Genomic DNA, 72,089 nt, shown 5'->3' on the forward strand with positions numbered 1-72,089 from the left:
ACTGGAGTGGGGTGCCATTGCCTTCTCCGACATATACACACTATCATACACCAAACAGATAAACAAAGGCCTACAGTATAACACAGAACTCTACTCAACATTCTGTAATAACCGATATGGGGAAAGAATGTAGAAAAGAATGGATATATGTATATGTGTAACTGAATCACTTAGCTTGAAACTTAGCATTGTAAATCAATTATACTCCAATATAAAATAAAGTTTAAAAAATCACTTGCTATCAATTAGTCTCATTATCACTAAAATTAAATTTGATCATTTGCTTAAGGTTGTACCTGCCAATTTTCTTCACTGATAATTTTCACTCTTTGACGTCAATAAGCATATTTTGAGGAGATAATTTAAGACTAGATAATATCCTGTTACTCTTCAACATTTACCCATAAAGATTGTATCTATTGGTGACTCTTACATAAATTATGATGATGATGTTTCAAAATGGTATTATGCTGTCTATATTTTTTAGTTGATTTTCTATGGTTAGGAGGAGCTTTCTTTTTGCTGTTATTTTTGACTAATATTTGTGTAGATTCATGGGTTCTAATTATTTTATATAAGGTAGAGTGTATTATTATATTTTATAATCGTGTTGCTCAAGCTATCTCATTTTTGGCCAGTTAACTGGCCTTGTTTTCAAGTTTGCATGTCCTTATTTGTGTCCTTACTTTGTAGTACAGCAAAGCATTCCAGGATTATCTTATTCTTTCTGTTCCAGGCTCTGAAATCAGTCTTGCTCCAAGAAGCTGTGATCATTTTAATAGAGGTTGGCACATAGAAACCAATGTATATGAACACTTTATATACTCATTACTGTTGGATGTCAGTGTTTCTAGACCCTCTCAGAGTACAGAGCAACACATATGTAACTTTTTCTTTTTGAGATTCATGCCAATATCTCTAATTTCCAGTTGAACACTCCTGTGTTCTTTCAATTCTTACTCATATGCATATTTGTATTCTTTTCTTCAAAATTATAAAATTTGTACTCATTACATAATACATTTTATTTATGTGCTTATCCATAAAGTGTATAAAAAATATTTTCTGAATTGCTACTGTATACTACTGGGGAAAAGAAAGGAAGAATAAGAATGGAGCCAATTATGCAGAGTAAGCCAGAAAGAAAAACACGAATACAGTATACTAACGCATATATATGGAATTTAGAAAGATGGTAATGATAACCCTGTATGCAAGACAGCAAAAGAGACACAGATGTATAGAACAGTCTTTTGGACTCTGTGGGAGAAGGAGAGGGTGGGATGATTTGGGAGAACGGCATTGAAACATGTATAATATCATACAAGAAACGAATTGGCAGTCTAGGGTCGATGCAGGATACAGGATGCTTGGGGCTGATGTACTGGGCTGACGCAGAGGAATGGTATGGGGAGGGAGATAGGAGGAGGGTTCAGGATTGGGAACACGTGTACACCCGTGGCAGATTCATGTTGATGTATGGCAAAACCAATGCAATATTGTAAAATAATTAGCCTCCAATTAAAATAAATAAATTTAAATTTAAAAATAAAAAAAGAAGAAAACCTATGAATTGGAGTCACTATTTGTTTACAGTGTTTTTTGGCTTTAGCCAGAGGACCTATTGTCCACATATTTCTTTATAGTTATTTGAATTATTGTTACTTATTTTTCTATACTTTCAATTTAATTATGCTATTTATTGGAAGTAGTTTTTACATATTCATGTTTATATTCATTTTTTTCTATTTTTGTCAAGTATGTGAATGGGTATACAAATATATGAATAATACTACAATGAGAACTGGTGATTGAGACTAAGTTTAACTTTTATCCCCAAGGTTTTTATCTTTGTTCCTACTTTCAAGCTTTTCCCTATTCTACAACTAAAAAGAAGAGATACTGTTGTTATAGTAACAACAAAGATGAAAATTTGAAGAAGATAATGATTTTCCACAGAAGATCTAGGTAAAGTGATATAACCTTCCTGTACTTTAGATTCAATAATGAGGGTTTTGAATTTCAATTTTTAAAATTGTAAAAAGCATATAGAATAGTTATGAAGAGGGAAGTTTATAGTACTAAATGGCCTGGCTGTCATTCTTTCTTAGTTGTCTTAGATAAACTATTGAGCCTCTCATTGCTTCTGTTTTATTATCTATACAAGGGGTGAATATTAGTGCATATCTTACAAGGTTGATAAGCTAATCCTATTGACAACAACCAACACAGAGACTAAAACAGGCCCACCAACACTTGTGCCCATGGAGACCCCTGATGATCAGGCAGTGGCCATTGCTGCTGCTCCAAACAAGAAGTAGAACGAGCTGCAGAAGGCTACACACATCCCAGGGAGGCCCAGTCCATCCTAATGCACTTGAGGAACGTCATCAGTGAGCAAACATGAGAGGCATTGTTAAGTGATTACAGGAATGGCTCATGCACAGAATTTCAATGACAATCTCTGAGGGAAGCAGGCATTGAATTCTACTTTAAATGGGTGAGACTGTCATATTATTAAAGTAATTCTCTGAAATTTCTTGGTCCAGAGTGCTATACTGACAGCCAGAAAGCTTCTGCAACCCAGAGAGGTAAAACCTGTAGGAGTCACATTTTCTTAATAAGTCCACGTGGCTTAGGAAAAAAGTGGGATTCTTGCATTTCTTCACATCTGTTAATTACAGAAATGCTTACATCAGGCTGGGTGACAAAATTGGTGCTGAGGCAGCTTGGAGGAGCTCTTTACCCAGACTAAGCTCGAGGCAGAGTGAAGATAGAGATGGGTCTAATCATGACCTACAGGAGCATTCTCTCTGGTGAATATTTTCATTGACGAATTGCTTTTGATCAGCTGGCTAGAAGAGAGCTACTGTGAGGTCAAAAGTCATGGGGTCAACATCATTGTGATCATCTATCACATAGTTACAGGTGGTAACCTAGCCTTGGCCACCTATTTTGAAAATAAGTTCTGTGGTTATTATTCAATATGAAGAAACCTATGTCAAAACAAACAAACAACAACAACAACAACAACAAAAAAAAAACCCTTTTATTTTATAGTTAATAAAAGCTCCCTGTTACAGAAAAGTGTTTTACATTATTCTTTCCAATAGTTGAAGATATCCTCTTTTCTTCAATTCCATACTGGTAGGGTTCTTACCTAGATTTTATTCTAGTGGTAGATTTTTCATTTAATTTTTGGCCACACCATTAAGCATGTGGGGGATCTTAGTTCTCCAACCAGGGTTCAAACCTGTGCCTCCTCATTGGGTGCACAGTCTAATTGCTGGATCATCAGAAAAGCCCTCTAATGATAGATGTAACAATAATATTGTTCCACTAGAAGAGTTTGCTGGGAGGCAATGGCAGTAATCTAGGGAAGAGACCATAAAGATAGGAACTAAAACAGAGACAGCAAGGTGAGAGAGAAGGGACACATCTGGGAGATACTTAGGAGGTAAACTGCCAGACACTGTCATCCAGGATCCATTAGTGTCATCACATGTTGATGGGTATGAACTTGGACTAATTGTACCATAATAATGAATGTCAGTTGTCAACAGAACCCAGACTCTCTAATAAACAAAAGCCCTGATTTTCAGGGCTTATTTCCTTGATATAACTATTCCTACCAATTTCAAGCTACAAAGGACTTAACAATCAGCTGTAAATATTCCTGAAGTCTTAAATGCTGCTTGTGTGGGGTGGAACAAGAGAACTGGCATACCACTGGCCTGCATTCAGTGTCAAGCTATCCAGTTTTCAGGTCACTGAAATTTTCTTCTATCCTTCTTTCTTTAAACCTATTGACTATTCGTTCTTTGCCATTTTTTGTATGAATGACTATAACAGCCATTCATAAATTTTATGAACATGGAGAAGACAAGTACAAAGACCCTCAACATACACTGGACTTTATACTGGACATCCATTTGACTATACACTAGACAAATACTGGTGTATATTGGATTGCACACTGAACTGTATATTGGGCTGTACACTGGATTACAGGAGTGTATAGTGAACTGTATACTGAAATGTACACAGGGTTGTACCTGGAAAATACACTTGACAGTACTCTCGACTGCACACAGGATGGGCAGTACACAGGATGTACACTGGAATGCACACTGCACTGTACACTGGGATGCACCCTTGGACAATACACTAGGTGTGCATTGGACTGTACACTAGATGTGTCCAGATGTGTCCAACTGTGTTCCAGATGTTTTCAGATGTGTCCTGATGTACACTTGGAGTATACACCAGATGTGGTCCAGCTGTGTTCCAACTGTGTTCCAAATGTGCTCCAGCTGTGTACAGATGTGCACAAGATATGTCCAGTTGTTCCTTAGATGTGTACTGGACTGCACACTGTAGTGTACACTATACTGTAAACTGCATTGTGAAGACATTTAAACAAGACCAGCATGGTGTTTTCTGATATATCATGGACACATATCCTTTTAACATATATATATATATATATAATGCCAAGCTTTAAAGATTTCAGGATTTAGTTTCTTCTGATTTTTTCTCGAGGTCTAGGTAGACAACATCAGTCTGTTTTCAATTTCAAGATGCAAGAAAAATTTAAAGGTTAACTTGCTTTCATTTTGTTACAACCAAAAAGCGACTGATTCTAAATTATATAATGTATACCTCAAAAATAAAACAAAAAACAACTGAACTTGGTATATAGATGTATGTATGTTTTTTACCCATAACTAATGTTTTACAAGGAGAAAGTTTTAATAATGTAAAGAAGTTTTCATAATTCAGTTCAAGGAACAATACTTCTGAATCCCTTATGTTTCTATCAATTTTCTGACACAGGGCCCCATAGTAAAGCCATTGGGAAGCAGATGATGTCAAAACTAATTAACAATAAATATATACTTTCTGTTCATCTACATGATCAACCAACGATTACCTTGTTAACAGCAATAAGAACGATCTTTAATCTGAGGTGAACTGTTATTTTAAAGTGTTAATTTTATCTGGGTTGAGACAACAATTAGATATGTACAGGCTTGTCCACACAAATACAAATATTCTTGTCTTTTTAACTGGTATTGGACTTAAATCCTGCTTAACAATAATTAAAGTAAAAATAAAATTGAAGGACAAATGGTCTTCCAAAAATAACAATGAGACTGGTTCAAGATGTGAAGTAGGAAGATCCTGAACTCACCTTCCCTAATGGACACAAAAAAAAATCTACAAATCATTTGAAATGATTTCCTTTGGAAAAATACAAAAATTAGGTAAGCAATACCTACACATTGGAAAAACAAGAAAAAAATCAATAAAGTGGGTGAGAGGGGCTGATATATAATCTTACCATAAACTCCACCTCCAACATGGCAACCAATAATCAGGAAATAATTCAAAATCCAGAGTTTCATCCTTATGGGTGAGGAATTAGAATCCTATATCAGACACTACAAATTTTAAAACTTGCACCTGAAAGACAAGACCCCAACATTTACCTTTTAATGCCAACATGGTTTTCATCCACAACCCCCACAAGGCTAACCAAACCAAGAAACAGTTCTGAAAGGAGGCTAGCATTGACTCAGTCATTCCCTTAAAGATGGGAAAGTGGAACTTACCAATCAGAATAGCATAAATACTTTTAAAAAGCAAAAAGAGCTTAAGCGATTTAAGACATCAACTGAGGGAACATTTGCATTGTAGGGCTCCCAAAATTAGAAGATAGAAAGGTGCCATAAACTTATTTCAAGAAACATTGGCTGACAACTTTCCTAACCTCAACAAAATAATAGGCAACCAGCTTCGAGAACCTCAGAGAGTACAACAAAAGAGATGACTCCAAAGACCCATAATAAAACATATCATATTAAAGTGAAAAAATTAATAATAAGAATATTATTATTAAAATCAGAGAATATTAAAAGCAGAAAGAGAAAAACATCTTGTTCTATACAAGAAAACTCCCAAAAAATCTATCAGCAGATTTTTCAGCACAAACTTTACAGACCAGAAGGGCATGGCATATTATTTTCAATGTACTGAAAGAGAAAAAGTCTTCCAACCAAGAATACTCTACCTAGCAAAGTTGCCATTCAGATGGAAGGAAAGACAAATAGTTTTCTAACAGAAAATGAAGGAGTTCATCAAAACTAGACTGGCCATAAAAGAAAAGATAAAAGGACTTCTTTAAGCTGAAACAAAATGGCACTAATGACTAACACAAAATGAATGAAAGTATAAATCTCATGGAAAAGGTAAATAAAAAGTTGGATTCAAAATAATTTATTGTAAAGTATTTGATAATCACTTATAATGCTACTTTTAAGGTTAAAAGTAAAAGCAGCGAAAATAGCTATAAATACAATAATTGACTAAGTGAAAAAAAGAGATGTAGATTATGTTTCAAAAACATAAAATGTGGGGAGAAAATTAAAGTATAGAGTTTTAGAATGCTTTCATACTTAGTCTATCAACTTAAAATATACTGTTATAAATGTATTATTATAGGAGGTGGTCCTAAGATGGCAGAGAAATAGGACAGGGAGACCACTTTCTCCCCCACAAATTCATCGAAAGAACATTTAAATGCTGAGCAAATTCCACAAAACAACTTCTGAATGCTGGCAGAGGACATCAGGCACACAGAAAGGCAGCCCATTTTCTTCAGAAGAAGGTAGGGCAAAATATAAAAGATAAAAAGAGAGACAAAAGATAAAAAGAGAGACAAGAGAGGTAGAGGCAGAGATCTGTCCCAGGAAGGGAGTCTTAAAAAAGAGAGAAGTTTCCAAACACCAGGAAACACTCTCACTGGTGGGTCTGTGGTGAGCCTTGGAATCTCAGAGGGCAACATAACTGAGAGGAAAAATGAATAAATAAATAAATAAATAAAACCCACAGATTATGTGCCTAATGGAAACTCCCAGCAGAGAAACAGCCCAGATGCTCGCATTCACCACTAGCAAGTGGGCACTGGACAGGGAGGCACCAGCTGCATTGCTTAGGGTAAGGACCCAGCCTGAATGCCCCGAGGGCAATCTGAGGGAACTAATTTGAGGTAGCAACCCAGACTGTGGGATAGCTATCCCACGAAAAGATTCCCTTATAGCTCAGTCAGTAAAGAATCTGCCTGCAATGCAGGAGACGCAGGTTCACTTCCTGGGTTGGGAAAATCCCCTGGAGAAGGAAATGGCAATCCACTCCAGTATTCTTCCCTGGAAAGTCCCATGGACAGAGGAGCCTGGCAGGCTACAGTCCATGGGGTCGCAAGAGTCGTATATGACTTAGCGACTAAACTACCGCCAACATACTGCCAGGCCCGCTCACACAACAAAGGACTGAGCAGAGCTAGCTGGCTGTGGATTGGCCCATCCCCCACTGAAGACAGGCAGGCGAGGGCAGCCAGAGCTGGAAGGGGGCAATTGCAGCCCCAAAGAGGCATTCTCTACCAAACTGCAAGCAGGCTCCATTGCTAACCAAGACTGCTTGGGATTCTGGACAGCTGACATCCACTGGGAGGGTGGCAGTCAGAGATCTGCTCCCCAGAAGAGACACATGGCACACCTGAGAAGGCACACCCGTTGTACACCCAGAAAATTGAGTGGCTGGGACAGGGGATGTGATAAGATGCAGCCTCCAACTAGGGGCTACTGCGCTCGCCAAGCACCTGGTCACCTGAGCTGCCCAGACCTGGGAAGGGCACAAAATGCAGGCCCAAACAAGTCTGCACCATTGTGGAGTAGCCCAGAATCTGAACCTGAGTGCTTAGACCTGGGAATTGTATGCAACCCAGGGCCCACCTCAGACAGTTCCTGGCAGAGCAACCTAGAGCCTGAGCAGTGTAGACTGGGAAAACACACAAGTCGTGAGTGGGTGCAAACCGAGTGTGGCCTAGACACTGTGGGTACTCCCTACACACACCAGTGGTATTTGTTTGCAGTGTTCCTCCCTCCCCACAGCACAACTGAACAAATGAGCCTTAAAAAAGTGACCACCACTGCCCGCCTTGTGTCAGGGTGGAAATTAGACACTGAAGAGACCAGCAAACAGAAGAAGCTAAAATAAACAGAGGGAACTGCTTTGGAAGTGACAGGTGCAATAGATTAAAACCCTGTAGTTAGCACCAACTACATAGGAAGGGGCCTATAGATCTTGAGAAGTATAAGCCAGATCAAGGAACTATCTGAAAATGAACTGACCCTACAGTGTCTGCAACAGCTCCAGAGAAAGTCCTAGATATATTTTAACTATTATAATTTTTAAAATTTTTAAATTTTAAAGTCCTCTATTACTCCTTTAATTTTTATTTTTATAACCTACTATTACCTTGTGAAAAAAAGACCCTATTTTTAAAGCAAACTTCATATATATTGTATAATTTTTGTGACTTTGTTTTTTTTTAATATTGTATTTTTGAAAATCTAACCTCTACTCTAGATTTTTAATCTTTTATTTTTTTAATTTGGTATCAATTTTGTACTTTTAAGAACCCAATCTTCAGTACCCATTTTTACTTGGGAGCAAGATTACTAGTTTGATTGCTCCCTCCCCCTTTTGACTCTCCTTTTTCTCCATCAGGTCGCCTCTATCTCCTCCCTCCCCCTTCTCTTCTCTACCCAACTCTGCGAATCTCTTTGTGTGTTCCAGGCTTGGAGAACACTTAGGGAACTGATTATGGCTGGATCTGTCTCTCTCCTTTTGATTCCCCTTTTTATCTTCCTGGTCACCTCTGTCTCCTTCTTCCCTCTTCTCTTCTCTGTGTAACTCCATGAACATCTCTGAGGGATCCAGACTGTGGAGAGTACACAGAGAGGTGATAAACTGGCTAGCTTGCTCTCTCCATTTTGATTCCCCCTCTTCTCCTCCTGGTCACCTCTATCTCCCTCTTCCCTCTTCTCTTCTCCATGTAACTCTGTGTACCTCTCAAACTTTTCATCATTGAGCTAGATTTCCACCCACCCCCTGCCCCCTGCCGAGAGAATATACTTTATTTTGTGAGAAATGTTTTATTTTTCCTTTCTTTCTCTTTCATTTACCATTTCTTATTTCTTTAATTTAAATTTATTTATTTTAATTGGAGGCTATTTACTTTACAATATTGTATTGGTTTTGCCATACCAACATGAATCCACCACGGGTGTACACGTATTCCCCATCCTGAACACCCCTCCCACCTCCCTCCCCATACCATCCCTCTGGGTCATCCCAGTGCACCAGCCCCAAGCATCCTGTATCCTGCATCAAACCTGGACTGGCAATTCATTTCTTATATAATATTATACATATTTCAATGCCATTCTCCCAAATCATTCCACCCTCTCCCTCTCCCTCTCCCAGAGTCCAAAAGACTGTTCTATACATCTGTCTCTTTTGCTGTCTCACATACAGGGTTATCGTTACTGTCTTTCTAAGTTTCATATATATATGTGTTAGGATACTGTATTGGTGTTTTTCTTTCTGGCTTACTAAACTCTGTATAATAGGCTCCAGTTTCATTCACCTCATTAGAACTGATTCAAATGTATTCTTTTTAATGGCTGAGTAATACTCCATTGTGAATATGTACCACAGCTTTCTTATCCATTCTGTGCTGATGGACATCTAGGTTGCTTCCATGTCCTGGCTATTATAAACAGTGCTGTGATGAACATTGGGATACACGTGTCTCTTTCAATTCTGGTTTCCTCGGTGTGTATGCCCAGAATTGGGATTGCTGAGTCATAAGGCAGTTCTATTTCCAGTTTTTTAAGGAATCTCCACACTGTTCTCCATAGTGGCTATACTAGTTTGCATTCCCACCAACAGTGTAAGAGGGTTCCCTTTTCTCCACACCCTCTTCAGCATTTATTGCTTGTAGACTTTTGGATTGCAGCCATTCTGACTGGTGTGAAATGGTACCTCACTGTAGATTTGATTTGCATTTCTCTGATAATGAGTGATGTTGAACATCTTTTTGATAGGGTAGTTTATTTTTCTGGAATAGAGCTGTAAAAGTTGTGTGTATATTTTGGAGATTAGTTGTTTGTCAGTTGCTTCATTTGCTATTATTTTCTCCCATTCTGAAGGCTGTCTCTTCACCTTGCTTATAGTTTCTTTTGTTGTGCAGAACAAAGTTTAAGTTTAATTAGGTCCCATTTGTTTATTTTTGCTTTTATTTCCAGTATTCTGGGAGGTGGGTCATAGAGGATCCTGCTGTGATGTATGTCGGAGAGTGTTTTGCCTATGTTCTCCTCTAGGAGTTTTATAGTTTCTGGTCTTACGTTTAGATCTTTAATCCGTTTTGAGTTTATTTTTGTGTATGGTGTTAGAAAGTGTTCTAGTTTCATTCTTTTACAAGTGGTTGACCAGTTTTCCCAGCACCACTTGTTAAAGAGATTATCTTTTCTCCATTGTATATTCTTGCCTCTGAAATAATTCCAAGCATCTTTTCTGACCACAATGCAGTAAGATTAGATCTCAATTACAGGAGAAAAAGTATTAAAATTTCCAACATATGGAGGCTGAACAACATGCTTCTGAATAACCAACAAATCACATAATAAATAAAAAAAGAAATCAAAATATGCATAGAAATGAATGAAAATAAAAACATAACAACCCAAAACCTGTGGGACACTGTAAAAGCACTCCTAAGGGGAAAGTTCAGAGCATTAAAGGCATACCTCAAGAAACAAGAAAAAAGTCAAATAAATAACCTAACTCTACACCAAAGGAAATAGAAAAGGAAGAAATGAAGAACCCCAGGGTTAGTAGAAGGAAAGAAATCTTAAAAATTATGGTAGAAATAAATGCAAAAGAAACAAAAGAGACCATAGCAAAAATCAACAAACCCAAAAGCTGGTTCTTTGAAAGGATAAATAACATTGACAAACCATTATCCAGACTCATCAAGAAACAAAGGGAGAAAAATCAAATCAATAAAATTAGAAATGAAAATGGAGAGATCACAACAGACAACACAGAGATACAAAGGATCATAAGGGACTACTATCAGCAATTATATGCCAATAAAATGGACAATGTGGAAGAAATGGATAATTTCTTAGAAAAGTACAACTTCCCAAAACTGAACTAGGAAGAAATAGAAAATCTTAACAGACCCATCACAAGCATGGAAATTGAAACTGTAATCAGAAATCTTCCAGCAAACAAAAGCCCAGGTCCAGATGGCTTCACAGCTGAATTCTACCAAAAATTTAGAGAAGAGCTAACACCTATCCTACTCAAACTCTTCTAGAAAATTGCAGAAGAAGGTAAACTTCCAAACTCATTCTATGAGGCCACCATCACCCTAATACCAAAACCTGACAAAGATGCCACAAAAAAAGAAAACTACAGACCAATATCACTGATGAACATAGATGCAAAAATCCTTAACAAAATTCTAGCAATCAGAATCTAGCAGCACATTAAAAAGATCATACACCATGACCAAGTGGGCTTTATCCCAGGGATGCAAGGATTCTTCAATATCTGCAAATCAATCAATGTAATACACCACATTAACAGACTGACAAATAAAAGCCATATGATTATCTCAATAGATGCAGAGAAAGCCTTTGACAAAATTCAACATCCATTTATGATAAAAACTCTCCAGAAAGCAGGAATAGAAGGAACATACCTCAACATAATAAAAGCTATATATGACAAACCCACAGCAAACATTATCCTTAATGGTGAAAAATTGAAAGCATTTCCCCTAAAGTCAGGAACAAGACAAGGGTGCCCACTCTCACCACTACTATTCAACAAAGTTTTGAAGAAAAAGAAATAAAAGGAATCCAGATTGGAAAAGAAGAATTAAAACTCTCACTGTTTGCAGATGACATGATCCTCTACATCGAAAACCCTAAAGACTCCTCCAGAAAATTACTAGAGCTAATCAATGAATATAGTAAAGTTGCAGGATATAAAATTAACACAGAAATCCCTTGCATTCCTATACACTAACAATGAGAAAACAGAAAGAGAAATTAAGGAAACAATTCCATTCACCATTGAAACAAAAAGAATAAAATACTTAGGACTATATCTACCTAAAGAAACAAAAGACCTGTATATAGAAAACTATAAAACACTGTGAAAGAAATCAAAGAGGACATTAATAGATGGAGAAATATACCATGTTCATGGATTGGAAGAATCAATATAGTGAAGATGAGTATACTACCCAAAGCAACTTATAGATTCAATGCAATCTATCAAGCTACCAATGGTATATTTCACAGAACTAGAGCAAATAATTTCACAATTTGTATGGAAATACAAAAAGCCTCAAATAGCCAAAGCAATCTTGAGAAAGAAGAATGGAACTGGAGGAATCAACTTGCCTGACTTCAGGCTCTACTACAAAGCCACAGTCATCCAGACAGTATGGTACTGACACAAAGACAGAAATATAGATCAATGGAACAAAATAGAAAGCCCAGGGATAAATCTACATACCTATGGACACCTTATCTTTGACAAAAGAGGCAAGAATATACAATGGAGAAAAGACAATCTCTTTAACAAGTGGTGCTGGGAAAACTGGTCAACCACTTGTAAAAGAATGAAACTAGAACACTTTCTAACACCATACACAAAAATAAACTCAAAATGGATTAAAGATCTAATTGTAAGACCAGAAACTATAAAACTCCTAGAGGAGAACATAGGCAAAACACTCTCCGACATAAATCACAGCAGGGTACTCAATGACCCACCTCCCAGAGTAATGGAAATAAAAGCAAAAATAAACAAATGGGACCTAATTGAACTTAAAGGCTTTTGCACAACGAAGGGAACTATAAGCAAGGTGAAGAGAGAGACTTCAGAATGGGAGAAAATAATAGCAAATGAAGCAACTGACAAAGAATTAATCTCAAAAATATACAAGCAACTCCTGCAGCTCAATTTCAGAAAAATAAACGACCCAATTAAAAAATGGGCCAGGAACTGAACAGACATTTCTCCAAAGAAGACATGCAGATGGCTAACAAACACATGAAAAGATATTCAACATTACTCATTATCAGAGAAATGCAAATCAAAACCACAATGAGGTACCATTTCAAACCAGTCAGAATGGCTGCTATCCAAAAGTCTACAAGCAATAAATGCTGGAGAGGGTGTGGAGAAAAGGGAACCCTCTTACACTGTTGGTGGGAATGCAAACTAGTACAGCCACTATGGAGAACAGTGTAGAGATTCCTTAAAAAACTAGAAATAGAACTGCCATATGACCAAGCAATCTCACTTCTGGGCATACACACTGAGGAAACCAGAATTGAAAGAGACACATGTACCCCAATGTTCATTGCAGCACTGTTTATAATAGGCAGGACATGGAAGAAACCTAGATGTCCATCAGCAGACGAGTGGATAAGAAAGCTGTGGTACATATACACGATGGAATATTACTCAGCCATTAAAAAAATACATTTGAATCAGGTCTAATGAGGTGAATGAAACTGGAGCCTATTATACAGAGTTTAGTAAGCCAGAAAGTAAAACACCAATACAGTATACTAATGCATATATATGGAATTCACAAAGATGGTAAGGATAACCCTATATGGGAGACAGCAAAAGAGACAAAGATGTATAGAACAGTCTTTTGGACTCTGTGGGAGAGGGCAAGGGTGGGATGATTTGGGAGAATAGCATTGAAACATGTATAATATCATATAAGAAATGAATCGCCAGTCCAGGTTTGATGCATGAGACAGGGTGCTTGGGGCTGGGGCACTGGGATGGTGGGAGGGGTGTTTAGGATGAGGGACACATGTATACCTGTGGCAGATTCATGTCAATGTATGGCAAAACCACTACAATATTTTAAAGTAATAGCCTCCAATTAAAATAAATAAATTTATATTTTAAAAATGTATTATTATTTAAAAGCTTCCTGGTATCAACAAAGTAAAAAAATAATGTAGACACAAAGAAATACAGAGAAAGGAATCTTAGTATACCAATACAGAAAATCATCAATCCACAAGAGAAAGCAGAAAACAAATTATAAAAAAATTAAAAATAATAATTTATACATATCTATCAACAATTACTTCAAATATAAATGGACTAAATTGTCTAATCAAAAGACATAGAATGGCTAAATGGATAAAAAGTGAAACCCATCTATATGCTTCCATTAAGAGACTTATTTCAGCTGTAAGGACACACAGAAACAAAGTGAATCTATAGGAAAAGATATTCCATTCAAATGAAACTCAAAGAAAGCTGGTTTCAATATTTATATCAGACTAAATAGACTATAAAACAAGTACTGTAATAAGACACATATATGAGTATCACAGAAGGATAAAGGGGTCAATAAAATGAGGATATTGCATAAAAATACAAATTTTTATCTACCCAAAATAGGAGCACCTAAATATATAAGGTGAAAATTCACACAAAGAGTGAAAGATAAATGGCAATACAATAATAGTATAGGACCTTAATACCCACTTACATCAATACATAGATCATCCAGACAGAAAACAAGTAAGGAAACATCAGCATTAGCAGACATGATAGACTTGATCGAATATATACAGAGGGACAAGATGAGCCTAACAGATATGTATATATATATAACAGTTCATCCAAAAGCAAAGACTACACATTCTTCTAGAGAGAACATTCTTTAGGACAAAACTCTAAAACATGTCACAATAAAGTTAAGAATATTGCAATCACATCAACATCTATTGCAACAGTAAAAGTGTAGAACTACAGATTAACTGGCCTTAGAGTACAAAATGAAGCAGGGCAAAGGATAACAGAGTTTTGCCAAGAGACTTTACTGGTCATAGAATACACTCTCTTCCAACAACACAAGCAATGACTCTACACATGGATATCACCATATGGTCAACACCGAAATCAGATTGATTATATTCTTTGCAGATGAAGATGGAGAAGCTCTATACAGTCAGCAAAACAAAACCAGGAGTTGACTGTGGCTCATCATGAACTCCTTATTGAAAAATTCAGACTTAAACTGAAGAAATTTGGAAATTGCCAAATCTGGAAACTTGGAAAACTCAGCAGGGACCACAGGACTGGAAAAGGTGTTTACATTCCAATCCCAAAGAAGGGCAATGCCAAAGAATGTTCAAACTACTGGACAATTGCACTCATTTCACATGCTAGCAAAGAAATGCTGAAAATTATCCGAGCTAAATTTCAACATCCAGATGCTCAGCTGAATTTGGAAAAGGCAGGGGAACCAGAGATCAAATTGCCAACATCCGTTGGATCATAGAAGCAAGAGAAGTCCAGAAAAATACCTACTTCTGCTTCATTGTCTATGCTAAAGCCTTTAATTGTGTGGATCACAACAAACCAGAAAATTCTTAAAGAGGTGGGAATACTAGACTGCCTTACCTGCCTCCTGCAAAACATGTATGCAGGTCAAGAAGCAACATTTAGAACTGGTTCAAAATTTGAAAAGGAGTACCTCAAGGCTGTATATTGCCACTCTGCTTATTTAACTTATACGCAGAATACATCATGTGAAACGCCAGGCTGCTCACCATCCCAGCAGCCTGGCAGGGAAGTTTTGCACTGGGCCTGGGGATAACTCAGTCTTCTTTATAGTCCAACTCTCACATCCATACATGACTACTGGAAAAACCATTGCTTTGACTAGATGGACCTTTGTTGGCAAAGTAATGCCTTGGCTTTTTAATATGTGTCTAGGTTGGTCATAGGTTTTCTTCCAAGGAGTAAGCACCTTTTAATTTCATGGCTGTAGTCACCATCTGCACTGATTTTGGAGCCCAAAATAATAAAGTCTGTTGTTGTTTCCATCGTTTCCCCCACTTATTTGCCGTGAAGTGATGGGAGCAGATGCCATGATCTTTTGTTTTTTTTGAATGTTGTTTTAAACCAGCCTTTTCACTCTCCTCTTTCACTTTCATAAAGAGGCTCTTTAATTCCTCTATGCTTTCTGCCATTAGGGGGGTGTCATCTGCATATCTGAGTTTACTGATATTTCTTCTGGCAATCGTGATTCCAGCTCATGATTCATCCAGTCTGGCATTTTGCATGATGTACTCTGCATATCAGCTAAATAAGCAGGGTGACAATATACAGCCTTGAAGTACTCCTTTCCAAATTTTGAATCAGTCTGTTGTTCCATTTCTGGCTGGTTGCTTCTTGACCTGCATACAAGTTTCTTAGGAGGCAGGTAAGGTGGTCTGATATTCCCATCTTTTAAGAATTTTCCACAATTTGTTGTGATCCACACAGTCAAACGCTTTAGCATAGTCAATTAATCAGAAGTAGATGTTTTACTGGAATTCTCTTGCTTTTTCTATGATCCAATGGATGTTGGCAAATTGATCTCTGGTTCCTCTGCCTTTTCTAACTCTAGCTTGAACATCTGGAAGTTCTCATTTCATGTACTGTTGAAGTTTAGCTTGGAGAATTTTGAGCATTACTTAAAAAATTAGCATATGAAATGAATGGAATTGTCTGGTAGTTTGTAGACATTGTTTGGCATTGCTCTTCTTTGGGACTGAAATGAAATTTGAAATTTTGCAATCCTGCAGTCACTGCTGAGTTTTCCAAATTTGCTTGCATATTGAGTGCAACACTTTCACAACCTCACCTTTAGGATTCCAGCTCAGCTGGAATTCCATCACTTCCACTAGTTTTGTTTACCATGATGCTTGCTAAGGACCACTTGACTTCACACTCCAGGATATATGGCTCTAGGTGAGTGATCCCACCATCATGGTTATCGGGGTCATTAAGATCTTTTTTGTATAAGTCTTCTGTGTATTCTTGCTACCTTTCTTAATATCTTCTGCTTCTGTTAGGTCCATACCATTTCTGTCCTTTATTGAGCCCATCTTTGCATGAAATATTCCCTTGGTATCTCTAATTTTCTTGAAGAGATCTCTAGTCTTTCCCATATTATACATCCAAAGATCATATATCATGACCCAGTGGGATTTATTCCAGAATGCAAGCATGATTCAACATCTACCAATTAATGTGATACATCACATTAAGAAAATTAAAGATAAAATTCATATGATCATTTTAATATAAAATTATCTGAAAAATTTAAGCATCCTTTCATAATAAAATTCTAACACTAGGAATATAAGAAATTCCCTCAACATAATTAACACCATATATGACAAGAACTCAGTTAACTCAGTACTTAACGGTGACAAGACAGACACCTTTCCTTTAAGATTCAGAAAAAGATAAAAGTATTCACTATACTAGGGATTTTACTCAGAGCAATTAGGCAGGAAAAAAGAAATAAAAAGCATGAAAATCAGAAAAGAAGAAGTACAGTTGTCACTATTTTTAGATGGCATGATATGATATGTTGAAATCCTAAAGATCCTACTAAAAATGCATTAGAACTAATAAATAAATTCAGTGAAGTTTCAGGATACTAACACAATCCATATAAAAGTATTGCATTTGTCTACTCTAAAACAGTCAGAAAGAGAAATTAAGAATAATATCCCATTTACAATTGTATCAGATAGTAAGATATCCAGGAATCAGTTTACTCAAGGTGGTAAAAGACCTGTACTCTGAAAACTATAAGACATCAATTAAGATGTTGAAGAAGACACAAGCAAATGGAAAGTTATTCCACACTCATGAACTAGGAGAACTGATAAAGTGTTAAGGTGGATGCCCTTCAAATCAATCTACATATTTAATGCAATACCTGTTTAAATTTAAAGAATGTTTTCCACAGATATAGAGCAAGAAATTTTTAAAATTTGCATGGAGCCACAGAAAAATCCAAATAGCTAAACCAATCTTGAGAAAGAAGAACAAAGCTGAGGGTATTACACTTCCTGATTTCAAAGTGTATTTCAAATCTTTAGTAATCAAAACAGTGGTATTGGCACAGAAAGATACACAAATATCAATGTAACATATTAGAAAGACCAGAAATAAACCTGCACATACGGTCAATTAATTTATGACACGCTAAAAATATACCATGGAGAAAGAATAGTCTCTTCAATAAATTGTGCTGGGAATATGGACAGCCACATGGAAAAGAATTAATTTAGATGACTCTTACAAATACAAAAATTGACTCAAAATGGATTAAAGACTTCAATGTAAAACCTGATGCCATAAAACTCCGAGAGGAAAATAACTCCTAGTTATCGGTGATAACTCCTTGACATTAGTTTTGGTGATGATGTCTTGTATTCAACAATGAAAGCAAAGGCAACAAAAGCAAAAAGAAACAAGTGGGACTACATCAAACTAAAATTCTTAAATTATTTGCAAATCATATGCCTGATAAACTGTTGATCTAAAATATAACAGAACTTCTACAACACAGTATTAAAAATAAACAAATCTGATTAAACAGTGGTCAGAGGATCTGAATGGGCTTCTTTTCCAGAAGAGAAATACAAATAGCCAAAAGATTAATGAAAAGGAATTTAACATCATTAATCACCAGGAAATGCAAATAAAAACCACAATGAGAAATCACATCACACCTGTTAGAACAGTTAATATCCAAAAGACAAAAAATAACAAATGTTGGTGAGGATGTAGAGAATAGAGAATTCTTATGCACTGTGGGTGGAAATTTAATTTGGGGCATCCACTACAGAAAACAGGATGAATGTTTCTTAAAAAATTAAAAAAAAAAAAAAAAACTGCCATGTAATCCAGCATTCTTTTGGGTACTGAATTTGAAGAAAAGGAAAACTTGAAAAATTGTATACATCCCCATGTAAATTGCAGCATTATTTACAATAGCCAAGACATGAAGAAATGTTTGTTTCATCTGTGGCTGAATGGATACATGTGTGTACACAAACACACACACACACACACACACACACAGACCAGAATATTGTTCAACCACAGGAAAGAAGGAAATCTTGCAACTATGACCACATGAATGGACTTGAGGGGATTATGCTAAGTGAAATAAATCAGAAAAGGAACGATAAATATACTTGATCTCACTTATACATGGAATCTAATAAACAGTCCACCCCCCCAAAAAAAAGACAACTAGGCTCATAAATTCAAAGAACAGAATGGTGGTTTGCAGAGGTAGAAAGTAGGTGAAATGTGTGAAGGTGTTTAAAATAGAACCAAATTCTAGTTATAAAATAAGTAAGTCATGGGAATGTACTGTACAGCCAGACACTATAGTTAATAACACTATATTTCTTTTTTGAAAGTTGCTAAAAGAATAGATCTTAGAAGTTTTTTCCACACACACACACAAATGGTAGCTATATTGTGATAGATATTTATTAGACATTATGGTGATAATTTCATAATATATACAAATATAAAATCACTCATATAATAATATAAGCTGAAACTATTAGGATGTCAATTGTACCTCAATTTATATTGAATAAATAAAAACAAAAGCCAGACTTCTGATTCAAAATGGCAGAGTAGAAGGACGTGTGCTCATCTCCTACTGAGAGAGCACCAAAATTGCAACTAGCTCTTGAACAACCATCAACAGGAGGGCGCTGGGACCTACCAAAAGAGGATACCACATGTTCAAAGACAAAGAAAAAGCTGTAGTGAGATGGTAGGAAAGACACAATCATGATCAAATGAAATCCCCTACCTGCTAGGACCCACAAACTGGAGAAAAATAATAACAAAGAAGTTCTCCCAATGTTGTGATGGTTCTGAGCTTCTCAGCCTGGAGATCAGACAAAGGAACTGGGAATCCCCAGAGACTCTGACCTTGAAGACCAGTGGGATTTGATTACAAGATTTCCACAGGACTGGGAGAAACAGAGACTCTAGTCTTGGAGGGCCAAACAAAATTGGTGCACCAAGACCCAGAGGAAAGGAGCAGTGACAGGAGATGGAACCCCAAACTCCTGTAATGTTGGAGGGTCTCTTGTGGAGGCATGGGTCAGCAGGGGCTCACCACATGGATGGAGACACTGGCAGCAACATTCCTGGAAGGCTCCCCTTGGCATAACCCTCTTGGAGGTCACCATTAACCTTACTATACAGCCTGTAGATCTCAGGGCTAGGTCACTTCAGGCCAAGCAACTAACAGAGGAGCAAAACTGCACCCATATGGATTAAAACTTTACTGAGCAATGTCTTGCCCACCAGAGCAAGGCCCAGTTTTTCCTAAGTAGTCCCTTCCATCAAGAAGCTTACTCAAGTCACTTAGCCTCAACCACCAGAGGGCAGACAGAGGAAGTAAGAACCACAATCCCAGGATGTCTAGAACAAAAATCACATTATAGAAAGTTAATCAGGATGAAAAAGCAGAGAGTGATGTCCCAGATGAAGGGACAAGATAAAATCCCAGAAAAACAACTACATGAAGTGCACATAGGCAACCTTCCAATAAAAGAATTCAGAATAATGATAGTGAAGATCTCAGGAATGGAGGTCTCAGAATGGAAAAGATGCAAGAAGTGTTTATCAAAAACCTTGAAGAACAAAAACAAACAAACAGATGCACAATACACTCGAAGGAATCAATAGCAGAATAACTGAGGCAGAAGAACGAATAACTGACCTGGAGGACAGAATGGTGAAAATCTCTGTGGCAGGACAGAATATAGAAAAAAAGAATGGAGGGAAAAAAGGAAGAAAGAAAGAAAGGAAAACAGCCTAAGAGACCTCTGGAACAACATTATACACACCAACATTCACATTATATGGGGTCTCAGAAGGAGAAAAAAGACAGAAAGAATCTGAAAAAATATTTGAAGAGATAATAGCTGAAAACTTCCCTAACATGGGATAGGAAAGAGTCAATCAAGTCCAGGAAGCACAGGGTCCCAGGCAGGATAAACCCAAGGAGGCACACACCAAGATACATAATAATCAAACTGAAAAAAAAACTAAAGATAAAATATTAAAAGCAACAAGGGAAAAATGACAAATAACATACTAGGGAACTCCCACCAGGTTATCAGCTGGTTTCTTAACAGAAACCCTACAAGCCAGAAGGGAATGGCACAATATATGCAAAGGGATGCAAGGGAAGAACCTACAACAGGAGTACTTTACCCAGCAAGAGGCTCATTCAGATTTAGTGAAGAAATCAAAAGCTTTCCAGATATGCAAAAATTAAGAGAATTCAGCACCACCAAACCAGTTTTACAACAAATAAAAAAGGAACTTCTCTAGGCAGAAAACACAAAAAGAGGATAACACCTACAGAAAATAAACCCAAAACAATTAAGAAAATGGTAATAGGATCATATATATTGATAATTATCTTAAATGCAAATGGATTAAATGTACCAACAAAAAAGACATAGACTGGTTGGGCAGATGAAAATATGTGAATGTTTGCACTTCCACTTACCACATCACTCTGCTTGACCCTTCAGATTATGTGTAGTTACTTTATATGGATTTTCCAGGATTCATGTATGGATGTGAGAGCTGGACAATAAAAATGGCTGAAGGCCAAAGAATTGATGCCCTCAAACTGTGGTGCTGGAGAAGACTCTTGAGAGTTCCTTGGACAGCAAAGCTATCAAACTGTCAGTCCTAAAGGAAATCAGTCCTAAATATTCATTGGAAGGACTGATGAAGCTGAAGTTTCAATACTTTGGCCACTTGATGCAAAGAGCTGACATATTGGAAGACTCTGATGCTGGGAAAGATTGAAGGTAGGAGAGAAGGGGATGACAGAGGATGAGATGGTTGGATGGCATCACTGACTCAATGGACATGAGTCTGAGCAAACTCCAGGAAATGGTGAGAGACTGGGAGGCCTGGCATGCTTCAGTCCATTGGGTTGCAAAGAGTCCCAGCACGACTGAGTGACTGAATAACAAACAACTTTATATTGTTAGGTTAATCATGTTCCCATGGTTTGCAATTGTAATTATCTTGTATTTTTTGTCTGGCTATTGTCTGTGAAAACTGATAAACAGATTTTACTATCATGATCATATAACTATTACTCAGTACTTTGTATCATGAATGGTCAACAGAAAAATAATAGAATTCTATATCACCAAGACTACAATTTAGTAGAAAAACCTATGATCAGTTTTTAAAATCCAGATGCATATCAGAATTTATCTTGGAAGTTTTTGAAAAATACAAATGCCCAAGTATTGCCTTTTTTAAATCTAAAGCTCCAGATGTGTTTCTAACAAGCAACCATGTTTAGAAACAACTGGATGGTATGATGATCTTTTAATCTAGTTCATTTCACTTTTTCTATTCCATATTCAGCGCTCCCATTTCATTTATGTTTTCCAATTTCTCCATTTCTTTTTTCTTTTTTTTGGTGTTCTTTCTCAAGCCTTTATCAAGTATTTGTAAACTTTTATTTACAAATATATAAATAGTATACATATACACAAATAGTATACATATAGACTAGTATCAGTTAGTTTGTTCAGTCACTCAGTCATGTCCGATTCTTTGCGACCCCATGAACTGCAGCACGCCAGGCCTCCCTGTCCATCATCAACTCCCAGGGTCTACCCAAACAGACTAGTATGCATATGCATAAATAGTGAGAACCACTACATGGTGCTAAAGGTAAAGGACCCACTTGCCAATGCAGGAGAGGTTAAGAGAGAGATCTGGGTTCAATCTCTAGGTCTTGAAGATAACCTGGAGTAGGAAATGGCAACCCACTGCAGTATTCTTGCCTGAAGAATCCCAAGGACACAGGAGCCTGGTAGCCCACAGCCCACAGGTTGGCAAAGAGTTGGACACAACTGAAGTGACTTAGCATGCTTGCATGTAAATAGCATGTATAACATACATATTTTAGAAAACTTATGAATTTTTCCCAAGTGAAAAGTTTATGATAGTTTAATTCTACTTGTTTGACTTCATATGAATAGAATGCCAGTTTTCTAATTTAAAAAAATAGATATAAAATAAGCAACAAAGGTATACTGTCTAGCACAGGGAACTACCGTCAATACTTTGTATTGACCTATAATGGAAAATAATCTGAAAAATAATATATGTGTATATATAACTGAATCACCTTGCTGTGCACCTGAAGCACTGTAAGTCAACTATACTTCAATAAAATATATATATTAAGAAAAAAAAGGCCAGTGAAAAAACCATATAAATAATAAATGGTAGGTATTATTATTCTCAAAATTTTCTTATTCTTCTGACAGTAATTAGATTCTAACATCTTTATAGACCCTAATTTACTAATTTTCTATCTTATGATAAAATAAATCTTTCATAAGCATTAATGAATAACATATCAGCATACCAATATGGAAACATAAATACAGCAAAAGAAAAATGAAAGGAAACGATAGTTATGTATTTAACACTAAAATTATGTGCCTGTATATTTTTCTAGAGGAAATGAGAAGATTTCTATGGAATTGATTTAATAAAAGCTGCACATGGAAGAATTTTGTATGGCATTTTGAAGGGAAGGTAGAGATATGAATTTGCAGAAGAGGGAGACAAAAATGGGTTTTATTGGCCTTGTAGGCAAGGAAAATACATTTTGTTGGGTAGATATCTTGAGCTGGAACTTATAATTATACACTAGAGTACTGTAAGTGTATATATTTGTTTAACATGTAACATATGATTGAAATGCTATGTGCATTTTATGTGTTCATAATTTTTTAAAATTATTTTTATCCCTACTGATGTATTCTTTCCTAGTTAACACAATCTTTTTAAGAGCTAATTTTCTGTTTCTAGGAAACAAACCAAGAAACTCCAACTGTAAACAAAATGTAGAATTATAATTGACTTTGTTTAAAGCTGAAGCTAAAATTAGCTTTTCAGCCCTTCTGATTTTCATTTGCTTTTCACTGTGCTTTTGGGGGGCATCCATGCATTCAAATTACAAAAGTTATCAACAATTTGAGGAGAGTTTATTTGCCAATTTTAGGCCTTCATTCCCTGAACTACCTGCTTCTCTGAGCATTTTCCTTCTAAATTTCCATCCTTCTAGCAGCCCCAAATTCTTTCCTCTGAAGCATCAAGTCAAAAAGTCTAGAGTTTTCTGCTTGAGTTTAGCTGACCCACTCAACGAGGACAGAGGACTGTCCTCAAAACTATTGAAATACACCTGTTGCCTCTTTTGCTTCCTTATCTCAAAGTTCAAATCAGTTTCCATTTCTCCAGGGCTTTTCCTTCAAGTAGTTGAGTTTTAAAGTATTTTATTTGAAGTTTACAATTATTATCAGAGAGCAGTTTAGTCTGATATAAGCTATTCTTTTACCAGTACTTGAAATGACTTTTAATACTGAAGATATGGAGTTGCCGTCTGGATTCTATTTTTGCTAATGAGCAATAAACTTCAATCTATCATTTTTATAGGTAAGTTCTGACTGATTTTAGTTGCTCTCCTTTTCATTGATTTTCTTCAACTTCCCTATAGTGTGTGTGTGTGTGTGTGTGTGTGTGTGTGTGTGTGTGTAGTGTCAGAGGAGGCCAAGAGGAGAGAGAGGTGATTTGGTTTACTGCTTCAATGTCAGGACTCATTACTTAATTTTGCAATGTTCTTAATTTATCTGCTCTGAATATTATCTCTCCTAATTTTCACTATTAATTATTTTTGGATCAAATTTCTGGCAATAGCCTTATTAACAGGTTTTCAAACTTCTACCTTCCTTCTCTCAATGGTCTATTTCCATTATACCAGTCTAGAATTGTCCTATAACATAAATCAGTTCTCAGATTTCAGCCCTTTGATTATCAGGAACCACAATGTCTCCATAAATGACTGAATCCCTTTAAAATTCTTACAATTCCCTACAATATATGGTATCTAACCCCATCTCTTTTTTGGGAGGGCGGAGTGTTAGTTCTAAAAGGTCTTATAGGTCTTCATAGAACTGTTCAACTTCAGCTTCTTCAGCATTACTGGTTGGGGCATAGGGTGGGATTACCGTGATATTGAATGGTTTGCCTTGGAAATGAACAGAGATCATTCTGTCGTTTTTGAGACTACATGTGAGTACTGCATTTCGGACTCTTTTGTTGGACATGATGGCTATTCCATTTCATCTAAGGGATTCCTACTCACAGTAGTAGATATAATGGTCCTCTGAGTTAAATTCATCCATTCCAGTTCATTATACTTCGCTGAACATTTCATGCAAAGATGGGCTCAATAAAGGACAGAAATGGTATGAACCTAACAGAAGCAGAAGATATTAAAAAGGGGTGGCAGTAATACACAGAAGAATTATACAAAAAAGATCTTCATGACCCTGATAATCACAATGGTGTGATCACTCATCTAGAGCCAGACATCCTGGAATGTGAAGTCAAGTGGGCCTTAGAAGCATCACTATGAAGAAAGCTAGTGGAGGTGATGGAATTTCAGTTGAGTTATTTCAGATCCGGAAAGGTGATGCTTTGAAAGTGCTGCACTCAATATGCCAGCAAATGTGGAAAACTCAGCAGTGGCCACAGGACTGGAAAAGGTCAGTTTTCACTCCAATCCCAAAGAAAGGCAATGCCAAAGAATGCTCAAACTACCACACAACTGCACTCATCTCACACACTAGTAAAGTAATGCTCAAAATTCTCCAAGCCAGGCTTCAGCAATACGTGAACCGTGAACTTCCTGATGTTCAAGCTGGTTTTAGAAAAGGCAGAGGAACCAGAGATCAAATTGCCAACATCCACTGGATCATCAAAAACCCAAGAGAGTTCCAGAAAAATGTCCATTTCTTCTTTATTGACTATGCCAAAGCCTTTGACTGTGTGGATCACAATAAACTGTGGAAAATTCTGAAAGAGATGGGCATACCAGACCACCTGACCTGCCTCTTGAGAAACCTATATGCAGGTCAGGAAGCAACAGTTTGAACTGGACGTGGAACAACAGACTAGTTCCAAATAGGAAAAGGAGTACGTCAAGGCTGTATATTGTCATCCAGCTTATTTAACTTATGTGCAGAGTATATCATGAGAAACACTGGGCTGGGAGAAGAACAAGCTAGAATCAAGATTGCTGGGAGAAATATCAATAACCTCAGATATGCAGATGACACCACCCTTATGGCAGAAAGTGAAGAGGAACTAAAAAGCCTCTTGATGAAAGTGAAAGATGAGAGTGAAAAATTGGCCTAAAGCTCAACATTCAAAAACTAACATCATGGCATCTGGTCCCATCACTTCATGGGAAATAGATGGGGAAACAGTGGAAACTATCAGACTTTATTTTGAGGGGCTTCAAAATCACTGCAGGTGGCGATTGCAGCCATGAAATATAAGACACTTACTCCTTGGAAGGAAAGTTATGATCAACCTAGATAGCATATTAAAAAGCAGAGACATTAGTTTGCCAACAAAGGTCTGTCAAGTCAAGGCTATGGTTTTTCCAGTGGTCATGTATGGATGTAAGAGTTGGACTGTGAAGGAAGCTGAGCACCGAAGAATTGATACTTTTGAATTGTGGTGTTGGAGAAGACTCTTGCGAGTCCCTTGGACTGCAAGGAGATCCAACCAGTCCATTCTAAAGGAGATCAGTCCTGGGTGTTCATTGGAAGGACTGACACTGAGGCTGAAACTCCAATTATTTGGCCACCTCATGCGAAGAGTTGACTCACTGGAAAAGACCCTGATGCTGGGAAGGATTGGAAGCAGGAGGAGAAGGGGATGACAGAGGATGAGACGGCTGGATGGCATCACCGACTCGGACATGAGTTTGGTTAAACTCCGGGAGTTGGTGATGGACAGGGAGGCCTGGTGTGCTGTGGTTCATGGGGTCACAAGGAGTTGGACACGACTGAGCAACTGAACTGCACTGAACCCCATTCCTTAGTCCTGTGTCTCACAGTAGCTCAATTCCAACTCCTTGTTTTTTGTTGAACATATTTTATATGCTAATACAGAGCATGTGCTCTAGTTCTTCTTTCTGCTTGGGTGTAACTCTAATAACTATCCATTTGACTAAATCCCTTAGTCCTTTCAATATTTCTTTTTTCCAAATTTTCTCTTCTCAATGAGTCCTTTCCTGAACACCCTATTTGGAACAAGAATTCACTTCCACTTGTACATCTAGTTAGGATGTAAGCTTCACAAGGATAAGGCTATGTTTATTTTGTTCATAGATGTATCCCAAGTGCTTTGGATGAAGGCTGGCATATAGAATAAAAATATTTTTGAATGAATGAGTGTGTGATAATTCTCATCAGTGTATCCATCATATCTCTCTACTATTCTTTTATCATTTTCACACCTATTTTGCATCCTGGGTGATTTCCAAAACTATCTTCTGATGGTCTAATTCTTGCTTCCCCTGAATCTATCTGCTGTTTAAGTAAGTAAGTAAGTAAAGTCACTCAGTCGTGTCTGACTCTTTGTGACCCCGTGGACTGCAGCCCACCAGGCTCCTCAGTCCATGGGATTCTCCAGGCAAGAATACTGGAGTGGGTTGCCATTTCCTTCTCCAGGGGATCTTCCCGACCCAGGGGTCTAACCCGGGTCTCCTGCATTGGAGGCAGACGCTTTAACCTCTGAGCCATCAGGGAAGCCCCTATTTGTTGTTTATATTACCTAAAGTAAAATAGCTAATATATGTATAACTATTTTTACAGCAAGATTTCCTTTTGTGTTTTTTCCTTCACATTCTACTTATTGCCTTTGATATCTGGGTCTGATATTTCTTCTTGTGGATATTAAATATACTTTTAAAAGTTATCTTTCAAACTATTATGTTTAGTTCTTTATTATGTTTAGGTGTGAGAATTATCTTTTTTTTTTTTTCTAAAGTGTTTCTTCTTAATAGTGGTATTATCCATTGAAAGTGAAAGTGAAGTTGCTCAGTCGTGTATGACTTTTTGCGATCCCATGGACTGTAACCTACCAAGCTCCTCCATCCATGGGATTCCCAGGCAAAAGTACTGGAGTGGGCTGCCATTTCCTTCTCCAGAGGATCTTCCCAACCCAGGGATCAAACCCGGGTATCTGGCATTGTAAGCAGACACTTTACTGTCTGAGCCATCAGGGAAGTCCCCATGATAGATTTGTAATTTTTTACTGTAAAATCTTCAAATGGGGTTATTTTCTATGGAATCACCATGGTTTCTGTGTTCTTGTGGCATTTTTTGTGGCATTTTAATCACTCCTAGATGACTGTGTTTATTACTACTGCCAGGATTCTGTGTATTTCCTTCTTTGCAGAACTAGTCATAAATTATTTCATTTGCTTGGAATAACTGAAAAATACCTACTAGCTTGAAAGAAGCATGAGGGTTTCAATTATGTGAGGTAACTGAAAGAGAAAAGATCCTCTTCTTTAAAGTTCTATCTCTTGTCCTGAGGGTATGCCAAGTCTCACTAGCTTACCATAACATGATAGGTTCAGTCTACTCAATTTTCTCTTTGTCTACCTAATTATATCCCTACCTGATACTTGATAATTCCTGTTTCTTAGTTGTACATTCAGCTATGTTACTTTTTAAAATACACTCTATTTTGTTAAATATCCATATGTATTCTAAGCTTGAGGACAACTTTTATCATCAAATGCATGGAAAAGTCTCTTTAGTAAGTCACCTGTTTGTTTAGCTACATGTAAGATGAAGCCTAGTAGCTCAGATGGTAAATCATCCACCTGCAATGCAGGAGACCTTGGTTCTCACCCTGGGTCAGGAAGATTCCTTGGAGAAGGAAATGTCAACCCACTCCAGTTTTCTTGCCTCGAGAATCCCATGGACAGAGGAGCCTGGTGAGCTACAATCCATGGGGTCCAAAGAGTCAGACATGACTGAGCGACTACCACACACATACACACAAGTTGTAGCCTAACTACAAGGGTATCACACTAAGAATCACACTAAGCTTCTTATTTTCAAAGACATTACAAATATTCTTTACGACTTATGCATGCACTTTACTATACTTCCAATTGCTTTCTTTAATTATCTTTCTTAAACTCTTTCTTGAAAACTCATATATATCATTAAACATCAAATGAAAATCTCCTTGTGTAGGCATCGGTGAATCTCCCAAGTATAATTAAATGCTCTATATCTAGCATTTGTATGTGTGATTTCTGAATCAAATTGCCTATACTCTAAGAGTTGGAGAAAAGTGTTATGCTTTGCTCTAAAACTGCTCATCACAGTTACTCAATAAATAATAAATTAAAACAATAAAAATATAATTTAAAAATATAAATCAAATTTTAACTATTATAGTGTATAATGAAGTTCTAAGAAAGTTCTTTGGTATGTTTAGTATGTTTTAGCTGTTGCTTGCCTATCTCTTTATAGAGATCTTAAGTATGAACAGATAACTAATGAGAACCTACTGTATACAAAGGGAATTCTGCTCATTGTGCAATGGGAAGGAAATACAAAAAAGAGGGGATATATGTATACATTTAACTTATATGCAGAGTACATCATGACAAATGCTGGGCTGGAAGAAACACAAGCTGGAATCAAGATTGCCAGGAGAAATATCAATAACCTCAGATATGCAGATAACAGTACCCTTATGGCAGAAAGTGAAGAGGAACTAAAAAGCCTCTTGATGAAAGTGAAAGAGGAGAGTGAAAACGTTGTCTTAAAGCTCAACATTCAGAAAACTAAGATCATAGCATCTGGTCCCATCACTTCATGGGAAATAGATGGGGAAACAGTGGAAACAGTGTCAGACTTTATTTTGGGGGGCTCCAAAATCACTGAAGATGGTGATTGCAGCCATGAAATTAAAAGACACTTACTCCTTGGAAGGAAAGTTATGATCAACCTAGATAGCATATTAAAAAGCAGAGACATTACTTTGCCAACAAAGGTCCATCTAGTCAAGGCTTTGGTTTTTCCAGAAGTCATGTATGGATGTGAGAGTTGGACTGGGAAGAAAGCTGAGCACTGAAGAATTGATGCTTTTGAACTGTGGTGTTGGAGAAGACTCTTGCGAGTCCCTTGGACTGCAAGGAGATCCAACCAGTCCATCCTAAAGGAGATCAGTCCTGGGTGTTCATTGGAAGGACTGATGCTAAAGCTGAAACTCCAATACTTTGGCTACCTCATGCGAAGAGTTGACTCATTGGAAAAGACTCTGATTCTGGGAGGGATTGGGGGCAGGAAGAGAAGGTGATAACGGAGGGTGAGGTGGCTGGATGGCATCACTGACTCGATGGATATGAGTTTGGTTAAACACTGGGAGTTGGTGATGCACAGGGAGGCCTGGCATGCTGCGATTCATGGGGTCGCAAAGAGTTGGACATGACTGAACGACTGAACTGAACTGAACCCTCAAATATTGGAGAAGGAAATGGCACCCCACTCCAGTGTTCTTGCCTGGAGAATCCTAGGGACAGCAGAGCCTGGTGGGCTGCTGTCTATGGGGTCACACAGAGTTGGACATGACTGAAGTGACTTAGCAGCAGCAGCAGCAGCAACAGCAGCAGCAGCACCCTCAAATATAGAGACATGGTAAATAGATAACTCGCATCAAGTAATAGGAAAATCAATCTCTTTTCATTTTAAATACCAGTATACTGGTTACCTTCTCCAGAGAGAAATTTGTTTCATGGGGAAATTTAACTTTACCTTAAATGGATCTCTTGCTCTAGATGAATAATGAAATACTGTGTCTAGGTACAACATGTTTCAAGAAGTATTCCTAGGCAACCAATGTAAGTGTACATTTCATTTCACATAGTAAACTCAGAGTTTAAAGGGAAAACTTTTGATTAGGTTAGACATATCTCAATGCATAATATCATACACATAATAAAGACTGACCTGTAGACTAATGAATGATGAAAAAGGGTTATATCTAGTGTGCACCCAAGCATTTCCATAGAGTAGCATCAACTTAAATATCTATATGTGGACATTTTAATTTGTCAGTTTATGAAAAATTACTACTATTGAGTTTCTTATCAATTAAAAGCCATCTTAGTCAAATATCTTTATATTATGTTTATCATATATTGTTAAATTGCTATATATATGTGTATGCTTGTATATATATAAATTATGCACACATACGTACACAGAGTGAAATCAGTAACTCAGTTGCAGGAAGGAGGAGAAGTAAAGGTGACTATTTCCTCCCCACTTCCAAACAGATTCTCAGGCTTATAAGCAGTGAGAAAGTGAGATATTAGACTGTCTTTAAGACCATCTTGGAGCATTTGCATGGGGCTTTCTCCTGAGAAAATACATATTATTCTCAGGCACATATGGAATATTCTCTAGGAAAAACTGTATGTTAGGTTACAAGTCTTAATTAAGATTATAATCATATCAAGCATCTTTTCTAACAAAATGGCATGAAACTAGAAATCAATCTTTATCAAACTCATGCAAATAACAGAAGAGGAAGAAACACTTCCAAATGCATTTTACAAGGTTAAAACAAAATCATACATGTATACCATAAGAAAATTACAAGCCAGTATCCATGATGATGGTGATGAACAGATGCAAAAATTCTCAGCAAACATCAAACTGAATTCAGCAATACATTAAAAGGATCATACACAATGATCCAGTGGGATTTTCTCCAGAGATAAAAGGATGGTTTGACACCCACCAATCAATCAATGTGATACACCACATTAACAAAATTAAAGATAAAAATCCTATGATCATCTCAATAGATGAAGAAAAAGCATCTGACAAAATTAAACATCCTTGTATCATAAAAATTCTCAACAAACTAGGAATAAAAGAAATTACTTCAATGTAATTAATGTCACATAATGACAAGCACACAGATACTTAGTGATGACAAGCTAAAAGCTTTTCCTCTATGATCAGGAACAAGATAAGGGTGCCCACTATCCCCACTTATATTATGCATAGTATTAGAAATCTTACTTAGGACAATTAAGCAAGAAAAATAATAAAAAGCATGAAAATCAGAAAGGAAGAATTACAACTGTCACTATTAGCAGATGGCACAATATGATATATAGAAAACCCTAAAGACTATGAAAAAACTGTTTAATAAATGAATTCAGTAGTTGCTAGATACAAAAGCAATATAAGAATGTATTGCATTCTACACATTAATATCTAATTATCAGAAAGAGAAATTAAGGAAACTATCCCATTTATAATTGTGTACAGAAGAGTAATACACTTAGGAATGAATTTCACCAAGATGGTGAAAGACCTGTACTCTGAAAACTGTAATACACTGATGAAAAAAATTGAAGAAGTCTTAAATAAATTGAAAGCTATCCCAAGCTCATGCACTGACAGAAATAATATGATACAAATTTGTATAATACTCAAATCAATCTACAGCTTCAATGTAGTCCCTGTAAAAATTTAAATGGTATTTTAAAAATACTGAACAATTTTAAAATTTGTATGGAACTACAAACCCCTCAATTATACAAACCAGTCTTGAGATAGAAGAACAAGCCTGGAGGTATCATACTCCCTGATTTCAAAGAATATTATAAAGTTTTGTGAAGTGAAAGTCACTCAGTCGTGTCCGACTCTTTGCAGCCCCAAGGACTGTATAGTCCATGTACTTCTCCAGGCCAGAATACTGGAGTGGGTAGCCATTCCCTTCTCCAGGGGATCTTCCCAACTCAGGGATCAAATCCAGGTGTCCCAGCATTGCAGAGGGGTTCTTTACCCACTGAGCCACCAGGGAAGCCCAAGAATACTAGAGTGGGTAGCCTATCCCTTCTCCAGTGGATATTCCCAACCCAGGAATTTAGTAATCAAAAAAAAAAAACAAACCAGTATGGTATCACATTAAAACAGACACATAAGTCAAAGTAAATGAGTAGAAAGAGTCCAGAAATAAAAACACCTGCTTATGATCAATTAATTTATGAAAAACAGCTAATAATACACCAGAAAGAACAATTGCTTCAGTAAATTATGCCTGAAAAACTAGATAGCGACATGCCAGAGAATGAAACTAAATCACCTATTACACAGTGTGAGGTAAAAATAAACTCAAACTGGGTTAAAAACTTGATGTAAGACTTAAAGCCATAAAAATCCTAGTGGAAAAAATAGATGGTAAACTCCTTGACATTGGTCTTGGAGAAAGAAAGCCATGAACAAAATGAAAGGCTATGGTAGGGAGAAAATCATATATCTGACAATTGGTTAATATCTAACATTTATAAGGGACTCATAAAACTCATCAGTAAAAGTAAATGTGATTACAAATGTGCAAAGCATCTGAATAGACATTTTTCCAAAGATGATATACAAATGGCAAATAGATACAAAAAAGGAGGCTCAGCATCACTAATCATCAGGTAGATGTAAATGAAAGTGATGGTGGAGTATCACCTCTCACCTGTTAGGATGGCTATTATCAAAAAGACAAGGGATGACCAGTGTCAGCAAGGATGTGGAGAAAGGGGGATTCTTATGCACTGTCAGTGGGGTATAAATTATGCAACTATTATGAAAAACAGCATGAAATCTCCTCAAAAATTAGAGAACTACCACATGACTCAGAAACGCTGGGCTGGATGAAGCACAAACTGGAATCAAGTTTGCAGGGAGAATTATCAATAATCTCAGATTCACAGATGACACCACCCTTATGGCAGAAAGCGAAGAAGAACTGAAGAGCCTCTTGAAATAAGTGATAGAAGAGAGTGAAAAGTTGGCTTAAAACTCAACATTCAGAAAACTAACATCATGGCATCAGGTCCCATCACTTCATGGAAAATAGACGGGGAAACAGTGGAAAGAGTGAGAGACTTTATTTTGCGGGGCGGGGGTAATTCAAAGTTGCTAAGAGAGTAGATCTTAAAAGTTCTTATCACAAGGAAAAACTATGTAACTATGTAGGGTAAAGGATGTCAACTAGATTTTTGATTCAGTTCATTTCAGTTCAATTCAGTTGTTCAGTCGTGTCTGACTCTTTGCGACCCCATGAATCACAGCACTCCAGGCCTCCCTGTCCATCACCAACTCCCGGAGTTCACTCAGACTCACGGCCATCGAGTCAGTGATGCCATCCAGCCATCTCATCCTCGGTCGTCCCCTTCTCCTCCTGCCCCCAATCCCTCCCAGCATCAGAGTCTTTTCCAATGAGTCAACTCCTCTCATAATGTGGCCAAAGTACTGGAGTTTCAGCTTTAGCATCACTCCTTCAGAGAAATCCCAGGGCTGATCTCCTTCAGAATGGACTGGTTGGATCGCCTTGCAGTCCAAGGGAGTCTCGAGTCTTCTCAAACACCACAGTTCAAAAGCATCAGTTCTTCGGCGCTCAGCTTTCCTCACAGTCCAACTCTCACATCCATACATGACTACTGGAAAAACCATAGCCTTGACTAGACTAGTTTAAAAACATATATATATTCAGTTCAATTGCTCATCATGTCCAACTCTTTGCAACCCCAGGGACGGCAGCACACCAGGCTTCCCTGTCCATCACCAACTGCTGGAGCTTACTCAAACTCATGTCCATCAAGTCAGTAATGCCATCCAACCATGTCATCCTCTATTGTCCCCTTCTATTTGGGACCTTATATCATTCCCAGCATCAGGGTCTTTTCCAATGAGTCAGTTCTTCCCATCAGGTGGCCAAAGTATTGAAGTTTCAGCATCAGTCCTTCCAATGAATATTCAGGGTTGATTTCCTTTAGGATTAACTGGTTGGATCTCCTTGCAGTCCAAGGGACTCTGAAGAGTCTTCTCCAACACCAATTCTTCAGCACTCAGCTTTCTTTGGACTTCTCTGGTGGCTCAGATGGTAAAGCATCTGCCTGCAATGCGGGAGACATGGGTTTGATCACTGGGATGGGAAGATCCCCTGGAGAAGGAAATGGCAACCCACTCCAGTATTCTTGTCTGAAAAATTCCATGGATGGAGGAGCCTGGTAAGCTACAGCCCATGTGGTTGCAAAGGTTCGGACACGACTGAGCAACTTCACTTTCACTTTCAGCTTTCTTTATATTCTTTATATTCCAAGTCTCACAACCATATATGAATACTGGGAAACCACAGCTTTGACTAGCAGACCTTCATTGGCAAAGCAATGTCTCTGCTTTTTAATAGGCTGTCTAGGTTGGTCATACCTTTTCTTCCAAGGAGCAAGTGTCTTTCAATTTCATGACTGCATTCACTATCTGCAGTGATTTTGGAGCACCGCCTCCCCTCGCAAAATAAAGTCTCTCACTCTTTCCACTGTTTCCCCATCTATTTTCATGAAGTGATGGGACCTGATGCCATGATCTTAATTTTCTGAATGTTGAGTTTTAAGCCAACTTTTCACTCTCTTCTATCACTTATTTCAAGAGGCTCTTCAGTTCTTCTTCGCTTTCTGCCATAAGGGTGGTGTTATCTGTGAATCTGAGATTATTGATAATTCTCCCTGCAAACTTGATTCCAGTTTGTGCTGCATCCAGCCCAGCGTTTCTCATGATGTACTCTGCATAAATTAAATAAGCAGTGTGACAATATACCACCTTGAAATACTCCTTTCCCGATTTGGAACCAGTCTGTTGTTCCATGTCCAGTTCTAACTGTTGCTTCTTGACCTGCATACAAATTTCTCAGAGGCAGGTCAGGTAGTCTGGTATTCCCATCTCTTTAACAATTTTCCAAAGTTTGTTGTGATGCACACAATCAAAGGCTTTGGCATAGTCAATAAGGCAGAAGTAGATGTTTTTCTGGAACTCTCTTGCTTTTTTGACAATCCAATGGATGTTGGCAATTTGATCTCTGGTTCCTCTGCCTTTTCTAAATCCAGCTTGAACATCTGGAAGTTCATGGTTCACATACTGTTGAAGCCTGGCCTGGAGAATTTTGAGCATTACTTTACTAGCATGGAAGATGAGTGTAATTGTGTGGTAGTTTGAACATTCTTTGGCATTGCCTTTCTTTGGGATTGGAATGAAAACTGATCTTTTCCAGTCCTGTGGCCACTGCTGAGTTTTCCAAACTTGCTGGTTTACTTAATGCAGCACTTTCACAGCATTATCTTTTAGGATTTGAAATAGTTCAACTGGAATTCCATCACCTCCACTAGCTTTGTTCATAGTGATTCTTCCTAAGGCCCACTTGATTTTGCATTTCAGGATGTCTGGCTCTAGGTGAGTGATCACATCATCATGGTTACCTGGATCATGAAGATATTTTTGTACAGTTCTTCTGTGTATTCTTGCCACCTCTTCTTTGTATCGTCTGCTTCTGTTAGGTCCGTACTATTCTATCCTTTATTGTGCCCATCTTTGCATGAAATGTTCTTTTGGTATCTCTAATTTTCTTGGCAAGATCTCTAGCCTTTCCCATTCTGCTGTTTTCCTCTATTTCTTTGCACTAATCACTGAGGAAGGCTTTCTTATCTCTCCTTGCTATTCTTTGGAACTCTGAATTCAAATGGGTATATCTTTCCTTTTCTCCTTTGCCTTTAGCTTTTCTTCTTTTCTCAGGTATTTGTTTGCCTCCTTCAACAACCATTTTGCCTTTTTGCATTTTTCTTGCAGATAGTCTTGATCACTGTCTCGTACAATGTCACAAACCTCCGTCCATAGTTCTTCAGGCATTCTGTCTATCAGATCTAATCCCTTGAATCTATTTGTCACTTCCACTGTATAATTGTAAGGAATCTGATTTAGGTCATACATGAATGGTCTAGTGGTTTTCCCTACTTTCTTCAATTTAAGTCTGAATTTGACAATAAGGAGTTCATGATCTGAGCCACAGTCAGCTCCCAGTCTTGTTTTTGCTGACTGTATAGAGGTTCTCCATCTTTGGCTGCAAAGAATATAATCACTCTGATTTCAGTATTGGCCGTCTGGTGATGTCCATATTAGAGTTGTTTCTTGTGTGTTGGAAGAGGGTGTTTGCTATGACCAGCGCATTCTCTTGGCAAAACTCTGTTAGGCTTTGACCTGCTTCATTTTGTACTCCAAGGCCAAATTTGCCTGTTACTCCAGGTATCTCTTGACTTCCTACTTTTGCATTCCAGTCCCCTTATCATGAAAAGAAGTAGATCTTCATATATATATATATATATACACACACACACACACACACACACACACACACTGAATCATGTTATACTAATATATGTCAATTATATCTCAATGAAAATGAAAATAATTAATATTTAATGTATCTATGACTCTGGATGGACTTAGTTTTAATTGTTGTTTGTTTTCTGTTTGGCCCCTTGTTTTTGTCATCCTTTATTTTGATGTTTTAAAAAAAATCTAGCTTGCTAATTATGTCTCTTTGTTTTCTATTGCATTGATTTCTACTCTTTATTGTTTTCTTCCTCCTAATCACTTTGGGCTTGCTTTAATATTTTTCTACCAGCTTAAAATAACTTTTGTATTTGAATAACTTTTCTTTTTTTAATATAAGTGAAAAATATATATGGTTATTGAGGATAGTCATGATAGTTCCTTCAAAGTACTTGTCTGGATCATCTCAGATCTGGCCTTTATTGACTACTGTTTTCCTTGAAAATCAGTCTTATAATTCTGGTTTTATATATAAAATATTTTTGAACTGTACTGTTTATATCTTGAATGTCTTCTTTGTATACTCTGGCTTCCTACTCCTTCAAAGAGTTTAGACATTTTAGTTTTAGTAGGTGATTAACTCTCTTTTTTGGAACAAGCACTTTTAAAGATTGACATTTAATTTATAATATATTAGTTTCAGGTGTACATCTTGTGATTCAGTATTTTTATAGGTTATATTCCATGAAAAGTTATTACACGATAAAGGCTATAATTCCCTGGGATATACATTATACCCTTGTTACTTATCTATTTTATACATAGTAGTTTGTATCTCTTAATCCCATTCCCTTATTTTGCCCCTCCTCTCTTCCCTCTGTAACCTCTAGTTTGTTTTCTACCTCCATGAGTCTGTTTCCGTTTTGCTGTATACAGCAATTAACTTTCTTAAATTAACTTTGCAGCCTCTGTCTTTTCTGTGATAGGCAGCAGTTCAAAGATCAATTTTGTCATTTTTGCCTTGGGTCAAGCCAATTTGAGACTTCAACACTGCAGTATTTTCAGCTCAGTGAGAGTTGAAGAAGAATTTATACACAGAATTTGGTGCTCTTCTTCCCTCGATCTCTATTTTTCTGGGTCACTCCTTCCCACCGCCCCCCCCCCCACTACCCTGCCAGCTATTCTGGTTGCCCTGATCTCTGTGCTCTAGATTTGTAGCTCCAAAGCATATAACATATATTAGCTGAATTTTAGTACCCTGTGCCATGCTACAATAGTTGTTCACCCTCAGGAAAAAGGCCAGACTTGGGAAACACCACGTAATAGACCCTTTTCCAAAATTTTGACTGCTCTCCAAATCTACCAGCTTTTTCTAAGACACTATGAAGTTTTGTTTTGTATTATTTTCAGAATTTTAACTTGTTATCTTCTAGAGAATTTCACTAGTAAGAGTTTACTACACGATACTAGAAGCCAAATCTGGGAGCATTTGCTTAAAACTCTTTTTTTTTAAAAAGGAATGTGACATTTTCCCACATAAATTATATAGAAAATAGTAATACTTATGCATCTAATACAAATTTATTAACTTTTCATATCTATTGTAAGGTTATCTGTATACTGATTTTTTTTTCCCAAAGTGGCAATAAGGAATATTAAAGCAGTGCAAGTTGGAAAGATGAAGGGTTTGTAATTCATTTGCTATTGGAATGAATATAATTATGATCTCTGTGCTATCTATATTTCTTTGGAGCAATGTTGAAATTCTCATTTTTCCACAGCAGCTTAAATAGCAATCTTTAAGATGAAGATCACAAACATACTGCATTTTGGATAGTCTATTATTTACATTACTATAAATTACATATGGAGCCGATGTCAATATATGCAATAAAATATATAGTAAGGAAATATGCAACATGATATAAGAAAGGGTATCTGGTGTATTAACATATTCTTTCATATTTAGACCCTGTAAATATAATTTGGTGATATATTTTAGAGTATCTAAAAGATAGATATAATTTTCAGTAGTCATATAAAAGTACATAATTGTTAATAAATATTATTTGAGAACTGTTTTAATGAACATTTTATCTAATAATGAATTTTATTTTTATATACCATGGACTGAGCTTAAATTTTACATAGCTAATAATTTTTAGTTTTATAGCAAATTATTCCTTATAATAACTTCATCACAATTTAAGAAAATGAATCAAGATTAAAAAAGAAAAAATGATAGCTGTATTTGGGCACAAGGGATTAAACTGAATTATAAAGTTAAGCTATTTTAATGCAAACATTTTCAATAAGCATTTGAATTACAAAATGGTATTTAGGAAGTATCAGATGGCTTAGAACTATTAAGTGGGGAAAATAGTCTATTTACTTTTACTTTAGATTGGGATTTTTAAATCTTTATTTAAAATGAAAACTTTATTTAAATATTATTTCTAATATTATGAGCATGGGAATAATTTAGACAAGATCTCCACAGCAACCATGAGGTTGGGTGAAACAGTTACTTTTAATAAGAGCTTTCTAAAGAATAGGAGCCTGCAAAAAGAAGGGTGGGTTAACTGAGCTAATTGTATTGTTATTTGTTCAGATATTGACTGGGCTTCTCTTAGGGCTCAGATGGTTAAGAATCCACTTGCAATGCAGGAGACCCGGGTTTGATACCTGAGTGGGGAAGATCTGCAGGCATCTCAGGTAGTGTTAGTGGAAAGAAACTGCCTCCCAATGCAGGAGACATAAGAACCTCGTGCGTTCAGCCCCTGGGTTGGGAAGATCCTCTGGAGGAGAGCATGGCAACCCACTCCAGTATTCTTGCCTGGAGAATCCTATGGACAGAGGAATCTGGAGGATAAGTCCACAGGGTCACAAAGAGTTGGACATGATTGAAGAGACAGCACAACACACAGCTGATACATTGACACATGGCTACAGGGCCACTGAATGTTTAGACCAAGGGTTAATACTCCATATATAAAATGGTCATGTATTGTTTTAAGACATAATTGGAATGAACCATACAATTTAATAATTTTCAGGGTTTCCCTGGTGGCTCAGGAGTAAAGAATTCGCCTGCCAATGCAGGAGATACCGGAGACGTGGATTTAATCCCTGGGTTGGGAGCCTGGGTAATCCCCCGGACAAAGGAGCCTGGCAGGCTACAGTCCGTGGGGTCACAAAGAGTCAGACATGACTGAGGGACTGAGCAGGTACCCCTGTGTTGTAAGGCAGAGGAGGCATACAATTTATGACATCTTTCTTCAAGTGGTCGTTTTAGTTATTTCCCAAATGTGGCTGTTGAATTAAAAACTTTTTTAAATTGTATAAATAAGCCCTTTTTCCACCTTGCCATTTCCCTGCTGGTAATGTGAAGAATTTTTCAGTTCCATAGGAATAGAAATAGAAAAGTCTCAAAACAGGCCTTTTTGTTGTAGTTTCTTGCAGATGAAAAAAATTAAACAACTCAGCAATGAAAATAAATTAGTATGGTTGGCCACACGGTAACATCAGCACAGAGGGGAATAGAGAATACAAATGTCTGGTCAAATTGATATAATAGGAAAGGCTTAATAGGCAGATAAACTTCATCTCCACTATAAGCATGCTTGCTAATTGGAAATGGAGTTTAAGTTGCCTGGAATAAGGTCAGGTTATGTGATCCAAACATTATGGTGTCTAACACTTGGTTAAAAAAAAAAAATCTGCTTTCTAACATGACAAGAATGATTTGCAGTTAATAATAGAGGGGAAAAGGCCAGTCTTTTCAGATACCCTTGACTTCACCGAGGACAAAAAAGAAATCTCTTCTGCTGCTGTGAGCTACTTACTTTCTTCCTAGTCATTATTGTTTAGTTATATTTTAGTGATGAAATCTATCATTACTGACTTTATTGACATTAAAGTTGATTTATTTGTGTCCCTGGTGAATAAAAAGAGCGTTATGTCTGCATTCATATTGCTGAGTACTTGAGAAAGCAAGTGTAGCTTCAACTTAATTGTCTTTTGCTGGTTCACTTACCCTCTAATCTCAGTTTGAAAACAAAAAGTACCAGATCAAGTGATAGCGAAGAACTGCTAGCCCTAAAGTGTGTGTTTGCTCATTGTGGTGGTGGCTGTTTGATGCAGATCAAGGAATTTAAGTTCACTTATAATTTTCAAACATTACCACCAGAAAGTCATATTTATTTAAAACAGAATTCTATATTTTAACTTTTTACCAATTGTTCTTTGGATATCAGAAACTGGTAGAAGGTAAATACCTAATGGTGAGCAAACATTCAGATTTATAGTCAATGTTTTTTTCCTTCCATATGCCAAAAAAAAAAAAAAAACCCCAACAATTTGAGGTTTCAATTTCTATTCTTTGTATAAATAAATAAATACATTAACAAGAAGTTGGTGATTTTTTTCACTGTTTAGAATGGAATTGTTAAAATGTTGGTATTTGGTTTATTGGGTAACTGGATATTTTATTTCCTTCTATGACTTTTTTTTTTTGTGGGACCAAAGGAAAGACACTGGGATGACTGATAGCTATCCCAGTCATCCCAGCTCCCTCCCAATTTATTATACCAGTGACTCCTCTATTAAAATATATTCAAACGTAATTTTGTCTTGGCATCTGCCTTTTGATGGACTAGGACCAGCTCATCTACCATCCAATATTGATTTCAAAATTCCTAAGGGAAATCATAAGACTAGAAATGATATTAAAAAAAAATTTAACAACTAGGGCAGTACAGGGATCAGTGAGTTAAAGTGGATGCCAACCAATCAAAATAAACAGTAGCTGTAAAAGATTCTGAAGGCTGAATTGTAAAGAGTGCCTTAAAAAGGAATGCATACAACTGTGAGTTTTTAGAGTAAAAAGGAGCAGGAAATACTGAACTAGATGACTTCTAGTATTCAAGTCATAGAATTTTATGAGCAATACCAATGTTAGTTTTACATAATATTAATAAATTTCAAGGAAACACTCCTTGACTGTAACTTGACTTTCCATACCTTCATTTTATACTGTGCTTTAAAGGATTTCATGTTTGGTGACTTATCAGCAACTTGCCCATGCACTCAAATATTTAATATTTTATGGGGGAAAACAGAGAAAGAGACCAAGATTAATTAGAGAACTAAATCAACTGCTTAACTGACATTAAAATTCCACTCTCTTAAATCTTTATTTAGTTCTCAGAATAAAACTGCCTGAATTATATACATTCTTAATATAACCTCAATTTCTTGATGAAATTTCATTTCTCAGGTCATGAAACCTGAGAATCAAGTATTCACAGTATTCTATAATAATACAGAGACCATGTTGTGGGATTAGACAACACTCGATGGGCTCTCTTATTTAGTAAATATGTAGCCCATGGCAAATTATGTAGCTTTGCTATGCCTCAGTCTCCTTTGTATAAAATGGGGAAATACTATTACACATTTAGATCTGTTTCAAAGACTAAATGCAGTATTTTGTGCAAAATGTAGAGCACAAGGACACATGTGTTTAACTAATGCTAGCTGTCATCATCATCAACATTATCATCAATCATTGCATTAAGCCATCTACCTGAAATATGACAAAGAATATGAGTCATAGTTATCAGAAATTTAAAAGTCTGAACAAGAAGCAACATTCTTGCCTGTATCTGAGAAGAATAAGGAGAGTAGCTACTTTCAGTCCATAACAGGAAATAAAAGTTTCATTTATTTTTTCATTATTAAATGAACAATTTTTTTTAAAGTATTCTCCATTTTCAGATAAATGGCATAACAAACTTCTATTAATGATGGTTTAGGCTTAAAAGTTTTCCAAGTGATCTATGTCTAATGAAGAAAGAGTCACTGTATTTTTTATAATGAACTATTTTAGGTAATTCAAAAAAACTTTGGCAAATGTATTAGTTCACAGTAGCCAGAATACTGGAAAATACAATCTTTCTCAAGAAAAGGGTTCATAGAAAATTATTTTTATGATGCTGGTGCTTTGTAATGCTATCATCTATAAATGGTAACTATAATTGGATGTCTAGGAGGCATGGGTTTTAAGGAACAACATAGAAAAAAGACAGATTTGAATATGGAATATGGTTTTTTTTTGTACTTGTAAAGGTTAGATCTATTGTCTTTTAGAATACTGCTTCTGCTTTTGTGTAATTAGTAGTCTTAATTACTTGACAAGTGCTAACCTATGATCAAAATCCTGTTTAATCTTGAGCCAAACCTAAAAGCCATAATCATCTTCTAGATCTTACCTTTAAATTTAAGGGAAGTTATAGACTGTTCTATTATAGAAGGGTGTGGTCTTATAGATCCTAAGCTAAACAGAACCAGTATTAACCCATGAGGAGACTGCAAAATCCAGAATGACAACTAATTTACTAGATCTTTTCACTACTGTAACGTAACTAAACCACTCCAAATCCCCAAAGGTTGACTTAATACTGCCTTAACCTTTATGGAACAAATGATCATTTTCCTTGAAGTAGTTTCATACTTGGAAAATGAGAAGTTAGGCATGTCAGTGAATTAGGGACTTGAAACATGCATAACAAAACAATTGATATTCACATTTTTATTAATTTATTCATTATTTCATTCAAATAATTCTGGATCTTTTATATACGAAAGGCATTGTGTTGGGCATTGATGTATCTTGGTGATGAAACTGATCTATTTTGTGTTGCTAAACAAATATGAAAACATAATATGTATGAATTAAACAGTACTATGCATTCAATAAATATTTATCAAGCATCTTTCACATTAGGTCCTGGAGTTGGGAAAAATTTTTTAATATAAATTAGATATAGATTCTGCCCTCCAGAATTTAAAAACAAGTGAATGATGAGGTAAGACAAATATACTGCAAACAACACAAAGTAGGCAGTTATATGTACTGTAAACAAGGTACTACAATGATTAAGAAGCAGAATATATATCAAGAAGATTTATAGGAGATACATAAGAAAGGTAAAAAGATAAATATGGAAGAAAGTGTAGTCAAGGTTGTGAAATATTGATGATATGGATGCTCATGCACATGTATACACAAGAGATGTTATTTGATTGAAGTATAAAATGCATGACACTATTACTGATCTTTAAGGATTTCATTCAAACTTCACCATCCTGAAATATTACAAAAAGTATATTAAAAGCCACGAAATAATTCTGTATTGTATATAATGACAGTGAGACACAAAAAGTTTTTATAGCCAGTATTAACTTATGCTCAGCAAGATATGCTTTGGAAAGATTAAAGTGGTAGCAGTATGTTGGAGGAAACTGGAAAGCACAGAAATTAGAGGGAAGAAACACAAAAAAGTAATTATTGTCAAAACAAGGTTTACACTTGGTGATAATAATTCAGTGTTTCATGGATTTACATTGTAACATCTCTGAAGTAATAATGAAGCTGTTTTTCAAAGCTATACAAAACAGTTATCTTCATATAAGTATAGGCATTTAGAGTGAAGGTTTACATGTCTGTATCTCCTAGAAGCAAGAGTCTCTAAACACTGGCCCATTCTCAGCCATTTCACCTTGGTTACCAGGAGGAAGTATTAGTTGCCCAGTCGTGTCTGACTCTTTGTGACCCCCATTGACTGTAGCCCTCGAGGCTCCTCTGTCCATGGAATTCTTCAGGTATGAATATTACAGTGGGTAACCATTCCCTTAAACCCAGGTCTCCTGCACTGCAAGCAGAGTCTTTATCTTCTGAGCCAACAGAAAAGCCCAAAAGGTCCATAAGATCTTTCCATTACTTTCTAAGCAACAGTAAATGGATAAAGCTGGAGGAACAATATTGACATGCAAGTAACTATAAGACTTAGATTAAAATGCATTGGAGAAACAATAGAGACTTATTCTGAGGGGCTAATATACACATTTGTTGTTTTTAGCTGCTCAGTTGTGTCCAACTTTTTGCCACCTCATGGATGGCAGGGCTACAGGCTTCCCTGTCCTTCACTGTCTCCCAGAGTTTGCTCAAACTCGTATCCATGTGTTGATGATGCTATCCCACCATCTCATCCTCTGTCTTCCATAGACCAGCTTTAAACATCTCATAAGTGATTCAAATTATGGTCTCATCTTGTCTGTGTGACTTAAAATGCACCTACCAAATCCTTTTAGATTTCCCATACCCCAGGTTCCCTTCTAAGGAAATCTTGACTGTTGCCTGATTTTCATTATTCCACATATTGTTCTCATTGTTATTTCATAATTATGTAAGAATAGAAAAGATAATAGAGCTATGCCTGTTCAGTCTTGGCTCAATTCTGTTTCACTGTGTCAAAATCCAATTCTGTTTTTGTTTTATGCAATGACTGAAGCAGGAATAATATACACTTTCCCCTCATTTTTCTCTATCTTCACATGGTATTAGTGACTTGTATAACTCCCTGCAATTCATGGATATCAAAAAGACTAATCCATTCCCTCACTTTAATATTAAAAGTTCAAGTTTTGAATGCTGTGTGTACCCAACATTCTCCTATTTTAACATATATTTAAGAAAGGAGCCAGTTTTTACTTTCATTTATTTTTCCTCATTTTATTGTCATATCTGATTACTAACACAAAAGTGATGTTAATATCCTAGTTTAGAATTATTCAAAATAAATTATAGAAAATATATTCCAAAAAATCCCCTTGATACCTCTGGAAACAATATCTTTTGATTACCCTAAATAATTTTGATTTACATTTTTTTCTCTCATTGTTGTCAGAGTATCAGTCACATTCTCTCTAAATTTCATCTAAATTTATACTTTCTTGCCACTCTGCTTTAGTGGATATATTTTATTACTGACTCATTGTTTTTGGTTACTCTGAAATGCCAGAAAAAATGGTTTTAACAAGGACAACTAAAATGTCCTATCTTTGGATAGGAATAAAAACAATTTCCAGGTTGAACACTTTGCAATTTATTACATTATATACTTTAATTGCCTCTTACTAAGAATACCTAAGTAAATTTCAATTAAACAAATAGAAAGTATACTGGTGCTGGAAAGCACCATTTGGAAACACTCCTTCTAGTTTATTAGTGCAAGGACCTAATCCCCCTCATCAGTCTCTCACCCCTAGTACTTGGATATCTCATGTCAAACCAAGCAGCTATCCAGATAGGGACACAGCCCCACTCATCAGCACATCTGTTGCCTTAAGACCCCCTGAGCCCAGCAGGATTAAGTCCCATCCATGCCCACTAATGTACCAGTACTATCTTCTGACCCTCAGGACCCAGATCCACCCAACAGAGGCCAGCACTGGGCCTGGAATTAGCCTCACCAACCAATGAGCAGGCACTAGCCCAAGAACATTCTCAGCCCCAGCCTGACCACCACCAGGGTAACACAGTTCTGGGATCCCCAGCACACTATAATCAGATACCTTAAAAGACAACCCTCAGAATGGGAGAAAATAGCAGCAAATGAAACAATTAACAAAAGATAAATTTCCAAAATATATAAGCAGCTTATGCAACTCAATTCAGGGAAACAAACAACCCAATCAAAAAGTGGGCAAAAGACCTAAACAGATATTTCTCCAAAGAAGATGTACAGATGGCTAATAAATACATGAAAAGGCGCTCAACATTGCTCATTATTAGAGAAATGCAAATCAAAACTACAATAAGCTATCACCTCATAGTGGTCATCATCAAAAAATCTACAAACAATAAATGCTGAAGAGAGTGTGGAAAAAAGGGAACCCTCTTACACTGTTGGTTGTAATATAAATTGATACAGCCACTATGGAAGACATTATAGAGATTCCTTAAAAAAAAACTAGGAATAACACTACCATATGATCCAACAATCCCACTACTGGGCATATATCCAGAGAAAACCTTAATTGAAAAAGACACATGTACCCCAATGTTCACTGCATCACTATTTACATTAGTGAGGACATGGAAGCAACATAGGTGTCCATTGACAGATGAATGAATACAGAAGCTGTGGTACATATATACAATGGAATATTACTCACCCATGAAAAGGAGCAATTTGAGTCAGTGCTAATGAGGTGAATGAACCTAGAGCCTCTTGTGTAGGGTATAAATAAGTCAGAAAGAGAAAAACAAATATTGTATGTTAATACATTATATAAGAAAGCTAGAAAGGTGGTACTGATGAACCTATTTGCAGGGCAGCATCAGAGACACAGACACAGAAAACAGGCTTATATACATGGGCAGGAGGAGAGGAAGGAGGGAGTAACATGGAAACAGATACACTACCATGTGTAAAGCAGATAGCCAATGGGAATTTACTCTATGAATTAGAAAACTCAAACAGGGACTCTGTAACAACCTGGAGGGTTGGGATGGGTTGGGAGGTGGGAGGGAGGTACAAGAGGGAGGGTACACAGGTATACCTATGGCTGATCCATGTTGACATATGGCAGAAACCAATACAATATTGTAAAGTAAGTATCCTTCAACTAAAAATAAATAACTTTAATTTAAAAAGAAAATTAGTTCTGCCAATCAGTGAGAGAGTATTAGACACAGAATCCCCTAAGCCTTGATCCTGTCCACCACCAGTGGAACAACATAAGTTTTAGGATACCCTAAACCCTGAAACTGGCTGTGTTAGGAAATCAGTCTCAACCATTAGCACTAGCAGACCTACACTAGTTCTATGACTCCTGTGCTCTATAGCCAGAGATGCTAAGACCCAGTTCTGATGATCAGCAGACATATGATCAAGTAATAAATCCAAGAAGATACAATACTTGTAAATATCTATGTACCCAACATAAAAGCATCAAAATACGTAAAACATTAACAGACAAAAAGGATAATTACTGTAACAAAATAATAGTAGAGGACTGTAAAATCCCACATACATCAATAGACAGATCATCCAGACAGAAAATCAACAGGGAAATGCTGGTTTTAAAAAACACATTAGTCCAAATGTAGTTAACAAATACATATAGACCATTCCATCCAAAAGCATCAGGATACACATTCTTTTCAAGAGTACAGGGATAGTTCCTGAAGATGGATCACATGTTGGCCATGAAGCAAATCTTACTAAATTTAAGAAGACAAATTACATCAACCATATTTTCTAACCACAACACTATGAGATTAGAAGTCAACTACAACAAAAATCTCCCAAAAACACCCCACAAAAGTGTGGTGGCTGAACAATATGCTACTAAACAACAAATGGATCATTGAAGAAATTTAAAAAAAATATTGGAAACATGTGAAAACAAAAACAAAACAATCTAAAATCTATGGGATGCTGCAAAAGTAGTTCTAAGAGGAAAAAATTTCTCAAGACTAAACAGGAAGAAATATAAAATATGAATGGCTACCTTTAAAATAATCATATTCAAATACTGTCCCATGCCACACACAAAAGTAAATTCAAAATGGGTTAAAGATACACTGTGTGGATCACAATAAACTGTGGAAAATTCTGAAAGAGATGGGAATACCAGACCACATGATCTGCCTCTTGAGAAACCTATATGCAGGTCAGGAAGCAACAGTTAGAACTGGACATGGAACAACAGACTGGTTCCAAAGAGGAAAAGGAGTACGTCAAGGCTGTATATTGTCACCCTGCTTATTTAACTTATATGCAGAGTACATCATGAGAAACGCTGGGCTGGAAGAAGCACAAGCTGGAATCAAGATTGCCGGGAGAAATATCAATGACCTCATATATGCAGATGACACCACCCTTATGGCAGAAAGTGAAGAGGAACTAAAAAGCCTCTTGATGAAAGTGAAAGACGAGTGAAAAAGTTAGCTTAAAGCTCAACATTCAGAAAATGAAGATCATGGCATCTGGTCCCATCATTTCATGGCAAATAGATGGGGAAACAGTGGAAACAGTCTCAGACTTTATTTTGGGGGGCTCCAAAATCACTGCAGATGGTGTTTGCAGCCATGAAATTAAAAGACACTTACTCCTTGGAAGGAAAGTTATGACCAACCTAGATAGCATATTCCAAAACAGAGACATTACTTTGCCAACAAAGGTCTGTCTAGTCAAGGCTATGGTTTTTCCAGTGGTTATATATGGATGTGAGAGTTGGACCGGGCAGAAAGCTGAGCACTGAAGAATTGACGCTTTTGAACTGTAGTGTTGGGGAAGACTCTTGAGAGCCCCTTGGACTGCAAGGAGATCCAACCAATCCATTCTGAAGTAGATCAGTCCTGAGTGTTCTTTGGAAGGACTAATGCTAAAGCTGAAAGTCCAGTACTTTGGCCACTTCATGTGAAGAGTTGACTCATTGGAAAAGACTTTGATGCTGGGAGGGATTGGGGGCAGGAGGAGAAGGGGATGACAGAGGATGAGATTGCTGGATGGCATCACCGACTCGAAGGACATGAGTTTGAGTGAACTCCAGGAGTTGGTGATGGACAGGGAGGCCTGGTGTGCTGCGATTCATGGGATTGCAAAGAGTTGGACACGATTGAATGACTGAACTGAACTGAAGACCTGAAAACTTAAAATATCTAGAAGAAACCCTTGGCAGTATACTCTCTGATATTGTTCTTAGTAATATTTTTTTTGGATATGTCTCTCAACACGTGGACCATTGAAAAGAATGAAATCTTTCAATTTATTACAACAGAGGTGGACCTGGACAGTATTATGCTAAGTGAAAAAGTCAGTGAAAGACAAATAATATATGATTTCACTTAGATGTGGAATCTAATGAACAAACAATACACAACAGAAGCAGAGCTAGATCTACAGAGTACAATAGATGGTTACCAGGGAAAATGGGGTCAGGGATAGAAAGAAGTTGGTAAGAAAGATTAAGATATAAAAGCTTTCATTTAGTATTAATAAATGAACCAGTATAAAATGTACAGTAAGGGAATATAGTCAATGACTAGGTAATATCTTTGTGGTGACATATCATAATTAGGCTTATCACAGTGATTATTTTCAAATATACAGAAATGAATATTTGAAATCACATGAAGTGTATAGAAAATAACCATTGTGTTGTATAACAGGAACTACCATTGTGTTGTAAGTCAATTAAACTTACAAAATACCATACAAACAATAGTTTGTATTAAACAAAAAAACAACCATACAATTAAACTTACATAAAAACCATACCAAAAAAAACCCATACAAACCATACAAAAATACATACAAACTCATAGAAAAATAGAACAGAGTTAATTAAACTTCAAAACCAAACATACATACAAACAAACTCTTAGAAAAGTAGAACAAATTTGTGAATATCAGAGGCAGTGTGTCTGGGATGGGGAACTGGATGAAGGCAGTCAAAAGATACAAGCTTTCAGTTATAAGTACTACAGATGTAACGTACCTAATAAATATAATTAATACTTTTTTCTGTTATGTATGAAAGTTGTTAAGACAGTAAATCCTAAGAGTTCTCATTACAACAGAAAATTTTAAATTTTGTATCTAGATGAGATGATGGATATTTACTAAACTTATTGTAATTATCATTTCATTGTGTAAATATCTTAAATCATTACACTCTACACCCTAAAGTTGTACAGTGTTGCATGCCAATTATTTCTCAATAAAACTGGAAGAAAGAAAGTTTATGTCTGAAAGATCAATAATTAGTTAAAACCACAAAACAAAAATACAATTATATTTAAATCACAATGGAAAACATAAGACTCAGATACAGATTCAGGAGAATTACCACGTGAAAAAGAAAGAACAAGAAGCAGATTATAGTGGAAGCCGTATATAACATAATGTAATTTTTCTGTGCAAAACTCTCTCTTAAAACTGAGTTTATAGATCAAAATGGCTCATGGAAATTCAGGAAATGTTGATTGATAGATACGTATGCCTCAGGATTTTCTGGAATAATTCTGGTATATGTTTGTGTATCTATTATATGTATATGTATGTTATACCTAGTGAAACTGAAAGTGAAGTCACTCAGTCGTGTCTGACTCTTTGCGACCCGTGGACTGTAGCCCACCAAGCTCCTCTATCCATGGGATTCTCCAGGCAAGAATACTGGAGTGGGTTTCCATTTCCTTCTTCAATGTGTATACCTGACTAGCACACATTTCCTACAAATTAAGAGTATATAGTCTCAGGTTTATCTTCAAATCTAGAAGACAGTTTGAAGCAATAATGGACTACTGAGAGAATACCATATACAGTCCATATATCATTCACTGCCAAAATAAAAGGTATTCACAGACATATGAGGGTCCACAGATTATCTCATCTATTTCATACAGGAAAATTCTTCATAAAGAATTCTAACCTAACTACACATGAATTTGACCAGACAGTTTGAAGTAGGAAAAAAGGAGATAAAATACTGGTGAAGAATATGTTGTTTGTTTAGTTGCTAAGTCGTATCTGACTCTTTTGTGACCCCATGGCCTGTAGCCTGCCAGGAAATCCTCTATAGGATTTCCCAAGCAAGAATACCAGAGTGGGTTGCCACTTCTTCCTCCAGGGGATCTTTGCAACTCAAGGATCGAACCTGTGTCTCCTGTATTGGCAGTTGGGTTCTTTACCACTGAACCACCAGGAAGCTGGTGGACAATACAGTTGTATCTAAATGTGTAAGAGTATTCCTTTTTAATTTAAGATTCTTAAAAGGAAAGAAACATATTTTAAGAAAAATTCTAATAGTAATAAATAACACACTAAATTGTCTCATGATCATAGGAAAAATAACATGCTTCAAACATCTCATTTACAAAGTCTTAGAGAAAAGTAGGAATGCGAATGTATTTTAGAAGGCTTATCTTATTTGAGGGGAGGGAAGCAAGGGAAAAAAAAAAAATTAGAACACCTGTATGGGGGAAATAGTATCTTCTCACTGCTGCTGCTGCTGCTAAGTTGCTTCAGTTTTGCCCGACTCTGTGTGACCCCATAGACGGCAGCCCACCAGGCTCCCCCGTCCCTGGGATTCTCCAGGCAAGAACACTGGAGTGGGTTGCCATTTCCTTCTCCAGTGCATGAAAGTGAAAAGTGAAAATGAAGTCGTTCAGTAGTGCCCTACTCTTCACGACCCCATGGACTGCAGCCTACCAGGCTCCTTCGTCCATGGGATTCTCCAGGCAAGAGTACTGGAGTGGGTTGCCATTGCCTTCTCTGATCTTCTCACTAGGAAATGAGAGAGATATATGTAACTTTATAACAAGCATCATATAGTTCTCCTCACTAACAAGGGAAAAATTCAAGGGAATGGCAACTTGATCATATAAGTAAAGAAAAGAATAAGGGAGTAAAAAAAAAAAAATCCTAATAATAATAATAAAGAAATACTAAAAGCAATAAGAAACAGTAAGAAGAAAAAAGTTTTTTTAAAGTAAATAAGAGCTGAAATCTCCAATTGAAATATGGAACATATTGAGTTAAGTTTAAAAACAACTCAGCTATAATTAACACTTAAAGAGATAGAGAAAAGTTGAATATGAAGATGTGGATAAAGAGGTACCAGTTAATTACAAACAGAAAAAGCAGCAGCAGTGATATTAATGTTAGATGAAATCACACAGAAAGATAGATGTCATTTTAAAGATATATAAATCTTTTAAATTAGCAATAAACATTATAATTATTTATTCAATAAATATTTACTAAGCATATATTTTGTGTTAGGTTATGTTCTTGACACTGTATGGACCTTTATGAGAAAGATCGAAAAAACAAACTCCATGTCCTCCTAGAGTTCACATAATAAAGAGTATCATCTGAAAGTGGACTAAAGATTGCATAGAGGTTTACCTGGTTTTATAACAAAATCTGGAGAAAGGTGGAGTTGGCATTGTTTTAGTAGCTCGTGTTAAAAAATCACAGTATCATAATAGACACAGAAAAGCATTTGACAAAATTAAATAGCCTTTTGTAATAAAAACTCTTAACAAAATAGGATTAGTAAAGATTACCTCAACATCATAAGTAATATATCTGTAAACCCAGCAAGAACATCACATTCAATGATAAAAGTCTGAAAGCTTTCATCTAGGATGAGGAACAAGATAAATTTGCCCACTCTCACCACTTTTATTCTACCTAATACTAGAGATCCTAGACAGAGTAATTAGGGAAAAAATTAATGGAATCACATTTTGAATGAAAGAAACAAAGCTGTCATTGCAAATGACATGACCATTTCTACAGAAATTCCTAATGACTCCTCCAAAAATTTGTGAGAACTAACAAATGAACTAAATAAAGTTGCAGGATATGAAGTTAACATACAAAAAAGTCAGCTGAGCTTATATACACTAACAAAGCACTGTCTGAAAAAGAAATAAAGAAACTCCTATTTTCTTTATTTAGAATTGAATAAAAAAAATAAAATACCTAGGACAGGCTTACTTAAAACTCAACATTCAAAAAATGAAGATCATGGCATCTGGTCCCATCACTTCATGGCAAATAGATGGGGAAATGAAACAGTGACATATTTTATTTTTCTGGGCTCCAAAATCACTGCAGGTGGTGACTGCAGCCACGAAATTAAAAGATTCTTGCTCCTTGGAAGAAAAGGTATGGCCAACCTAGACAGCATATTTAAAAGCAGAGACATCACTTTGCCAACAAAAGTCAAAGCTTGATCTTTCCAGTAGTCATGTATGGATGTAAGAGTTGGACTCTACAGAAAGCTGAGTGTTGAAGAATCGATGCTTTTGAAACTGTGGTGTTGCAGAAGACTCTTGAGAGTCCCTTGGACTGTAAGGAGATCCAACCAGTCCATCCTAAAGTAAATCAGTCCTGAATATTCATTGGAAGGACTGATGCTGAAGCTGAAACTCCAATACTTTGGCCACTTGATGTGAAGAACGACTCACTGTAAAAGAACCTGATGCTGGGAATGGTTGAAGGTGGGAGGAGAAAGGGATAACAGAGGAGAAGATGGTTGGATGACATCACCGACTCAATGGACATGAGTTTGAGTATACTCCAGGAGTTGGTGATGGTCAAGGAGGTCTGGAGTGCAGCAGTCCATGGGGTCACAAAGAGCTGGACAAGACTGAGTGACTGAACTGAACTGAAACTTAACCAAGGAGGTAAAAAGTACTGTTCTCTGAAAACTATAACATTATGGAAGAAACTGAAGACCCAAATAAATGAAAATATATCCTATGTTCATTTGGGAAGAAATAAGATTATTACAATGTTCTTATTACCCAAAGTCTTCTACAGATTCACTGCAATACCTATTAAAATTCCAATGACCTTTTTTCACAGAAATAAAATAAAATTCACATGAGACCATAGAAGACTCTTATTAACTAAGGTGATCTTGAGAAAGAAGAACTAAGCTAGAGGTACCACATATTGTGATATCAGACTATATTAAAAAACTATAGTAATCAAAGATTGTGATATTGGCATAAAAATAATCACATAGATCAATGAAATAGAACAAATAGCCCAGATATAAACCCACACTCATATATTAGCTAATTTTTGACTGGGCTTCCCTCATAGCTCAGTTGGTAAAGAATCTGCCTGCAGTGCATGAGACCGGGGCTCAATTCCTGGGTCAGGAAGATCCCCTGGAGAAGGAAATGGCAACCCACTCCAGTATTGTCTGGAGAATCCCATGGACAGAGGAGCCTGGCAGGCCACTGCCAATGGGGTCACAAGAGTTGGACACGACTTAGCAACTAAACCACCACCACCAATTTTTGACCAATGAAGCTAAGAATACAGAACAATGGAGAAAGAAGAGTCTTTTTGATAAATGGTGTTATAAAAACTGGATAACTACATGTGAAAGAATGACACTGGAACACTATCTCACAGCACTCAAAAATGTTAACTTGAAGTGGATTAAAGATTTAAATTTCAGTATAAAACTAAAATTTTCAGTATAAAATTCCTAGAAGAAAAATGTCTTTGTTATTGGTCTTGGCAATGATTTTTGTATACACTAAAAACACATGCTAACAAAATAAAAAATAAATGTGGGACTACATCAAATTAAAAAGCTTCTGCATAGTAATGGAAACAGTGAACTAAATTAAAAGATTCCTATGGAATGCACACCATATTTCTAATAAGGGTTTGTTGTTCAGTCACTAAGTCATGTCTGACTTTTGTGACTCCATGGACTGCACCATTCTAGGCTTCCTTGTCCTTCACTATCTTCTGGAGTTTGCTCAAACTCATGTCCATTGAGTCAGTGATGCCCTCCAACCATCTCATCCTCTGTTGTCCTCTTCTCCTCCTGCCTTCAATCTTTCCAAGCATCAGTGTCTTCCAATGAGTCAGTTCTTCCCATCAAGTGGCCAAAGTATTAGAGCTTCAGCATCAGTCCTTCCAGTGAATATTCAGGGTTAATTTCCTTTAGTTCCTTTAAGATTGGTTGGATCTCTTTGCTGTCCAGGGAATGCTCAAGAGTCTTCTCCAGTACCACAATTCTAAAGCAAAAATTCTTCAGTGCTCAGCCTTCTATATTGTTCAACTGTCACATCCATACATGACTACTGTTAAAACCATAGCTTTGATTGTATGTACATTTGTCAGCAAAATGTCTCTGCTTTTTAATACAGTGCTACGTTTGTCATAGCTTTTTTTCCAAGGTGCAGTGTCTTTTAATTTCATGGCTGCAGTCACTGTCTGCTGGAGAAGGCAATGGCACCCCACTCCAGTACTCTTGCCTGGAAAATCCTATGGACGGAGAAACCTGGAAGGCTGCAGACCATGGGGTTGCTAAGAGTCAGATATGACTGAGCGACTTCATTTTCACTTTTCACTGTCATGCATTGGAGAAGGAAATGGCAACCCACTCCAGTGTTCTTGCCTTGAGAATCCCAGGGACAGGGGAGCCTGGTGGGCTGCCGTCTATGGGGTCGCACAGAGTCGGACACGACTGAAGTGATTTAGCAGCAGTCACTGTCTGCAGTGATTTTGGAGCCTAAGAAGATAAGTGGTTAATATCCAAAATATATAAGGAACTCATATAACTCAATAGCAAATGGCCCGCAGATATTTGAAAAGGTTCTTGTTATATCACTAATCATAAGGGAAATGCAAATCAAAGCCACAATGAGATAGCACCTCATATCTGATAAGATGGCCATAAAAAATGAAGCAAATATTATCAAGGGTGTGGTGAAAAGTGTACCCTTCTACACTGTTGGTTGGAGTATAAGTTGGCAAAGCTATTGTAGAATATAGTCTGGAGTTTCCTCAAAAATTAAAAACAGAACTATCACATATGATCCAGAAATCTCACTGTTGGGGATATATCCAAAGGAAATAAAAATCAATACCTTTAAGAGATACCTGCATTCCTATGTCATTGCAACATTATTCACAATAATCAATACATGGAAACAACCTAACTGTCCATTAATGGATGAATGGATAAAGAAAATATAATAGGTAGATGATGGATGGATAAATGGACAGACAGGGAATGTAGATCCATATATTATGGAACATTATCTTGTCATGAAAAAGAAGAAAGTCCAGTCATTTGCAATAGCACTGATGCAGCTGGAAGACATTGTGATAAATGAAATAGGCCAGGACAAAAAGACAAACACTGTATGATTTCACTTTTATGTGGACTCTAAAAAAAGTTGAACTCATAAAACAAACTAGAACTATAGTTGTAAGGGACTAGGGGGAGAGGAAATGGGGACATGCTGTTCACTGGGTACAAACTCAGTTGTAAGATAAGTAAGATCTGGGGAGTTAATACACAGGATAGCAAATGACAAACCACTCCAGTATTCTTGCCTGGGAAATCCCATGGACAGAAGAGCATGGTGGGCTACGGTCCATGGAGTCACAAAGGGATGGACACGACTTAGTGACTAAAAAACAATAACATGGTGGATATAGTTAATGATATTGCATTCTATACTGGAAAGTAGTAGCTAAGGAAGTAAATTTGAAGTGTTCTCATCACACACAAAAAATGTGGTAACTACATGAGGTAATGGATGTGTTAATTAACTTGATTGTGCTAATCATTTCCAAAGTATATGTATAATAAAACATCACATTTTACACTTTCTAAAGATCACATTGTAAAACCTAAATACATACAGGTTTTATTTGTGTATCATACTTCAAAAAAGCTAAAAAATAGAGTATCTTTCTTGTTACATATTTTTAAAAACATACATTTAGAACTATGAACAAAGAACACATTTTTTGTTGAAGTACAGGTCATTTATAATACTGTGTTGGTTTCAGGTATGCAGTGAAGTGATTCAGTTACATATATATTCTTTTACAGATTATTTTCCATTATGTGCTATTATAAGACATTGAATATAGTTCCTGTACTATACAGTAAATCCTTGTTGTTTATTTTATATATAGTAGTGTGCATCTGTTAATCCTATATAAAACAAATTTATAGTTGCCAGTGGGAAAGAAGAGGATACATTAGGAGTATGGGATTAACAGACACACTCGTTTTTAAAGTACAGATTCCATAGCCCCATTCTCTGAACACAGCTGCATGCAATTAGTAATACATAATAAAGATAGACACAAAACTCTTTACTGATTGGAAATTAAAAGCAATCTCATATAATACTTGGTTCAAAGAAAAATCAAATGAGAAAATGGCATATCTCTAGAAAGCCCTGAAACAAAAATTTATAAAACAAAGAAAAGCCTATTAATCAACTGATAATGTTTAATTTCAATGCCTTCATTATTAATAATGGGGAAATCTCAACATAAAGAATACTGATATTTGTCTTAAAATTACAGCAAACAAGAAAAGAACAGTGATTTAATAAATTTAGAAAAAATAAACTGGAAACAGTAAAACAGGTAGGTAAAAGTATTACATATAAGAGAGTAACTGGAGAAGAGAAAATGAGGACTGCAAATATTTTAGAAATTGAAAGTAAAGGAGAAGTCTGAGCAGTATCATAGAAATAAGAGAGAAATAAGAGCAAAAATCAGAAAGTCAAAGCCAAAAAAGGGGGGCTGGGTGGGGAGGAGGAGAGGACAAAAGAACGGCAAGGATGCAGAAGAACTGATTTTCCTGGAGGAGGTGAATAAGAGAGTTTAGGGATATTTTCCAGAGAAAATTATAGCCTATTGGAAATAATCCACAGCATAAAGCTTATGGTAATTTATTAAATACATTTATACTAGTAGTTACCTTATGATGGGTTAAAAATATATTTTTAATACAAGTATTAACACCATTTTTACAACTTTCCAACTTAAACAGTTAGATAACCTTAGATCCTCTTTCCACTCCAAAGTATATTTTGTTTCATGTATTGACAAGAATTAGTAATAGTACATTTACTTTGGGATACAGGATATTATATTAGAAGATTCACTGAAAAAAGATTTAGAACATAGTGATAAGGCAAGGCAATTTCACAAAATAGGTATATTTCATAAAACTAGCATTCCCTTATCAACTCATCTTTTATGAATATTTTCCAGTGTTTCAGAAAAATCAGCACATTCCTGATTTGCTAACTACAACTAGAGTAGTCAAGGGAGGAAATGAAATTATCATTAAACATTCACTGAGCAAAATCAATTAGTCCACCTACCACATTAATTAAATGACTGGCCTTGTGCAGTCAGCAGTTCTTGGTATCTACAATGTCAGAAGAGTGAGATATAGTGAAAAAATATGGACTTTGATGTCCAGATAAACTGCTGAAAATGCTGGCTTAGCCTCTGAAAAATTGAACTTGAACAACATGTATAATTTATGAGTCCTGTTTTCCTTTTCTTAAAAGGAAGATAATGACCACATCATAGAGCAACTGTAAAGATTCAAATAACTGATCTCTTTTCTCTAGCACATGAAAGTGAAAATGAAAGTCACTTAGTCGTGTCTGACTTTTTGCAACCCCATGGACTATAGAGTCCATGGAATTCTCCAGGTCAGAATACTGGAGTGGGTAGACTTTCCCTTCTCCAGGGGATCTTCCCAACCCAGGGATTGAACCTAGGTCTCCCACACTACAAGCGGATTCTTTACCAGCTGAGCCACAAGGGAAGTCCAAGAATTCTGGAGTGGGTAGCCTATCCATTCTCCAGTGGATTTTCCCAACCCTGGAATCCAATCAGGGTCTCCTGCATTGCAGGCAGACTCTTTACCAACTGAGCTATCAAGGAAGAAGGTGCCTAATAGAGGGTAATGGGCTTTTTCCCTCTGATGTCTTGGATAATGTAGATGAGTTCCTGCATACAGATTTGGGTATTCATAGAAAAGGAATTTTACAATGAAGGAGAATGATAATCTGCACCTTTTTCCTATGTAAATTTCTATAAGTAAATATTGTAAATATTAACGAAACACACAGTGTCTGAATTTTTATGGTATCATGGGCTTAGAGTCCCTTGGACAGCAAAGAGATCAAACTCATAAATCCTAAAGGAAATCAACTCTGAATATTCATTGGAAGGACTGATGCTGAAGCTCCAATATTTTAGCCACCTGATGCAAAGAGCTGACTTATTGGAAAAGAACCTAATGCTGGGAAAACTTGAAGGCAGGAGGAGAATGGGATGACAGAGGATGAGATGGTTGGATGGCATCACTGATTCAGTAGATGTGGGTCTGAGCATACTCTGGGAGATAGTGAAGGACAGTGAAGCCTGGACACCAGGAGACTGGAAGGACAGTGCTGTAGTCCATGGAGTCGCAAAGAGTCAGATGTGACTGAGTGACTGAACAACAACATTGGGCTTCCAGGGTGGCTCAATCAGTAATGAATCTTCCTTCAATGCTGGATACGCAGGTTCAGTGTCTGAGTCAGGAAAGAAGGAATGGCTATGGCTACGTACTCTAGTATTCTTGCCTGGAGAATTCCACGGACAGAGGAGCCTGGTGAGCTACAGTCCACGGGTCACAAAGAGTCGGACAGGACTGAGTGACTAACACTAAGGGAAAAAGTGATTTGGTTTTCCATTGCCCTTCTCAGTTCTAAGTTTTCTGAATTCCTCTCTTTGTTTATTTTAATACTTCATTGTCAGTCAAAATCAACTTCCAACCTTTTTGTCTTTGAAAGCATTGCCCAAGAATGCTCGAAACCCCTGCCTGCCCTAACTTCATTTGGTGTGAGAGTTATCTTAGCATCAGCTGTGCTGTGATTCCTCCTCCTAGCCTGACCATACAAAAATCCTTTAACTGCACTTATTAGACATTTGCTAATTAAATACTCTGTGGGAAAGGATCTTGCCTGACATTTTGTTCTCTGGCTTGGTTGAGTTTCTTTGGTGCCTTCTTTAAGCAATTATTCACCCAATCTCCTTTATCTTTCAAGAGTTGAGTGGGTACTCTGAATAAAATAAAGTCTATATAAAAGAAACTTGACATTGTAACTCAACTGCATATTTTCTGTTAGTCTTTCTAATCTGATCTTAAAGGGAAGGTTTACTTTCTAATTCATGTGGACCTTTCAAACAATATTGTAAAGAGACGTGATCAAAACTGGTTTAAATTAAAAGAATGAAGTAGTTTCTTACAATGACTTTTCCAGAAAGTTAATTTCTGTAGGAATTCAAAATCACTCACAAAGATGCCTGGGAGGTAATATAATTCTTTGCCAGTAGCACAGAGATATTAACAGATAACTGTTTCCAGGGTCAAATATAAAAGTCTTACAAAATTTTCATTGTATTTATATATTGGCAATGGTGCTATAACAGAGGCTATCAACCACATGGACCACTTCATAATCTCAGGTCTGTGATACTCACCAGGCATTATTCATCGGCAAGTTAGGATGTTGGGTGAAGTGTTGATGAAAATCCACAGTAATAAAAATCTCACAGATGTGAAGTCAATTACAGTATCAAGTGAAGTTTGTTATGAAGAGATACTTGTTATTAAAGTATCCACGCCTCAACAAGGCTGACCTTCTCAAATGCTAGTATGTCACAAGGCATGTGATTTTAAAAAAATCCAATAACAAGTTTCCCCACTGTGGTTTCAATTGCCTTTTCAGATCTCCCACAGTGTTCTGTTTCAGGCTGAGATAATGCAGACAGTTCTGGACTTCAGAGGGTCAAAGTAGCTCGTAGCTACACTAGAGTAATCATGGAAAGAATTTCTACCTTGATCAAATTATCTTGATATATTTTTACTCAACTCTTCACTCCATTTGGCTTCCATAGACAAAGATTTAAACTGTAGAAGTCAAAAATCTTTTTATTTCTGTATTTTTCCTAATAAAGTGCCTCATGTATGCTAGGGGATCAGAAAAAAATGGTTGTGCCATTCTGTTGAAGAAATTCACAAGAAGACTTGGGTAATTCAGTACTTCATAATATCACATTAAAATAAATATATGTATACAGTAAAATGGGTGCATTCTATTGTTTCATCTGCTTGAAAATAGCTTTCTTACATAAGCAGTGCTAAATGAAAAAATCTGAAAGGATATTCTTTGAAAACAGAAAGTTGGTAGGTGTCACATAGAACACCATGACCTTTACCCATTAGCACTATCTACGTGCTCTTTTTCAGTACCACCATGACAAACCAGTGCATCTCTTTACTGTAATCTTTTTTCTTTACTGTAATCTTGACATACTTTATAGAACTCTTATGATCCCCAGCTATTTTCTAACAATTTGGAAGAGGGCAAATATTTGATTTTCTTATATTTTCAAAGTATCATGCCTATCCTACAATAGTCACTTCAACTTTAAAAATTAAGCATCTTAATTCTTAAAACATAGAATACCATTTATCTTGGTGAACTTGGGCTGACACCACCCAAGATACCATATACTGGGAGGCTTAACCAATAGACATTTATTTCTCACAGTTCTGAAGGCTGAAAATTCCAAGGTCAGGGTGCTGGCAGAGTAAGTGATGAGAGATCTCTTCCTAGCTGACATAAAACAACTTCACAGCCTCCAAAACAAAAACCAGAATCACAGGAAGCTAACCAAAATAATGTCATGGATCACATATCAGTGAAAATATAAGCCATGCAGTGCAGGGCCACCCAATATAAGCCATGCAGTGCAGGATGGGGCATGGTAGAAAGTCCTGACAAAACGTGGTAGAGTGGAGAAGGGAATGGCAAACCAGTTCAGTGTCTTTGCCTCAAGAACCCCATGAACAGTATGAAAAGGCAAAAAGATATGACAGTGGAAGATGAGCTCCCCAGGTCAGTAGGTATCCAATATGCTACTGGGGAGGAGAGGAGAAATAGCTCCAGAAAAAATGAAGAAGCTGGGCCAAAGTGGAAACAAAGCTCAGTTGTGGATGTGTCTGATGGTGAAAGTGAATTCCAATGCTTTAAGAACAATATTGCATAGAAAATTTGAAATGTTAGGTCCTTGAATCAAGGTAAATCAGATGTGGTTAAGCAGGAAATGGCAAGAGTGAATAATGACATTTTAGGATTCGGTGAGCTAAAATGGACCAGAATGGGACAATTTAATTCAGATGACCGTTATATCTATTACTGTGGGCAATAATCCCTTAGAAGAAAGGGAGTAGCCTTCATAGACAACAAAAAAGTGTGAAATGTAGTACTTGGGCGCAGTCTCAAAACTGACAGAATGATCTCAGTTCATTTCCAAGGCAAACCATTCAAGTCTATGCCCCCAATCACTAATGCCAAAGGAGCTGAAGTTGGATGGTTCTATGAAGACCTACAAGACTGTGTAGAATGAATACTGAAAAAATATGTCTTTTTCATCATAAGGATTGGAATGCAAAAGTAGGAAGTCAAGAAAAACTTGGAGTAACAGGCAACTTTGGCCTTTGGCCTTGGAGTACAAAATGAAGTAGGGGAAAGGCTAACAGAGTTCTGCCAAGAGAATGCATTGGTCATAGCAAACACCCTCTTTCAACAATATAAGAGATGATTCTCCATATGGACATCACCAGATGATCAATGCCAAAATCAGATTGACTATATTCTTTTCAGTCAAAGATGGAAACACTCTACACAGTCAACAAAAACAAGACTGGAGCTGACTGTGACTAAGATCATAAATTTCTTATTGCAAAATTCAGGCTAAAATTGAAGAAAACAGGGAAAACCACTAGGTCATTCAGGTATGACCTAAGTTAAATTCCTTATGATTATATGTTAGAGGTGACAAATGCATTCAAGGGATCAGGTCTGGTAGACGGAGTACATGAAGAACTACAGATGGAGGTTTGTAACATTGTAAAGGAGATGGTGACCAAAACCATCCCCAAGAAAAAGAAATACAAGCAGGCAAAATGGTTATCTGAGGAGGCCATATAAATAGCTGAGAAAAGAAAAGTAAAAGGCAGAAGACAGGGAAAGATATAACCAACTGAATGTAGAGTTCCAGAGAATAGCAAGGCAAGATAAGAAAATCCTTTTAAGTGAACAATGCAAAGAAATAGAGGAGCACAGCAGAATAGGAAAGACAAGATATCTCTTCAAGAAAATTGGAGATACTAAGGGTATATTTCATGCAAAGATGGGTGCAATAAAGGACAGAAGAGGCAAGGACATAGCAGAAGCAGGAGAGATTAAGAAGAGGTGACAAGAATACACAGAAGAACTACACAAAAAAGACCTTAATGACCTGGATAACCACGATGGTATGGTCACTCACCTAGAGTCTCAAACATTCTGGAGTGTGAAGCCAAGTGAGCCTTAGAAAGTATTACTATGAACAAAGTTAGTGGAGGTGATGGAATTCCAGCTGAGCTAGTTCAAATCCTAAAAGATGATGCTGTTAAGGTGCTTCACTCAGTATGTGAGCAAATTTGGAAAACTCAGCAGTGGCCACAGGACTGGAAAAGGGATTTTCATTCCAACCCCAAAGAAAGGAAATGGCAAAGAATGTTCAAGCTACCTTACATTTGTGCTCATTTCACATGCTAGCAAAGTAAGGCTCAAAATCCTTCAAGCTAGGTTTCAACAGTAAATGAACTGAGAACTTCCAGATTTACAAGCTGGATCTAGAAAAGGCAAAAGAAGGAGAGGTCAAATTGCCAGCATCTGTTGGATCATAGAGAAATCTAGGGAATTCCAGAAACACACACACAGAGATCTACTTTGCTTCATTAACTATGTGAAAGCCTTTGACTGTGTGGATCACAGCAAACTGTGTAAAATTCTTAAAGAAATGAGACTAACAGACCTCCTTACTTGCCTCCTGAGAAACCTGTATGCAGTTTAAGAAGCAACAGTCAGAACTGGACATGGAGCAACAACTGGTTCAAAACTGGCAAAGGAGTATATCAAGGCTGTATACTGTTACTCTGTTTATTTAACTTACATGCAGAGTACATCATATGAAATTCTGGGCTGGATGATTCTCAAGTTGGATTCAAGATTGCTGGGGGAATTACCAACAACCTCCGATATGCTGATAATACCACTCTAAAGAAAGAAACTGAAGAGGAACTATAGAACCTCTTGAAGAGGGTGAAAGAGGAGAGTGAAAAAGCCAGCTTGAAACTCAATGTTCAAAAAACTAAGATCATGGCATCTGGTCCCAAACTTTATGGCAAATAGATGGGGAAAAGGTAGAAACATGCCAGACTTTATTTTCTTGGGCTCTAAAGTCACTGCAGATGGTGACTACAGCCACAAAATTAAAGGACACTTGCTCCTTGGAAGAAAAGCTGAGAAACCTAGACAGCATATTAAAAAGCAGACATCACTTTGATGACAAAGGTTCATATAATCAAAGCTATGGGTTTTCCTGTAGTCATGTATGGATGTGAGTGTTGGACCGTAGAGAAGGCTGAGAGACAAAGAATTGATGATTTCGAATTGTGGTGCTAGAGAAGACTCTTGAAAGTCTCTTGGACAGTAAGAAGATCAAACCAGTCCATCTGAAAGGAAATTTACCCTGAATATTCATTAGAAGGACTGATGCTGAAGCTCCAACATTTTGGCCACCTGATGTGAAGAGCCAGTTCACTGGAAAAGACCCTGATGCTGGGAAAGATTGAAGGCAGGAGAAGGAGGTGACAGAGGATGAGATTGTTGGATGGCATCATTGACTCAATGGACATGAGTCTGAGCAAACTCGGGGAGATACTAAAGGACAGGGAAGCCTGGAGTGTTGCAGTCCCTGGGGTTGCGAAGAGTTGGACACAATTTAGCACCTGAACAACAAATAACATATCCTTGTTGTATCCTAAATTGTGGGAGGTGAAGTGGGGAGACAGACTAATCTCTTTCTTTTTTATAAGTGCATTGATCTCATCATGAGAGTTCTACTAATGAGACTTCATGGAAACCTAATTATTTCTCAAGGGCCCTAACTTCAAATATTATTATTGGGGTTAGGTTTCACCATATGAATTTGGGATGGAGGGACACAGATGTGCAGTCCATAATACCACTAAATTAGTTAGAGTAGGTTACAATGGGATTTGTGTATGTATGCATATGTTTCTGTGCTATTGTTAGTAAATCATATACCATGGAGTAGACATTCCCTCTACCTCGCAGTAGACAGTTAACAAACATGTAGCCAGTTTGAACTCACAGGATAATGGGACTTGATTCTCTCCTCTAACTAAATCCAAATGACTTTTTAAAAATTCTGTCAGGGCAATAGATTCCAGAAAGCACTAACTAAGCCTGACAAAGTCTCACCCACAATTGTTTAATACCACAACGGTGCTTTTCTCTAGATTATAGTTTCATTGCTGCTACTGTGTACTTTCTTGTGCTCATTCTCCAATTTTTCTAACAGTGACATATTCTTTATGTTTAACCATAAAAAATTGAAGGTAATATATTTAGTCATACAAAACTATCAGTAATTATCTTGCATTATAGGATTATTATATCTATATAAGAGTATAAAGATAAAATTCAATTTTTAAATGTCAGTGATTTTTTGAGTCTAAACTCTTTTTCTGATCAGAAATAAGGAACATATTCTTGCCATTTTGGAGTATGCCTGATCTGATTCAGAGATATTTTACTATTTGGATATTTAAAAGATAAAGATACTTTTTATTTACTAGCAACTTTGCAATTATCAATCTTCTTCGGGCATGTGACCCAAAGTAAAAGAAAAAAAAATTTTTTTCATAAGCTTTCTGTGGAACCCCTAAGATTTAATTTTAAATAGAATACAGTAAATGAAGAAAATTTCACAATAAAAAAAGTTAGGACTTCAGAAAAAATAGAAAATCAAGGTTGGAATGCAACCTTGCAAATACCTCCTACCTAGGAAAACTAATGACTTGTGCCAGACGAGGAATAAAGAATTTCAACTTCATTTATTACTGCAGTTTACCTCCTAAAGGGATGGCAGGCTGGTTTAACATGCAGTCGGTTATGAATGTAACATCAATAAACAAAACTTGAATTTTCCCAGATGAGACATTCAGATAAGGATGCAGGTGGAGAGTATGAGGAGATATACAGAGTGAGTAGCTTCTAACTCAAAGCAATTGTTTTGCAGAGGAAAAAAAAAATCCCCTTCACATATGAAAGAAACCGGTGTTAACAGAAAAAAATAGGAGGTATATATATTTTGCTGTCTCTAGAGATATTTAATAGAAAAGCACTTCTATATGTTTCTAGGAATTGAGAAACAAGTTGTGTAGAAGTTAATATTACATGTATTAATAAGATAAAGTGGATCTTAGAGATTTTTGTATTTGATTTAATCCCTGGACATCTTCAGTTTATATAGATATGTGGTTGGTATTTTGAAACTAATGTTATAAACTTGGAAGGAGTTTCTAGTCAGGTATTTTTAAATGGCTACAATTTGTTTTTAAAGAAAAGAATAATCATGTTAGTAATTTTTGTGATTTGATACACATTAATTTGTAGTGAATAACAATTATGTAGTAAAACTCATCTCTATCATTTATTTTTAAGGGACAAAAAAATTACAGATACCTGGATGAAGAATAAAGTTTATTTCTGATCCAGACACTGAAGTCTGAAATAGGCCTAAATCACAGCAGTTTTATTAGCTGTGATCCTCAAAAATTGGGAGGAATAAAAGCATATATATGTATGTGTATGTATATGTGTTGTATATCCATGTATACATATATGTACACACAGATACATAAATGAATCATTTAATATCTTACAAATAATAAAGATAGTTTTAGCAGATTTGTTTTTTAGCACTTTTAAAAAAGGGAATATCCAATTTCAAATCACTTAAGAACTCTGTTTCATAAATTAGGCTAACTCTGTACTCATGCTTTCCTATATTTCTAAAACAATAAGACATAGTTAACTATATGTCCCTAAACTCATACTTGGTAAGTTTGAAGGAAATGGTAAGCCTCAGATAGACAAAGGCTGTCAGTCATAGATTAAATTGGGTTGAGGCCAGCAAAGCTTTCGGTGAGGAGAGTTTTTGAAAAATATAGACCTGTTCATCTCCAGAAACTACCAGGCCATGTTGACACCCAATGGGTCAGGACTCAGAGATGTTTCTGAAGAAGCCCCTGGCTGTGGGAGCGAGTTTGTGAGTCCAAGGTTGTTTTACCCTGAAACTAAGATGCTTTTGTTTCATTCTAGCTGAGAGAAGCTGAGTGTTCTTTCTAATAAAGGTGGATGTTAAACTCAATTAGGCAGATAGTAAAAATCAATCTGGGAGAGAAGAATTTGACCAGGTAGTTTTCAGTGAAAGTATGAGGTCGTTAACTGTGGAGTAAACAGGAACCTAAGGAATAAACATCCTCAGATCTATTTCTCTAACCTACCAACCAAGTATATCTCTTCCACGCATTTCTCAATCTACAGAAATAAAAAGGAAATCGAGGAAAAATTGCATGAATAAGCATTTGAGTTCTATGTTATACTTCTGCAGAAAATTTATGTGGTCTATTTTTAATAGGTATCTTACATGTTTCTTTGTATATTTTTTGATGCTAAAAGAAGAAGTTGTGCCTCTGTTAACATTCTAAAGTTGGTTTGTGAAATAGTTTTGATATTTAAGAGCATCTTGAATGTTGATGTACAAAGCATGTTAGTGTAGTCAGTCAAAAAAGAGGAATCTGTGGAATTTCTTCAAATTTACGTCCGAGGTAGAGAAAGCAGTCTATTTATTCTGTAGCACTGTTCACATCACTCTTTGCTGATTTGTATGCTGCAGAAGTCCTGCATTACAGACCTCAGCATTTGGTGAATCACAAAGCCCCTTACCTAATCAATCTTATTTTCATCACTGGTCAAGAGAATAGGAAAATAAGTCATTTTTACCAAAATTCTAAAGGGATCCAATTTGGAAAACTAGCCATGCAGCACACTGCCACAAGGTGGGAGTAAAACGTTTGATTGGCTTAAGAACTGGCCTTTGCTTTTTTTTTTTCTCCCTCCAGTTCAGTGTGAACAAAGACATAAAACAGGCTTGCTTTAAACTTGAATGAAATAACATTGGTTATTTATTCTTTGTTGCTAATATGCATTCCTCGAGATCTGGAATGTCTTTTTACTAACATCTGAGGATCAAATATAGCAAATATCGATGAAGAAAGTGGTCTATTAGCTATTTCTTTCTCTCCTTTATTCCTTGCCAAACTTAATGCCTTTTCCGAACTGCATTTTAGGGACCATAAGTAAACCATTTGAACCTAAGCTGTTCTAAAACATTCCTCATTTTTTACAGATGATAATGAATATTACTAATTCTCTCTACTAATGAAGATTTTGAAGATAGCCTCCCTCCATAATTTTTTCCTATCATTTTATATCTGCATAGTAATGAAGGCAGCTGTGTAAATGGGAACAACAAATTAAACAATACTACAAAAATATATAATGATCATGACCTTTCAAAGGAGCTGGATGATTAAAGTGAGTTTTTAAATATTGCTTATTCTAGAATAAATACAATACAGGGCTATAGCATACAGTTCTGTTGCTTTTGCTTGCTTTGCATCCGAACTGATTGTCCTAGTTATGCTTTGTGTGGTATGTGATTATTGGATTCACTTTGAAATATTGAATTCAAACTTGCCAATATTATGTGTTTATGTTGAGGCTGTAAATATACACAAACACACAAGTGTCCTTTGAAATAGAGTATCTGACCCTTAGGTTGGCAAGATTAGATATTGCAAAGTGGTTGAGAGATACCAAGGAAACAGTGACACACCCATGGGATCCAGACTGGTGCTAAATGGAAAGGGCTGCCATACTCCTTGAATGATACAGAGATTGAGAAAAGGCATAAGTTGGCTTGCCAATTTCTTCTTCCTGTCTCCTGCTGCATACAAAAAAAGAATGGGCTAATGGATGGCACGCTTCTCATTGCTACTACTGTTAGATTTCCTGAAAACTTTTACCCAAGCTAGTCTTTTGATTGTACTGAGTTCTGAATATATAACAAATTGAGAAACACATGATTTACTTGTTCTTTTTTTTTTTTTACCCCTAATGATAACGATGGTAGGAAAACAAAGTAGTACCTAAAGCCATGGAATTGATGCTTTGCTAAATGGATGTGAAGAAATGCAAAAAAAAAAAAAAAAAAAAGGGCATAAATCTCAAGCATAAAGTTTGCTCTTTAAAGTCCAAAAGAATGTTATATTTATATATTAAGAAAGATTTTTTTAACTGGCTGAATTTTTTAAAAAATTGAGATATATGGATAAAATATATTTACATAATGAAATACCACTAGACCATATACTAAGCAATTTCAGATAGTCTATTATAAAAATGCATGGAAAGATCATAATTTTTAAGCAAGTTTGTTTTATAAATTGTTAATGTTTTGAACAATACTACAAAAAAAAAAAAAAAAAAAAAACATGGGTTTCCTGGTAGCTCAGCTGGTAAAGAATCTGTCTGCAATGCAGGAGACCCCAGTTCAATTCCTGGGTCAGGAAGATCCTCTGGAGAAGGGATAGGTTACCCATTCCAGTATTCTTGGGTTTCCCTAGTGGCTCAGATGGTAAAGAATCTGTTTGCAATGCAGGAGACCCGGGTTCAATCCCTGGGTTGGGAAGATCCCCTGGAGGAGGTCATGGCAATCCACTCCAGTGTTCTTGCCTAGAGAAGCCCATGGACAGAGGAGCCTGGCAGTCTACAGATCACGCGGTTGCAAAGAATCAGACATGACTGAGCGACTAAGCATAGCAAAGCACATTATACATAAACTGACCAACTGGTTCTTTGAAAATTCAACGTGTTCTTTGGTACCTACTTATCACGTTTATTGACCCTAAGGTGACATTAATAATAGGATGTGTCTGTCTTTTGTGTCAATTAAGAAAAATATTATTTATTAAAGTGTGATCCATCATTAATTGTAAGATTCATCTAAATTTCAGATACATTAACATGTAAAAAGAAAAAAGAGAAGGAAGGAAGGAAAGAAAAGGAGGGAACGAAGGAAGAGAGGAAGGAAGAGAGGTTTTGGAAACCATGAACTCAAGTCACTGATACAGCCTGGCAATCAGACTTTGTTGGATTGTCCTGAAATCTCCCATTTTTTATATGAAGCACCTCACTGGATAGAAGCTAGAATGGTTCTTGGGTTAAAGTTTGTGTGAAATGGTGGAGACAGACTGTGCAGTGAGATTTATATTCATTTTAACTAAAAAGATTACCATATCTTAAAAAGTAAAATTTAAGTGATATAATGAAATGTCCAGGTATTTAAACTTTCTATACAGGGCTTCCCTGGTGGCTCAGCTGGTAAAGAATCTGCCTGCAATGTGAAAGGCCTGGGTTTGATCCCTGGGTTGGGAAAATTCCCTGGAGAAGGGAACAGCTACACACTCCAGTATTCTGGCCTGGAGAATTCCATAGACTGTATAGTCCATGGGGTTGCAAAGAGTCAGACATGACTGAGTAACTTTCACTTTCACAGGAATCTCATTTTATATAACTAAGTAAAAACTCAATTATAAATCACAGTTTTGGAAAACATGATGGTCCTAGAGTCAGGGAATCTCAGATATAGAATTAGCCACAAAAGAATACTATTGGTCATATTTTGATTTATTCTAAAAGTCTCTTTTAGTGCTACTTTTTACATGAATTCATGATCTGTTTAAGCTGTATTGCTATTTCTCTTATGACAATTAATATCTATTATTTACATTTTAAAATCCCAATTACTTATCAGGTAATGTATTACTTACTGAAAAATATTTGAGAAAGAAGGAAAAAGAAAAACACACTTAGACACTTAGCTCTTAAATTCCATGTCTTGACATAAAATTGCATTACACATCCCAGAGGAAACTTGTACTAGACTAATCTGTAAACTGCAGCAAATTACAGATGATTTACTGTTACAAATAAACTCCTTAGCAAACTACCAGAGCCCTTGCATCTTCCCTGTTACAGCTAAGTGAACAGTCAAAAGTGGAAGAAACTAAGTAGTTGAGTTAATGTGATATTTACTGTTGGTTTTCACTTGGATTTTCCTAAGGTGGTTAAAGGAAAAACCCAATATTTGTCTCAAGATGTCAGAGGAAAAATAACCTCCATTTTGCATCATTTATATTAGTGTTTTGACTATTTTTTGTGAAATAAAAGATATTCTTTATAGTTATATAAATTCCTATAAAGATATTAGGTTACTTTACCTAGTATTATAATTGATTCATCCACCAGAGGTTGCAATAGGGCTTTCTGCAGATGAAAGACAATGGGAAATAGCAAGTCTGGGCAGAATATGTGAGAGCTAGCCATTCATCTGTTATCTGTTATCTATCTGTCTATACACATTTGTATATAGAACAGATCAACTAACAATTAAAAATCAAGTGACAACTCCCTTAGATATTAGATTTGCCTTAACCTAAAACTGCATGGAAAATGAATTAGCAAAAAAAATCACCACATGTTTATTTTAAGATCCATTTCAGATACCATTTCTTTTACGGCCATGCCTGACTTCCTAAAAGTACTTTTACATTTTTCACCGCTCTTTTGAATTACCAAAGTTGTAATTTTTATACGAGCAACATTTTGTCCCACCAGTAATTTCTGGCCCCTGTGGTCTGAATGTGTGAGACATTTTTTGCATCATGAGGACAGGAGAGTATTTTCAGAGTACCCTGGGAAGACACATTTAAAAGAAGTCCATTTTTATTTCTTCTCATGTAAAGTATTTGTGAATAAATAAACATGCATTTGCTAAAAAGAAAATCAAGAATTTGGTCCCAGCCCACACTCTCAAGTCATTTCTTTATTGTGAATTATCATACAGATTGAGTTGTTGGTATCAAAGCCTATTTGAATATTTTTTGATAGAAAGCTCACATCCAATTCAACAGGAGATATGAGATATGTTTTGTGTTTTGTACTTAATAGCATTTCTTTTTAAAAGTACCACTGTA

Source organism: Oryx dammah, unplaced genomic scaffold, assembly GCF_014754425.2.
Source record: "Oryx dammah isolate SB20612 unplaced genomic scaffold, SCBI_Odam_1.1 HiC_scaffold_16, whole genome shotgun sequence".
Classification (NCBI taxonomy): domain Eukaryota; kingdom Metazoa; phylum Chordata; class Mammalia; order Artiodactyla; family Bovidae; genus Oryx; species Oryx dammah.